We start from the raw sequence: 72,089 nt of genomic DNA, 5'->3' as shown, positions 1-72,089 counted from the left end.
CTTAGAGGTCCAGAAGGTCCCATGTTTGTTTATTCGGGAATATATGTATCTCAGGAAGCAGTTCGATCGACTGCATGGCGTGGACTCGCCGAGTCGGATGATCAGACTCGGCGAGTAGCTTGAAGATTTACTGGGACTCGCCGAGTTGTTCTTCAGACTCGGCGAGTGGAGTCGGGGTGGCCCCGCGATTCTTCCAGGAGTGACTCGTCGAGTCAAAGAGGATACTCGACGAGTAGAAGGGGAATCTTAGAGGATTGAAGGACGACCAGACTCGCCGAGTCGCCAGGGAACTCGCCGAGTCCAGTCGAGCTGACAATGGACTGTTGACCAGAGTTGACTGGGGTGATTTCTTAGGGTCAACTAATGAGGAAGATAGAAGTATTAATAAGAGACATATGATGTGACAGGGAGCTTGTAGCTCGGAGGATCAAGTGTAAGAATTTCAGGAGTTGCTATCTTCCAGTGACCGCGAGGTGAGTCTTCTCACTATACTGTACCCGGAAGGGTTTGATTGTGTGACCGGAAGGTCAAGTATGCTATGTGTTATGTTATATGCTATAAATGGAAAGTTAGCTGCTACGCGTGATATACATGCTTATATATGGGCCGGAAGGCAAGGTATTATGTGACAGAAAGGTCAGGTATGATATATGATATATGTGCTTTATGTGTTAGAGTATTTGTATTATGTGTTATATATGTTATGGGCCGGAAGGCGATATGATGTGTGAAGGACCGGAAGGTCGGCGTGGGTAAGGCCGGAAGGTTTACCCAGCAGGGACGGAAGTCCCCTGAGACACATGGACCGGAAGGTCGGGCCGGAAGGCGATATGTTATGTGGACCGAAAGGTCCGGGCCGGAAGGCAATGTTATGTGGATCGAAAGATCCGGGCCGGAAGGCGTATGTGCGTAAGGTATATTGGGGAACTCACTAAGCTTCGTGCTTACGTTGTTTATGTTATGTTGTTTCAGGTTCTATCAGTAACGCGGGATGGCAACGGTTCGATTGTACACACCGAAGAAAGAGTTGTATTTTGGAGGATCCTGGCTTCTATTATAATGAAAATGAAACTATGTTTTGTAATTCGAATGTGAATAAGATTTTAAACAAGTGTTTTTAATTTTAAATTGAGTATTTAAATGAAAATTTTGTTTTTGGAAATCACGGCGTTACAAATTGGTATCAGAGCCTTGGTTTGAGGGATTCGGACGCGCCTACGGGTAAATCTGGACTCAAACCGAGGAAGTAAGAAAAGGTTTTCCAAATAAATGGTTTTCTAAAGTGAATAAGAGTTCAAAGAGAAAGCAAGAAAGAGCAGTGTGTACAATCAGCCAGAGCCAAACGGTGATTTCCCAAAATACCCTTACTTTTGTGTTATGACATATCTATTATGCACTTTATGAGATATTATTGCATGCTAGAGACAGGCTAGGTAATTCACATCTTAGGACTAGAGTGGCCTGATTTGTGATGCCTTAGTCTAGGGTTTGCTGTTATATGTGCGTTATGCTTTTGTGTGTATGTGATGAGTGAGGGTATCTAGTTAGAACGCACAAGGGGTAAAGCTACGGGGTACAAAGGTACTTCCGAGGATGAGCCGAGAAGGTGGAGCTACCACAGATGGGGAGTCCTATGTATGCTTCAATGCTCGAATGCTGCTTGCTTTGTGCTTTGTGGAGTTGTCGATGATGGGAGTCAGCTACTAAGTGAGTATGACGATACTCAGGAGGTAGAGGGCTGGCATCATTAGGAACTCTTCAGCAGCTGATAGCAAAGAAGTGGGAGGACGGCGGAAGGGACTAGGGAGTAAACCTAGCCAAATGAGTGCGCTGGTAGAGTAGAGGATTTCGCTGGAAAGCGAGCACGCGCGATGAGATGGGTGAAAGAGCAGGTTTATCAGCTACTTAGGAACTCTGGGATGGTCCGTGTGGAAAGTATGGGTAGATGTGGCAGGTAGTATGGGCCCGTACTACCGAAAGCAGAGGACCCATACTTGATACAGGGGGCATTCTAGAGGTCCTAAGGAACAGATTGAGGGGTGATGTTATGGTTCGGATACCATACATCGGAGCGGATACAGAGTGATGTTATGGTCCGGGCACCATACATTGGAGCAGATTGAGGAGTGGTGCTATGGTTCAGGTACCATACACCGAGGCATGTTGAAAAGGGATGTCATGGGATGAGTACCATGGTTCGTAGTGGATGATGCTTGTGGCTATATTGTTATCCGGGTATCGATCGGACGAGCACGAGCGAGCGAGATGCGAGGGTTCGCGAGATCCTGCGTGATGAGGTCGCTGCATTGTTGCGGGCTGAGTCGCCAGAATTGTTTGGGTCGATCAGGACCACTATGATTGAAGTAGTTGGATGAGCGATATGCGGCTTCCGCAGAGACGGCTGCCGCGGCGGTTACAGCGGCTGTAGCAACGGCAAAGAAAGGGGCTAGTCGGGGTTTTCAGTATCGGGACTTCTATTATGCGAAGCCTCCCACATTCGATGGAGTTCAGGACTCGATTGTTGCTATGAGATGGTTATCAGACATGGAGGGGTGTTTCTCCACGAGTTTATGCCCTGCTGATCAGAGGGTGGGGTGTGCTCTGAACCTGTTGAGGCTCGGGGCGAAGGATTGGTGGAGATTGACCACGAGGTCATTTTCCGATGCGCAGAGGGTTGCGGTTTCATGGGATCAATTCAGAGGGATGTTCAGTACTCGCTATGTTCCGCGGGATGAAAAGGAGAAATTGGCTCGGAAGTTCTTTAAGCTGAGGCAGGATTTGGAGTCGGTGACTGAGAGCACCGGGATGTTTATTGAGAGGGCGATGTTTTGCCCTGAGTTCGCCTCGGAGCAGGCTCGGATGTCCCGAAATCCGAGTATGCTCAAGAGGGGGGGGTATCAGACAGTTCGTGTCTGCGCAGAGACGCGAGACCGTGTTGGTATCGCAGGAGGCCCCCATGTGGCGTGAGTTAGAGGCTGAGTTGCAGTAGCGTGAGATGAGGCAGGCCCCGATGCAGTCGCAGTCGGCGCCGAAACGGTCCATGACCGTAGACGTTAGAATGGGGGATCGGAGCGGTCACACTTGTGGGAAGTGTGAGAGAGATGGCACCGAAGCTTGGTGGCCCAGTGGTGCATGCCGCAAGTGCGGAAAGGAGGGGCATGGTGCACGGGAGTGTCGGCAGTCAGTGCCAATTCGGGATTTCAGGATTTGTTATCAGTGTCGGTAGGTTGGACATTTGAGGGTCAACCGTCCTCAGTTTCCTGCAGGACCGGTGCAGGCTCTAGCATCGGCCACCTTGAGGAGTTCAGGAGGAGGACAGGATGGAGCAGAGCCCAAGGGCTCAGGGTCGTGCTTATCGGCTTGCGGCAGAGGGAGACGGCGCAGTGCCGGAGGCAGCTGCGGGTATGATGCTCTCTTGATGTCTGGAGTAGTTTGCGTTGATTGTGGCGTATCGTTTGTGCTGGTGTCTGGTGTGGATTTCGATGCGGTATTCGTTGTTTCGCGGGTTTGGCATGGTTATGGATTGGTGCTTCAGGTTTTCTCTTGGCATTCGTTGTTCCCTGATGGTTTGGTATGATTATAGTTTGGCGTTTTGGTACCGGTAGCCTTGTGTGGTTTTCGATGCGATGTTCAACCTTTGACAGGTTGTGGGTTTGGTTATGGGTTATTGCTTGGGAATTCCGTTGGTCATCGTTCGTGAGGGTTGATAGTAGAGACGCGGCACTGGGTTGAATGACGGGTAGCATCTGCAGTTGTGAAGTGGATAATTGAAAGATCGGATTCTTTTGAGCGGATTGATCAGGGAGGAGATGTGTTTTGCTGAGGGTTGCTTACGCTTGTGAGAAGCAGTCAGTGAGTAAATGTTCTCTTTGTGCAGGATGGTTCTGAAAGGTCGTTAATGACGATCGGTGGCAGTTAGTCAGTGCTTTAGTGGGGGAGAATTAGAAAATTCTCCGGGAGATCGATGTGTATGTGAGGGTGCTTAGCTGCCGGGATTCAGCAGTGTTTGTCAGCGCAGAGTCTAGGCCGATGAGGGCGAGTGTCGGGTATGCGGGGCGGGATACAGACCTAGGGAATTCGAGTTTGGAGGCCTGAGAGAAGGCCGGGATCAAGCTTGAGTAAGTAATCGGAATTTTGCGATCAGAGTATTGGTACGTTTGAGGTATGTGATGGGTTGTACTGCATTAATCCCACGGGATTATGTTGTGCATGTTTCTAGAGCTGGAACCGGAAGGTTCCCAGAGTTAGAACCTAAGGGTTCGCAGAGTTGGGTGTACGGACCCATAGAGATATAGCCTCGAGTGGCTAGTATGTGTTGTGAGAGTCGGTCCAGTCATACTGGAGACTCTGTTGGTATTGCTGGATTAGTTTGAGATTTACGGATGATGTATGTGCAGTGTGATTGCATTGGAAGGTCTGGCCCCGGGTTAGTGATCTTGTTTAGCTGAGGCAGTGATCTTGATGAGTGGAGAGAGTGCATGAGATTGAGAGCCCCTGCAATGAGAACCAGAGTATGTGGATAGCGGTTACGCAAAAAGGGTGGTGTCGCTTGGGGCGAGCACCGTGGCACCGGTTGGAGTGGCATCATGGCCAAGAGGGTTTCTTGAGAAAAAGGAAAAGAGGAAGGTGTGTAACTCCGAAGGGGTGCAAGTTCACGAAAGTGAAAGCTGCAGAGCAGAGTTATAGTTAGAGTATTTCGAGGATGGTTTTGAGCATCGTGTTCGCGGCAGTGGGTAGGAACCCATCCGGTTGGGATGTCTGTTGAGGCTTAGAAGGGATGCATGGAGAGAGAGAATTTTAAATTCTCAGTGTGAATCTGACCGGAGCGTAGGGTGGATGTAGTGGTTCATCTTGGGTGATGTTCGAGAATATCATCAGGGTGTCGGGTCTTTTCACCTGCGGGCGTTGGGACTAGTTCAGTATGTGTATGTGATGGCAAGAGGGAACTTGTGAGAGTTGATCTGAGTGTGAGAATGGATCTCTCATTCGGTCCGGAATGGACAAAGGGGGCTTTGGGTCGGGAATCCGGTGGTTCAGGGTATCCTAACCCTTATGGGTTGAGTGATCGTTGAGATTTGGAGCAGAGTGCATCTTGGGTAATTTCCGATTGCAGGGAGTGATGAGCAGTTCAGAGTTCGTACTTTAGTTGGCAGGGCAGAATCAGCAGGTTAAAGAGAGTTAGTGATCGTCTAGAGTTAACAGGAAAGTTATGCAGGCAGACATCGTTACGAGCATGTGATTCCGGTCGGCGACTTCGTATTTCTGGCGGGGTGTTTCGATTTAGGAGGAGGAGTAAATGGGGGCCCCGGTATGTTGGGTCTTTTCGTGAAGGTGCAAAGATAGGAAGGGTGACCTATCGTTTGGAGCTGTCAACGGAATTGGGACGGATCCATGACACTGGTATGTGTCGCAGTTGAAGAGGTGTATAGCGGATGAGTCAGCAGTGGTTCCACTAGAGAACGATTAGGTGGATGCGAGCCTGTGTTAAGTCGAGAGGCCAGTGGCCGTCGGAGATCGGAAGATCAAGGTTCTGAGGAACAAGGAGGTACCTCTGGTATTGGTTCAGCAGCGGTCTCGGGAGAGATCGGTAGTGCCTAGGGAAGCCGAAACGTGTGATGCGGGAGCAGCATCCAGAATTATTTTCAGAGCGAGACTTCGAGGGCGAAGTCTAATTCTAGTGGGGGAGAATTGTAACAGCCCAAAATCTCAAGTATTGTTAAATTGTATTTTAGGGTGTTTTAAAGGAGGGACTCGGCGAGTTGGAGCCAGACTCGCCGAGTAGGGTCGCAGATTTGATCGTGGGTTCGCGACTGGACTCGACGAGTCCAGGTATGGACTCGGCGAGTCGACGCTGTTCAGCAGAAACCCTAGCCGTTCATTATTGGGTCGTATATAAGGGTTATTATGCCGTCATTTCACGACTTTGGATTGATTGGGAAGAACCCTAGGCGACTGGAGCGGCTAGAGCAAGGATTGAAGATCATTGGTGATTTGAGGAAGTTATTGTCCAAGAAGGAGAAGGTTTTGGCTAATGGGACAGCAAGGGAATCACGTTTTGAGGCTTGGGGACACTGAGGGTGCATGATTCAGGTAACCTTTCGGATTATTTTCTGTGATGTGAATGTGTGCATGGATTTAGGGTTTGTGAAACCCATTTGGAGATTAGACGGATTGTTGTGTCGTTACCCAATGTTTATAACCTTGTATTAGGACCCTTAGAGGTCCAGAAGGTCCCATGTTTGTTTATTCGGGAATATATGTATCTCAGGAAGCAGTTCGATCGACTGCATGGCGTGGACTCGCCGAGTCGGATGATCAGACTCGGCGAGTAGCTTGAAGATTTACTGGGACTCGCCGAGTTGTTCTTCAGACTCGGCGAGTGGAGTCGGGGTGGCCCCGCGATTCTTCCAGGAGTGACTCGTCGAGTCAAAGAGGATACTCGACGAGTAGAAGGGGAATCTTAGAGGATTGAAGGACGACCAGACTCGCCGAGTCGCCAGGGAACTCGCCGAGTCCAGTCGAGCTGACAATGGACTGTTGACCAGAGTTGACTGGGGTGATTTCTTAGGGTCAACTAATGAGGAAGATAGAAGTATTAATAAGAGACATATGATGTGACAGGGAGCTTGTAGCTCGGAGGATCAAGTGTAAGAATTTCAGGAGTTGCTATCTTCCAGTGACCGCGAGGTGAGTCTTCTCACTATACTGTACCCGGAAGGGTTTGATTGTGTGACCGGAAGGTCAAGTATGCTATGTGTTATGTTATATGCTATAAATGGAAAGTTAGCTGCTACGCGTGATATACATGCTTATATATGGGCCGGAAGGCAAGGTATTATGTGACAGAAAGGTCAGGTATGATATATGATATATGTGCTTTATGTGTTAGAGTATTTGTATTATGTGTTATATATGTTATGGGCCGGAAGGCGATATGATGTGTGAAGGACCGGAAGGTCGGCGTGGGTAAGGCCGGAAGGTTTACCCAGCAGGGACGGAAGTCCCCTAAGACACATGGACCGGAAGGTCGGGCCGGAAGGCGATATGTTATGTGGACCGAAAGGTCCGGGCCGGAAGGCAATGTTATGTGGATCGAAAGATCCGGGCCGGAAGGCGTATGTGCGTAAGGTATATTGGGGAACTCACTAAGCTTCGTGCTTACGTTGTTTATGTTATGTTGTTTCAGGTTCTATCAGTAACGCGGGATGGCAACGGTTCGATTGTACACACCGAAGAAAGAGTTGTATTTTGGAGGATCCTGGCTTCTATTATAATGAAAATGAAACTATGTTTTGTAATTCGAATGTGAATAAGATTTTAAACAAGTGTTTTTAATTTTAAATTGAGTATTTAAATGAAAATTTTGTTTTTGGAAATCACGGCGTTACACAAAAACTCTCCTACTTCTGAACCCACATTCTTTTCTGTTGCCAACAAAGATCCCAAATGGCATCAGGCCATGGCTAAGGAGTATTCGACCCTTTTGAGGAATGGTACATGGACTTTGGTTCCTTCTGTTTCTCGATCTAATGTGGTCGATTGTAAATGGGTTTATAAAGTAAAAAGTGATCAAACAGGTACCATTACAAGGTACAAATATTGTCTCATAGCAGAAGGTTTCAACCAACAACCTGTCATTGATTATACTGAGACATTCAGCCTGGTAGTTAAATCTAATACAATTAGAATCGTTTTTTTCTCTTGCCATCACCAAACAATGGTCTCTTCGCTAACTAGATATCCAAAATGCCTTTTTACATGGTAACTTGAAAGAGATTGTTTACTTACGACATCCACCTGGTTTTGTTGGCCCACAAAAACCTGATCATGTTTGCCTCCTTCATAAGTCCTTATATAGACTCAAACAGGCACCGAGGGCATGGTTTCAACGCCTTTCTACAACATTGATGGCCTTGGGTTTTCGAGGATCCAAAACAGATCCATCCTTGTTTATCTATTCGACTAAAGGCACACTTCTATATATGTTGGTTTATGTTGATGATATTATTTTAACAGGAAACAATCCCCGCGAAATTGATCGTGTTGTTCACAGTTTAAGCAAGTCTTTCACAATCCAAGATATGGGTCCGTTAACATATTTCTAGGGTATAGAGGTTCAACGGCATGGTCAGGATATATTATTGTCACAATGCAAGTACATTTTGGATCTCTTGGAGCATGCTCGGTTATCAAAATCCAAACTCGTTCCATCTCCTATTACAACAACAGCCAATCTTACTCTTGGCGATAACCCTCCTTTCGATGATCCGGTGAAATATCGTCAACTAGTAGGTGCTTTGCAATATGTAACCCTCTCGAGGCCCGACATTACCTATGCAATTAACAAAGTCTGCCAATTTATGCACTCCCCCACCGAAAACCACTGGTCAGAAGTGAAACGCATCTTATGATATTTGTAGGGCACTTGCGATCATGGATTGCGAATTACTCATCAATCGCCCAATATTTTATATGCCTATACTAATGTCACGTTTAATTCCTAGAGCACCTTTTCAGATGCTGATTGGGCAGGCTTCCCGGATAACCATCAATCCACCGGGGGGGGGGGGGGGGGTTGCTATCTATCTCGGATCCAATTTAGTTTCCTGGAATGCAAGAAAACAAAAGACTGTCTCGAGGTCCTCCACCGAGTCTGAGTACAAGGCTTTAGTTGATACAGTGGCTAAAATAACATGGTTAGAGACCTTACTACATGAAATTCGTATTCTCATGCCTACTATACCTAACTTATAGTTTGATAATCTGGGTGCCACATACTTGTCTGCAAATTCTGTTTTCCATGCCCGAACAAAGAATGTGGAAGTTGACTTTCATTCAGATATCCGATGTGTTTACAAAGCCTTTACCTGCTGAGAGACTCCTTTTATTGAAGTCTAAGCTAAGAGTCGGAAATCAGCCTTATCTTGTGGGGGACTATTAGACTATTATTATCTATCTTATATTTAGAGGGATTATTGTGTAATATTGTATCCTATAAATATCCCTTGTATTTACTATTCACAAATATACAATAATATAATACAATTGTCGATACCTAAAGTCGATTAGTGTTCTTGCTTTCCGACGAGGTTCCAGTCACCAAGGGTTTCTTTGGTGGTGTTAAGCACCTTTGATTTTGTTATGACTAATCGGGGGTAGAACCGGCTATGGCCATTGATAGCTGGAGAGGGGAATTCGATCGAGAAATAATGGGTATGCTTAAAGATTTTGGAGGTTTTCTTGAATGAAACTATGTAGCATTTGGTGAGACTAATAAAATAGCTTGTAAATTGGATTTTAAAAATACTATTTAAGATTGTTTATTGATAAGCTCATGTAGCTTTTTTCATGTGATTTCCAAATATACCCTTATATATTATTTTATATGAACTTAAAAATCATAATCAGTCTTGTAAATGCGAGACAAAAAAATCGATGAAGGGTTTGGGAATTCTACAAATATTATAAATCTGCTTTCGAGTATAGAAAAAAAATTCTAGTATTATTTTATATTCTGTTAAATGTGACTTGAGCATTTGGAGATTCGTATGGAGCATTTGGGTTCAATGGAACACTTGGAACTCAATGGGGGCACTTTGACTTCAATGAAGCATCTGATAAAGGAACGGATCATCTGAGAAAGGAATGGAATAGATCATTCATGAAGGATGATATTGTCATATTTATACCTATTTTTAGGCATTATTTAAGTACATTTTTATTAATAAGTTGATAATATGTTTAGAATAATGGTACTTATGACTTTAAATTGTTATTTTCAGTCAATTAAAAGGATTTTCGAAGAGAGGGACCAAAAGTGACAATATGTAGAACATGGGAGACTTGGAAGACAAGAGATGAGCAAATCCACGAAAGCTACTAAATCCACGACGTGGCATGAGGATTCTAGAAGATAAAGATCGCGATTCGGAGGATTCCTTGCCCGGTACGGATAACTTGAAGCCTATGACGTGGCATGGATAGCCACGACGTGGCGCGGGATTTTGGAGTCTATTTAAGTACTCCTGATCATTATGGAAGGAAGAACCTTTTGGCTGAAGGAAGGAGTTCCAGGAGACGATTTGGAGCGAAAGAAAGGTTCTGGAAGAAGGTTTTAAACACCAAAAAGAATAAAGGTCTATATTTTAGTTAATTAAGAACATGTTTTCTATTAATTCAATTTGTGTTGGTTTATTAGTTGCTATGATGAGCAGCTGAATCTAGCTACTCTTGTTTAGCTAGATGAAGCTTCCAACTCATGAATATTATAATGTTTATGGATTAAGTTTAGTTGGTAAAAATTGCTTGTGTTTGATTTGTATCACCTAGCATGCTATTGTTTGTTTCTCTAATTGTTTGATTGCATGTTCTGTATAGCTTAGTGACCATTAACTGCATGAACTTGTTTACCTAATGATTTAATAAACATTGAATTGTTAGATCTAGGATTGACCAATCTTAGTTAGTAATTAGAGTAAATAAGCTTAGCTGTGCTAGAGAACGCGTATTGTGACTATAATTGTGTTTATATTACAAATCTTACATAGCATATTTATATTCATAATTAGTTCTGTGTTTAATTATGTGTGAACATACATGGTTTGACATGATTAGTTAATTATTGGTAAAGTTAGAACTAAATTACTAATACAACTAAAAACCAACTAAATAATTCGTAATCATTAGCTAGCCATAAGGAAGAAGTGGATTTAAACTAAACAAGAGTGTGTTTTTATTTATTGAATTTGATTTAAGTTCATATGATCTTGTAAAATCAGATAAAACCCATTTTAAACTTGTTAATAATTAGGTTACTTTAATAGTAAGTAAATTAATTAGTAACACCGTTCCCTGTGATCGACACCCGACTTACCCCAACCATACTATAATCTGACTAGGTACACTGCCTATAAGTGCATACTTAGTTAAGTTTGTAGGGTTATAAATATTAAAATTAGTGGGTACTTTTGTGCACATCAAGTTTTTGGCGCCGTTGCCGGGGAACGGCTTAGTTTTTAGTTTATTTATTTGCATTAAATTAATCGATCCTTCTTGTGGAGTAAAAACCACAAAAAGTTAATTTTTCAGCAAAATATAATTTTTTTTTTCTGTCAGTCATAGAGCCCACGACGTGGCCAGCTACCTGCCACGACGTGGACATTTAAAAAAACTAGATTTTTAGTTGTTAGTTAGTTTTTCTTATTTTAGTTCAGTTTTACGTTTTTAGTTTAGCAAGTTGCAGGAGTTCATGACCAGAAGCTTAAACACACCCTTGGTGCCACCACTTGAAGATCCCGAGTCTGCAATTCACAAGAAAAAGACGCCCTTACAAGAATTGAAGTCAGCTTTTTCAAGGAAGTCGGGAAAGAAGACAGGATAGTCAAGTTCATCCGCGAGGCACAAGAGCAATCTTGAGCATTTGGATCATACGCCCGTCCAAACCGAGTACGAAAGCGATACCGAGCCGAAATTTGAAGAACACGTGAGCGAACCCGAGAACGAGCCATGGAACGAGATGGAAGCAATTGAAGAGATGTCCATGGGATCTTACAAGAAGCGGATCCGAGAAGATGTGGGTCCCGATTTAGTCCAACCCGCAATACCTGCCACTGCCACATTCGAGTTGAAGGGGCACATATTGACTGCACTGAAGGATATCCCATTTTTCGGGAAAGATCATGAGGATGCTTTTAAGAATCTAGATGAATTCAACGACATTGCGGATTACTTCAATGTCCCAAATGTCAACAGAAACACAGTCTTGCTTAGGATGCTTCCCATCACTTTCAAAGGAGTTGCTAAGGAGTGGTTAAAAGCACTTCCACCGGGTATAATTACCACTTGGGCTCAAATGCGTGAGCAATTCCTGGACCAGTTTTGCCCTCCATCCAAGATAGCCAAACTCAAGAAGGCAATAGCCAACTTTGAGCAACAGTCGCGGGAGTCATTATACAAAGCATGGGAGCGGTACAAGGGCTTGCTCAGAAATTGCCCTCAACATGATCTAAATGTGCAACAAGAGATGTCAATCTTTTATGATGGGGTCAATGTTATGACAAGACAACTCCTTGATTCTCAAGGACCTTTGACAAAGAAAAATCCAAGGGAGGTCAAGGAGCTAATTGAAGAATTCGCGAAGCACTCTCGCGAATACCACAACCCTAGGCAAGATGGAATCAAAGGCAGTGGAGGGGCCCAAACTGAAGAAATAGCAGCTGTAATGGCCATGCTGAATAAGATGGATCGAAGGATAACACAAATGGACCAGTAAAAACATGCCATAAGAGTGGGTTGCGAGAGATGTAGTGGTCCACACTTGACCAAGGACTACAATGTAGATGAGTTTGGGAACAGGAAAGCTCAAGTGTGCTACTCTAGTGGGGATAAGTTTGATGAGGACTGGAGGAAACCGAAGAAGGAGTGGATGCCATATGAAGAGTATAAGAAGCAAAAAGAAGAGAAGTATAGGCAGACAGGTCGAGGCTTTTATCAAAAGGAGCAGCCACCAGCCGAGAAGAAACCCGACATAGAGACCATTTTGATGAAGTTTATGGAAGCTTCGGAAAAGAGACACGATGCCACTGATTCTGCTATTATGGAACAACAAACTTTAATAAAGAATCAGCAAGCCTCCATCCATAACCTTGAAGTACAATTTGGTCAATTAGCCACTCTGGTTCACGAAAAATTATCCCAAAGAATCCCGAAGTAAAGACCCAATCTCACGTAATGGCCATCGATACTGAAGAAGAAGCAATCTCTGAGTTCCTGGAGGCATTGGGAGAAGAACCACAGCAGCCCGATCCAGAACCAAAGAAGCCAAAGTTCGAAAGTGAAAAGTTTGTTGAAACAGCTTCGTCACGATGTGGCACTCCTCTGGCCACGACATGGCGCATGTATGATCAAAAAGTCTTTGAACCCGTTCCAGTTTATCAGCCACCATTGTCATTTCCACCCCGAGCTACACTTAGTGTACTGGAGAAGGAGCATATAGAGTTTGTAAAGCATGTGAAGGGGATCCCGATTAATACTCCCTTTGTCGAGTCCTTATCCAAAACTCCTGAGAATCAGAAGTTACTACAAAAATTTGATAGACACTCGCAGACATTTAAAGAAGCAGTCTAAGGTGGTTCTAAGTGAACAAACCTCAAAAGCCGTGTTGGGAGAGACACCAGAAAAGATGGGGGGTCCTGGACGCCTCACTCTTCCATGTGATTTTGGTAATAAAATGAAGGTTAATGCTTTAGCCGATTCTGGGGCTATCATTAATTTGATGCCTTTTTCATTTTATCAAAAATTAGAAATTCAAAAGATGAAGGCTACAAAAATGAAGATTCACATGGCGAATCGTTCAGTGACACAACCCCGGGGCATCGTGGAGGATATTTTGGTGAAAATTGGAAATTTTATTTTTCCAATAGACTTTGTAGTTTTGGATATGAAAGAGGATCCCGATGTTCCAATAATCCTTGGTCGTCCATTGCTTAACACTGCTGGGGCTCTTGTTGATATTCGTGAGTCTAAGCTCACTTTGAGGGTTGGAGATGAACAAGAAGTTTTTAGAATACAAGATGACTTCCAAGAGGATCATGTTCAAGAAGAGGTGTTCACAATTAACAAAGACAATGAACTAGAAGAACTGGAAAAGCTTATGGAAGAAGAGATCAAGGCAGTTCATCATGTCAAAAGAGCAAAACCGAGGGCATTTGTTCCATATTTGATTGAAGTCATAGCTTACAAGAGTCCGCCTTCTTGGGTGAGCAAAGAGAATGAGGAGATGACAAGTGATGAAGAGGAGGTCACTTCAAGAGTGAAAAAGTCGGTGGTGAAAGAGGAGGAGGATGCTATGGAGTGTAAGGAACAAACTAAGGGCACAAAACGCAAGCTTGAAGAAGAGGGAAAAGCTAAAAAAGAGAATTCAAAGAAGGAATATAAAAGGCGAGTTCAAGCTTACAAGAGGCGATTCAAGGAACAAAAGATCTTAGTGGTGGACTCTTCAGAAGATTCAACGTAGAAGGCACGGAGTCCAGCTCAAGACTCCAAGAAAAAGAAGCGCTTTTCGGAAGGCAACCCGAGTTTGGTTTGCATTTTCTGTTCTTTTAATTTTTGAGTTTTTAATTAGGAAAGATAACAACTCATCATCCAATAACTGATACTTAGTAAAGAATTAGCTGTGGGAACTTTAATTAATAAATGAGATGCAAAGTAGATAGTTAAAATGTATGATTTTAAAAAATTTTGCAATCAGGCATTTGCCACGTTGTGGGCTGATACAACCACGTCGTGGTAAAAATGAAATCACGGGAACAAATGACAGTTTCAAAGTCCACGATGTGGGCACAGCCAGCCACGACGTGGCCTTTAAAAAGTCACGGGGGGGACCATTTCCTTAAAACCCTTTGACCAATAATCCCCATTCCTCATTTGCTACTGTCGCACGAACGGGAACAAGGTCCCCACAGCCAATTTCTTAATTTGCTTCCAATTTCCTTGCAAGTTCTTGTCAATTAACTCTACTTGGTATGTGTTCTACCCATTAATTGTAGTTATATCTTACAATTTTAAATTTTCATGGTTAGGGTTTATGTGATTCACGAAATTGGTTGAAACTAGTTGTTGATTCTAGGTTGCATGTCCCTTAAATGTCCATAGGAACAAACCCCAAGCATTATTTTTGGTGGAAATCGCATACAAACTGGCTGATCCACACACAGGGTTCGACTGCGGTCCACGACGTGGCGAGCCTGGCCACGTCGTGACTTCTGGCAGACAGTTTAAATTGTTTTAATGTTTTGGGTGTTTGCTGCTTTAGTTTGATTTTGTATGCAGAAATGGGACCATGAAGAGCTATTCCACAGGAGGAAAATCCGATTGATGTGGCGAGTATACATCCCTTATATCAGTGTCCTCAAAACATTCCCCGACCATTGTTGACTACTTATGAGAATCGGTTGGGATAGCTGTACAATAGGGAATTTGCGATAGCCCCAATTATCGATTGGGGATGGCTCGGTGGTGTGGGAATGGTTGCTGAGTTGGAACGCTATTGATCGAAAACATACGAAGGGGATCAATTTTCTTTCACTTGTCACGGGTGGAGGAATTTGTTTGCAATTCGAGAGCCCGTATATCGGGAATTATCGGTGGAGTTTTTCTCTACCGTATGCTTCGAGGAACGCACCATTGATTTTACTTACAACCGGGCACTTGTGTTTCGTTTGGGTGGTGTTTATAGAGAGTGTAGTCTTTGGGAATTTGCTTGGCGTATGGGGCTTTATACCGAAGTGGAGACTCAATCTTCGTTTTTCATACCATTCTTACTTGGATGCGTTGGGGATTTTAATCCCGGTATTATGGATGTTTAGTTCTGGCGGGGCATTTCTAGCCATGAGTATAATACTCGTGACTCGAGTGAGTCACAAATTCGAAATCCTGTTTTCCGATTTTTACATCGCCTGATCACTTTTTCAATAAATCACAAGCATCATGGTGATAAAGTCCCCATTCATAATTTGTTTTATCTATGGACTCTGATTACCCCGGGGGTTTGTTGTGATTTACCGTATATGTTGGCGAGGTTCATGAGGAAGAAAGCGGCTAATTCTAGGCCCGGGAGTCCGATTGGGGGGGGGGGATTTGGTTACTCGCCTTGCTAGGTCATATCATATTTTGACCCATGACTTTGTGAGGAATCTTACTCGATTCTTGGACACTGATTTGACCATTCAAGTCTTGGGAGTTATGCGGGTAGTGGTGAATGTCGGGGGTCGTTTTGTTATACCGCCGATAGATGAGGAGCAAGAGGAGGCGCACCTAAGGCATCAACCACCAGCCAGACCGCGGTGTCGGAATGTGCGAGCTAGAGGAGAGGTCGATAGAGAGCGTGCTACTTCACAGTATGTACAGGGAGTGCCCACCGACCCTTTTCAGAGTCGGGTGGGAACTTATTTGGATAATCTCCGGGGGCATGCCATTTATCATGGGTATTTATTCGCATTTGGGTGTGACCCGACCACCTTCTATGCCACCACAGTATCCTTATTTTCCAACATGGGAGGAGCTTTGGCGTCCGTAGAATGACAGGGCAGGACCAAGTGGAGCGCAGGACCAAGGAGATGATGATTGATTTTCTTTTCTTTTCTTTTTATTTTATTTTGTTTTAAGTAGTTTTTTTATGTTTGAATTTGGTTTGTAATGTAAAACTTTCTTGAACTATGATGTTACTCTTTTATTTCTTTTGGGTTGTTCCATTTTTCAGATTAGCATTGGAATTCTAAGGAGCATATAAGGTTAACTCTAGAGTCGTGTTTGTCTAGTCAAGTCAAGGAAGCTTAGAGTCGTGAGTTGGAACCCACAATTCAAGATAAGTGTGGGGTACGTTAGTAGGAGAGAGGTTACAGTTGGGAAGTATATTTACATAGAAGCGTCTTAAACCATTTAGCCATTGGTCAAGCTGCTAGGATGCATGAAGGAATAACGCATTTTTGTGTGATGTCCAGTTTCCACGACGTGGGCTCCTTACGCCACGTCGTGGCGCTCATGAAACTTGAAGAATAAAGCAGCCTGTTGTTCGTGTTTTCATCTTATATCACGAAGTGGTGCTTTCTGCCACGACGTGTATCCTTTCCCACATTTCTACTTACTAGCACCCACTTTGAAGAATTTAAGTTTCGAGGCATGTTCGTGGTTTATTAACATATTCACCCAGTTCTACACCGAGTTTCTATTTTTGGAGTCCATATTCAAGACACACGTTTTCCACACTTTTGGAGATGCTCACGCCACTATCCTAGAGGAGTCTGTTCCTTTTTCTCCATTTTCTTTAATTTTGATTTATTTTTATGCATACAATGAAGGCATTGTATGAAATAAGTGTGGGGTAGGGGTAGAAAAAGTAAATTGCTAGATAATCATAGAATTTGATAGTAAAAATTGAAATTTTTAATAATTGAATCTAGTAATAATAATTTGAATTATAATTGCTAGTGTTATGTGGGATGATCCGATGAAAGTTCAAATGTTTAGTTGAGCCAATACACGTTATAGTGCATTTGTGGCCTCCCTTATTTTAGTGAAATCATGGAACAAAAACATAACTCTGCTTGGTTTGAGGGATGCAATATGTTTAGCAGCCTAAACTTGAAATTTATCGAGGAAAATTATTATCATTAACCGATAAAGGTTGAGGTTGAGCGCCTCTGCTTAAGCATGTAGGTTTTGAGTGGAAAAAGTGAGGTACATGTAAAAAAAGAGAGTGAATTACGAGAAAAGTTTGAAGAATTTTGGAGCAAATAAAGTGAAGATCAAAATATCAAAATTCCAAGAAATGCAAAAAGTTGAAGATACCAAAGATCAAACAACAAAGGTGGTGAATTCAAAGAAATCAAAGATCAAATGTCAAAGAAGTGAAGAATTCCAAAAGAGCTCCATAGTGGTATCATATATTGTAATTCTAGATTATGTATGCTTAGGTTGCTCAACTAAAAATACCTTGAGGATAAGAAGGTTTTATGCGGATGGATTCGGAGGGTTGCATAAAATGAGCATTGTTCGGAAAAAGTGGGCGAGTGTTTATGAAGATTGTGAGTATTTAAAGTATGGGGGGTACTTTAGGAAAATTTTAGATACAAATGCATGCGTTGAGGTCTTGACATAATGGATGAGCTAGAGTCGGATTGTTCTATATGGTGTTAGTAATTAAGAGTTAAGTTTAAATTTGCTTGAGGGCAAGCAAAGCCTAAGTGTGGGGTATTTTGATATTGCCATATTTATACCTATTTTAGGCAATATTTAAGTACATTTTTATTAATAAGTTGATAATATGTTTAGAATAATGGTACTTATGACTTTAAATTGTTATTTTCAGTCAATTAAAAGGATTTTCGAAGAGAGGGACCAAAAGTGACAATATGTAGGACATGGGAGACTTGGAAGACAAGAGATGAGCAAATCCACGAAAGCTACTAAATCCACGACGTGGAAAAGTTGGCCACGACGTGGCATGAGGATTCTAGAAGATAAAGATCGTGATTCGGAGGATTCCTTGCCCGGTACGGATAACTTGAAGCCCACGACGTGGCCTGGATAGCCACGACGTGGTGCGGGATTTTGGAGTCTATTTAAGTACTCCTGATCATTACGAAAGGAAGAACCTTTTGGCTAAAGGAAGGAGTTCCAGGAAACGATTTGGAGCGAAAGAAAGGTTTTGGAAGAAGGTTTTCAACACCAAAAAGAATAAAGGTATATATTTTAGTTAATTAAGAACATGTTTTCTATTAATTCAATTTGTGTTGGTTTATTAGTTGCTATGATGAGCAGCTGAATCTAGCTACTCTTGTTTAGCTAGATGAAGCTTCCAACTCATGAATAGTTCAATGTTTATGGATTAAGTTTAGTTGGTAAAAATTGCTTGTGTTTGATTTGTATTACCTAGCATGCTATTGTTTGTTTCTCTAATTGTTTGATTGCATGTTCTGTATAGCTTAGTGACCATTAACTGTATGAACTTGTTTACCTAATGATTTAATGAACATTAAATTGTTAGAGCTAGGATTGACCAATCTTAGTTAGTAATTAGCGTAAATAAGCTTAGCTGTGCTAGAGAACGTGTATTGCGACTATAATTACGTTTATATTACAAATCTTACATAGCATATTTACATTCATAATTAGTTTTGTGTTTAATTATGTGTGAACATACATGGTTTGACATGAATTAGTTAATTATTGGTAAAGTTAGAACTAAATTACTAATACAACTAAAAACCAACTAAATAATCCGTAATCATTAGCTAGTCATAAGGAAGAAGTGGATTCAAACTAAACAAGACTGTGTTTTTATTTATTTAATTTGATTTAATTTCATCTGATCTTTTAAAATCAGATAAAACCGCTTTTAACTTGTTAATAATTAGGTTAATTTAATAGTAAGTAAATTAATTAGTAACATCGTTCCCTGTGATCGACAACCGACTTACCCCAACTATACTATAATCTGACTAGGTACACTGCCTATAAGTGCATAGTTAGTTAAGTTTGTAGGGTTATAAATATTAAAATTAGTGGGTACTTTTGTGCACATCAATTTTCATTTTTCTTAATTTTCATACCTTAAGTGGGAGGTGTTTCTTTTTCGTTTTCATCACAGAATGTAATTGGAATTTGTAAGATAAGCCATTTATATTTATAAGTTTATTTATGAGAAATATTTTAAACATTACATGATTTTGATTGATAACAAAAAATGAAAGTACAATATTATTTCATGTATCTTTTTAAATTCTTTGGCTGTTAAACAACAACACAGGTGACCAAACATTTCTTTATTAAATGTTAACTTATTAATCTTTCTTTCCCAAGAAAAAGAATTGTCCAAAATAGGATGTTATTAGCTGTCCAAAGTAGGATGCCAAACTAAACAAAGAAATTTAAGATTGTCCTTTTTTTTGTATTATAGATCCCACTTTTTTTGGTTTCCTATTTGCAAGATTGTACATTTGTTTTTTTTTTTATTATTAAGGTATTGTAGTTTGAAAAAACCTACCCAATTAGAATATTAAACTTTTAAAATGTTTACCCATTTAAAGTAGTACAAATTGCTTTGTATTTCCATGATATTCTTATAATTGATGAGATTTAATGTTAGAATACACAAATACATGGACATGTCTTGCTGTTTCTTGCATTTCACCGATCTAAAAACTTCCAATTACAAGAAATAATAATGTACTTCAACTTATTTGTGTATTTTGGCATCCTACTTTCAATTAATTCGTCAATTAAAGTTCGATGTTTTCCCATCAATAAGGATTTTCTTTGTCCTAATGTAGAGACAAGTACACATAATCTTCTTCCTATTATTGTAATCATTTAAAGAGTATATAAGCACAATGTTGTAATAGAAAGAAACGAAAGTAGATTGCTATAATAACAATTAAAGGAGAAATTGGGCGTTGTTTTTATTAGACTATTATTATCTATCTTATATTTAGAGGGATTATTGTGTAATATTGTATCCTATAAATATCCCTTGTATTTACCATTCACAAATATACAATAACACAATACAATTGTCGATACCTAAAGTCGTTTATGGTATCATAGCCTGGTTACCCTAATCTTGCCGCCAAATTCATTTTCCGACTCTAATTCGTAAGTCGAAACCATCTGTTCCTATTCATTATCCCTTTAAACGATCCCACCATATACATGAAATCACAATCTTCTAGATCCTTGCCGCCAAGATTCTCTTGTGATACAATCTGATAAAAACTAGTGTGGTTATAAATTGATGTTGCTGACCTAATCGATTAAAGTTCATCTGTTTGATGCACTTCAATCGCAGACACAATTCTGCCCTAGATACACGAATCAACCTTCATTATTCTAATACAACAAATCAATGGCTATAACATCCTTTTCTACAACCGAAAAAACAACTCACACAAGTTCGACTTTACTCTATCCCCTACAAATTATGGGTATTGGAAAGCCATAATTCAACCTTTTTTAGTCACAAACAACCTATTTGGTTATATTGATGGAACAATTCCTTGCCCAGAACCCACCCTACCATCAAAATCAACAGAAAAAGATGCAGAACCTACTCCAAACCCGAGTTACTCAGCATGGCTTGCGAATGATGCACACATCAGAATGCTATTGTTGTCGATTGTCATTGAGGCCGCGTTTTAGCATGTGCAAGGTACAACTTCTCGTGATCTATGGCTCTCTTTGGAACGTGCATATACACCTCACACTTCTTCAAAGGAATATACCCTCAAGACACAGCTGCTCAAAATTGAGATGAAAGGTGATGAGTCTTCTGCAGCATATCTCACCAGAGCACAAGAGTACTCTGCTACACTCGCCAACATTGAAAAACCAATAGATGAAACAGATCTCGTTATGCTTGTGATCGCAGGGCTACGAGAAGAGTACACTGGATTCAAGTCTACCTTACTTGGGAGGCGATCTCCCATTGTCTTCACCGATCTCTTTGGTTTGCTCGATGATCATGACTACATGATCAAGAAACATTCCCCACCAGTAGCACCGGCCCAGGCTTTTATGGCTGCCATCACAAACCACAACTCAACCGCCTCATCTTCTGTACAACTGGAGACACTTCAGGCCCTACAACAATTAGTGGCCCAACTAGGCTTTCAACCACAACCAAGCTCACCATAAGCTTTCTACTCAAATTGATCAAGTAACAATAATTCTAACAAACTCGTTGTGGTTATAACAATAATAATAGGGGCCGAGGAGGACGTGGTGGATACAACAACAACCACTCTCAAAGTGATCGTCCTCAAGGAGGTGGAAACCAGGGTCAGTTCAGTTGGGCCTCTAATCAGAACATGATTTATGGCACCTGCAATAGGTGTGGTATTGGGCACATTTGTTCTCAATGCCGAAACCGTGACACCTCAACCCTTCGGACGAAACAACCATCCGCCAATTACGCTGACCATCGCTCCCATACATCATCTACTACCTCGTGGTTCCCTGACATAGGATCTAACAGTCATGTTGCACCTGGTCTCAATGGATTCGATACTTCTGAGCCATACTACGGTGAGTACAACCTACACGTTAGCTACAGCACAGAACAGTACAACCTCAACTCAACCTACACAACATGTCGACATGTAACACATAAATACACATACAGATTACAAGACAATATCATAGGTAATCCTATAGATCTACCAGACTAACATATCAAACTAGCATGCATATCTAATTCATACTCAGCTTATCAACAACTACTAGGATATCGAATCCAATGGTCCGGCCTTGGTGCCATCGACCCCTAAGTATAGTGATGAAAACTCACCTCAAAAGCAGCACTGACTAACAAGATCCAACTTTCAACTCAAAGCTCCGAACTCCACCACCTATAACCACAATGTGACTATCTCCATCAAAATCCCAAAATACCCTCAGAAGTCAGACTTGGTCAACCATGGTCAAAGTCAAAGTCAATCGGCTAAGGTTAACAGTCCATGTTGACCAACTCGTCGAGTGCATCTACTGACTCGTCGAGTTCCTTTAGTTTTTCAGAAAAACCGAGAAAACCCTAGCCAACTCGCCGAGTCATCTCAACAACTCGCCGAGTTTGCTTAGTATCCAGAAGGTCAACGAAACCCCGATCCAACTCGTCAATTTTTCCTAGTCTTAGCACATTCAGGCATTTCCCAAGTGAATCTGATGCCTCAAACCATAGATCTGGCCCCCTAGAGTTAAGATACCATGTAAAGTTGCTAACTTTATATCCATTCATGGCATTATGGAGCTAAAATACTCAAGCAAAGCTTATTAAGGGACTTAGAGCATGAAGGAGGGCCAAGACTTGATAAAGTTGGCAACTTTAAGTCCTTGGAGGCCATGAGGTGTCCAGATTTGAAGTTATAGCTTCATAACATGCTCAAATCCAAGAATGGTCCTAAATAAGCTAATAATAGCAATAAACTCTCAAATGGAGAGATCTAGCAAATGAATGATCAAGGAATCGACTTTATACCTCAACATGGTTGCAACAACAGTGAAAATCCCGGATCTAAAGCCTTCCTCTCAATTAATCCTCTTCAAGCTTCAAGTTCCTTCCAAAAGAGCACCAAAAATACACTCCAAGCTCACACACACTCAAAATGAGAGATGAGGCATGAATTAAGGTTTCACTGGACAGGGGAGGTGATAAGGGAGGCCAACAATGAGACTTAATGTTTTTAAATAGGGTGCAAAACCCTAAAAACTAAAGTTTCATAATCAGCCACCAACTCATCGAGTTGGGGCCTTCCAACTCGTCGAATAGGTCTTATAAAATACACGGTCTTCTTTGTTTCTACACAACGAGTTAAGGCCCTCCAACTCTTCGAGTAGGCTTTATAAAATGCATGAAATCCCTAGAATTTCATACCTAGAAATCAAGATGTTAAATATTTGGAACAAATGATCGAAATAATTTGTTTACTTATAAAGTTTATTACTACAAAACTATTGATTTAAATAATTATATTTTTTTTTAACAAACCTATACATAAGATTACAAGTTTGTCAAGCATATTTTTTTAATTTAGATGATATTAGATTTGTTCACCGTATCTAACCCATTTAATCTTTTTATTTCCTCAAATGTTTCGTCTATATAATAAAAAAAAAATCGAGATATAAATTGATCAAAATTACTTACACCTTAAAACAAATGCTTACTTGTCTTGAATTATTGTACTTAGGACACACGAACAACAATATGCACAATAACGTATACTCAATAGTTTAATGAATAAAAGAAAGCACAATTTATAAATATGTATTGAATTTCTAATATGCATTAATAGTTTAATTGGTTTAAACATAGGTTGAACTTTTCTCTTTTTATTCAAAATCAAAATACCTTAAACAGGTTTCAAAACCCAAATACACCAACCAAACCAAAACTTTGTTACAACAAAATATCTTGTAAAATTACAAATACATAAATACTAGAATGCAAGAATTGAAAAGTTTAGGGTTGTTGAATGTAAGAAGTACCTACTTACATTATTTTATTTGTTTATCATAACATCATATTTCTATTTCCTCATATCACGCATTGTAGTTTGAAAAATTTACCCAATCTTAAAGTAGAAAGCAATAAGATTGGGAAAGCTAAATAAACAAATTGATGAAAGTCCGTTGCTAGTTTTGTATTTAGCCTGAAAGGTAATCTCGCATCTTAATGATCACATGACATTGTAGCAAAAAAAAAAAAAATACAGTTTTAACAAGTTCAAAAACAGTAAACTATTATCATATAATAAGTTTTTCCATTTATTTATTTATTACAATATCCTAATTTTGTTTCCTTCATGTCAACATCATACTATAGCAAACTTATTCAACTACAACACTTTCCATTACTATAAAGTTAGATTTTTCAAAGTCCAACCTCCTAACTCCTAACAATGAAAAAAAATCTGAAAGTACAATGCCATAACTGGATACATTTTCTATAGTACAATGTCTTAAACTCTTAATAAGAAAGATACTGAAACCACAATGTCATAACAGGAGAGAAATGAAACTATCAAAAATCGTCATTGTCTTCCTCGATTATATGCTTTGTAATGCAAGACAAGAGAGGACAAAACATATTGTACTACATTTGGTGGGTCTAGAACTAGGACTGATGTTAATTGGACAAAAGTTGCATTTTTTGTTCCATTCAAGAAAATGTGTAAAAGACATGAATGCCCTCCTTATCAAACACATCCAATCCATGGAAAGCTTGTCCAGCAAATGAGACTTAAAATTGCACCACCAATGGGTCAAAATGAAAAACTTGGCTGAAAATGAAATTGGTCAAACAGGTCAAAATATGCCCAAAATACATACACGAACTTGTACTTTCACTAATTTATCGATTTATCCATTTACCTATTATGAGTAGTAATTAAAACCACTACATATTTTTGAACCCTTTAAACAACCATTCTTATCAGTAAACCGCTTTAGAATAAAGAAGAAAGTAATTTCACCATTTTACCGATTCAGCCATGAACTAATACTTTTTCATGATTAATATAATAATAGTTTGGTGACTAAACCAACAAGAAATAGTACTTTGGTGGTTAAATGGATAATGAAAATACGTAGTGCTTTCTGTGATATCTCTTTTTTTTTTTTTTAATTAATAGAGAATGGCAGGGTAGTGAGACTTTTCAAACTAAGTCCTAGTTATTTGCGAAGTTGCCCTCATTTATAGATGTCTGCATTTAGAGCTAGAACAAAAGGGAAGAAGTAGGGGAACTTCAACAGCATATTACAAGTTGAAAGCTAAAAAACCAGAAATGAATCAATTACATTTCACATCTTTTCTTTTTCATTTAATTCTAATCAAAATTAGCTCATATAAATCATTGGTAACCATTGTGATGTTAATGTTAACTAATTTGACTAAAAATGTAATTTATACGATGTTGATGGTGTAAGCATTTAATTGATAGAAAAATGAGAAATTAAGGTGATAGTATTATCTATCTTGCTTGTATAAGAGATGATAAACTGGAGGGTATAAGTATAACCAAAAAAAAGTTACAACTTAAACTTTCTCAATTAAGGCATTCTTTATGCATCAAGTTAAAAAGAAACACCTAGCTTATCAGGTTAAATCTTCTCAAGTTAAAAAATAAATAAATAAATAAATAAAAACGTACCCAATTGCAAAGTGATAGAACTTAATCATGTATCAAAGCTTATAAGATGCATTTTTTCTTTCCCTCTATTTAATATTTTGCAGAAGTATACTTGAAGCTTTAATACAAACTAAACATTATAATTTCTAAACTACAAAGAAGATGAGTAAAGTATGTTAGAGTAAGCAACCTTATATACTGTTTGATTGTTAACTGCTGTTGAAGACATATGATAAATCAAGAAGTTGCACCAATTAGAAGAAAGACAACCAACAGAAATTAACGAATACAATCAGATAAACATGAAAAGTCTGAATCTCAACATGTAAAAACCAAACTTGTATCATAAACTTATGCCTGATTATTAATTGATTCGACCAAACTATTCAAGGATGTTAAGGAGCACATTTCCATCTATATGTGAATCATATACATACGCATCACAGGCTGCATAAAAACTAGAAATAAGTAAGAGTTTTTATCAGAAGTCATTAACAGTACCTTGTCGTAGCTTGTGAATCGGAGAAACAATTCCCTAAACAAAAAATTTGGAAGCCGTTTTAGCGAGATAGGGCAAACAATGGCACGAAGTTGAAGCGGATTTCCATTAGCGGTATTTCTTTGAAGTTGTTGAGTCAGAAATCAACTCAAAATCCAGACATAAAAGAATTTGAAGAGCAATCGATCGAGCAAATTAGGGCAAAAAAAAAAATTTGGACCATTTCTCGATTTGTGCGTGTCATCCTTGCGCAGGGGCCATGCTAATCTTCTCTGTATCGTTCCAATTTTATCGGATGTCCCCGAAGGGACGAACTATACTCGAAGGCCAAGCAATATAAACTCAAAGGATAGCGTACAAACCACCGATGTGGGAGGCCATGGCATTGATTCAATCAGACGATAGTTAAAGTATTTGGTTGTAAAAGCCCTAATTTTGACTGTTCCTCTTTTCAGTTTTACCACCTCAAGGTGAAGATGATGAAATCCTATCATGCACCAAACCTAAAAGACGACTCCTATTCATTTTAAGATGTTTTGGGTGAACAAAAGTTATAATTTATAAATCTTTAAAGATATTTTAGTTTTTTTTTTTTTAGACTAATTTATAGCTTATTTGACCTTTTTTACTTTCTATATTAATTTGTCAATATGATCCCTTAATGAAAATTATAATCCGAATACATTTGTCTATAAGTAAATTAAAGCTTTCTCATTTTAATTGTTCATTTTTTCTCGTTAAAATAAATCATCCTTGTTGCAAAATATATAATAAGAAAAACAATATACAAAAAATTAAATATGTTTTATCTTTTGAGTATTTATCTCAAATCCTTCAATTCTTGTAAACAATAATCCTTTTGATATTTCACAACACTTAATAATATGTAACAAAAATCCATTTTAAAAACAAGGTAATATTAGGAATCCAAAAAAGCCACACACTTTGTAGCAAGGATTGTACACTGTTGATCATGGTGCAACGGACTCCGATGGCATAACATCAATCAAATCCACTTTAGGTTAATATTATAAAAGCTTTAAATTTTTAACGCGTAATTAGTAAAAGCCCTGATATCTTTTTTATTATTGTTGTGGCCACAACTTTCTCGCAGAATTATCATTCTAGCCCACTTAACGAGTTTAATGGTTAAGTTGGTTAAATTTTTTGCAAAATTAGTCCTAAAAAGTTGGTTAAAAACCATGTGGTATAATTTTTTTAAAACCTGAGCGACTAAATTTGAACTTTTTAGGACTAATTTTGCAAAAAAGTTAACCAACTTAACCATGAAACTCGTTAAGTGGGCTAGAGTGTTAGTCGCTGAGGTTTTAAAAAAATTATACCACATAGTTTTTAACCAACTTTTTAGGACTAATTTTGCAAAAAAATCTAACCAACTTAACCATGAAACTCGTTAAGTGGGCTAGAGTGATAATTCTGCGAGAAAGTTGTGACCACAACAATAATAAAAAAAAATATTAAGGCTTTTTCCAATTACTCGTTAAAAATTTAGGACTTTTATAATATTAAGTCATCCACTTTTATCTATTGTTGTTATAATATAACTTATGTGGATGTTGATTTATTTCTTACATTCATGTCTAGCATTATATCTAGATTCTCTCTTGTTAGCATGACGTGTACGACATTTTGGTTCAGTTTATTTTTAGGCTGCTTTGGACCATGTTAAATTCGTGGTATTTATGGTTTGATTTCTATTTCTCTTTACCATTTGAATTGATCAAGTGTCTAGCCTTAATGATATTTAAGGAGTCTGATTGCCTTTTCTTAAGCCTAATTGTCACGGGGTTGAAATCTTAGTCGGATATTATTTTATTGTAAAACAAACACCGGATGATTTTTCCTACTTTCAGTTTTGTAGCCATTTAAACTTTCCAGTTTTGTAGTCAGTTGACTAGTTCCTGGATAAGTTGGAAATGGAGATGAAGTTTTTTTAGATTGAATTCTTGTATGTGATGCTCTCTATTATGTTGGAGGTTAACGGAATGATCATTAATTGCAAATCTTTTCAAGTATTTGGTCATGTGTTAATGACATTTTTATAAAATGATACATCTTAATTATGAAGGATGAAAAGTTTTTATTACAAACTCAACCGTTACAAATCAAGAAATAAATGGTCCTGTTATAAAGGAATGGGAAAATACATGTTTGGTTCGTAATTAGAAAGTTAATATTTGTATAGTCTTTAAGGAATCTCATTCCATTAAAACAAGTCTTTTTTAACTTTCACATTATACAGTTTCGTAAACTTCCAGATTCAGTCCTTCAAGATCAGAGCATTATCACTTTCAGCTTCCTCTTTTTATCTTTGTTTTGACCATCAGCCACATCAACTATCCTTGCTTGAATTTTAGTCCTTACAACAAAGCAAAAAACATTATCAAAAATTCATAATTAATGACGTGCCCCATTTCTATTCAAATACAAGATTGTAATCATGTTATTATTAGTTTTATCAGTTAAGCTTTTGGTACATTTAGGCTTCTCAAATACATGCTCTAATTTTTATTTTAAATCTAATAGCTCATTTAGTCCAAACTCTGATAACACATTATTAGCATCCTACTCTCATGCAACATGCCAGCATACTTCATGCTATGATAAACAAATCAATAGCTCAAATTATATCGGGATTTTAGTTAGGCATTTCTCAAATGATACAAAATGGTTATGAAGTTTACAATAGTTCAAATTAGCATCATGCATTAATATTTGTTTTGCATAGTACAATGATTAATTGGCAATGAAACCTTGACTAAGATTGTTACAGATTTCATTCACTCCATAGTACAATGAAACCTTATATCCTATACTTCTCAAGTCTGCATAATATGTTTCAGTTGCAAGTTTTGGCTTACTATCTTAAGTTCTAAAATAAGAAAACTGCTAGAAATAGCAATGTGTTATTCCTTTCTTTTAACGATATGGGCAATGTACTTTAATAATAGCAACATACGTACCAATTTCTACCCATAATTGCAAAAAACTTGTAATGCTTAAATTCAAATTTGGTATTTGTAATGCCAGATAAGCAAAAAAATGTCAAAAGGCAATTAGATACCATTTTTCAGGTTGAAAATTGCTACGATCAGTGTTGTAAAAATCTTGACTAAAAGATCAATCTCATCATGGTAATTAGTGCAAAAGACTGTCGATTATGCACTTGATTTTACCCATATCAATCCATATCAAGTCAACACGACAAAAATTGCTATTTTTTGTCCCATCCAAAAAGTAGGTAGAATAAGATAGGACAGTGTATTGACTCACTCTCAATCTATTGTTTATGCAAAAGATATGAATGACCTTTCATAATCATCCTCAATTCCTCTTCCTTAACTTATAGACAAAACTTGTCTGGTCCAAACCTTTCATAGTCATCTTGTTCATTAACTATGATAAGCTAACTTAACCTTATGTCGTCTTAATTACTTGACTAACTTAAGTTTTGAACTTCATGAAAGATGGTAGATTATTAAATTGATGTGCATAACCCTCCTAAAAGTTATCATGTGTGTTTACTGCACTAATAAACTAACAACTCATACTTTTGACCCCTTTTCATACAAAATTAACCTACCTTCACTAACTAACAGCTTAACACAGAGACTTGTCAGTAAACGTCATGTGCATTATACTTTATTCTCTTTTGTCGACATGATGTATTTGATATTGGTTCTATTTGCAAAGACGTTTTGCCTTCTATAAAGATTAATGGTCATGTTGGATCTTTTTTTGATGGTATTTGTAGCCTTATTTAACTTCAAGTAGACTGTTTAATGTTCCCACACCTAAAGTTCACATGAACATGTGTAGTCGGAAATATTATTTAACCGTTTTTTCTGACTTGATGTGATACCACAAACAATTTCCAAGGATAGTCCCAACAGCAAGGGGAATGCATTTCTAGGACTGAAAGTGATTTGAGGGTCATTTGTTTAAATAATTTACCGCTTTCAAAATATAAGAATTTCAATAAGATGTGAAGGGGCTAAAAAGGTGAGGGTTACATACAAGAAAAAAAAAACTGTATTCTATTTGTTTATAATAACATTCTAACTTTCATTTATTTTTTCTATACAACCTTACATTTTGAGTAATCTACCCATCTATAGAAAACAAGCGTCATATAAGGAAAAACTGAAATCTATCCATATATAATTTGGATACACTTCCCAAAGTAAAATGCTTTGATAAGAAAAAAAAAGATTGAAAATATTATGTAACAGAAAGCAACAAAAGTTGGAGATGCTGATGTTGTGAAACTGGTTGAGAATTTCTCATCAACTGTTTTGAAAAGGTCGAGATGTCCGATTCTAACAGCCTGAAAAAAAAACAAGAAATTATGGGTAAGAAGTGTAAACACTAGGCTCCATTTGTTATGCAGGAGTACATGACAACTGCAGATAAAAAAAAACAATAAAGGTTGTACCTGCACTGCATTTGATAACTTGAAAGAAATTTTTTATTGTTAACAAAATGTATTATATATACCTTAAATTACGAGAAAACAAACCCTACTCAATTCCAAATTCATGAAAACGGGATGAAGGAAACACGACACAAGTATTCATCATCAATTATTGGGATTAAATGCAAGACACACATATACTAAATGTGATGGAACATAACATTTTAGAAACATATATATTAGAAAGCAGTAAACAATGTATACAATGAAAGAATATAGAAGTAGCCTACAAAAGCATATGAAAATATGAATAATTGATAGGGAACAATACAGGGAATAGCAACATGCTTCACTCATGTTACCTATACAAGCAAATGTACTGTTATTTGTAAGTGTGTTGTTATTATGGGTAAAATGATGTAAGTACATTAGGGAACTCAAATGGTTCATTTTGAAACCCTGGATGGAAGATTATTATTATTATTATTATTATTATTATTATTATTATTATTATTATTATTATTATTATTATTATTATAGAGACAGAGAGAAAATGTGGATGCATTTCATGTAATGAGTAATGATGTGAGCCAAGGTTTGTGACATGTAAATTGGTGAAAAACAATGGTGACCTATGTCAAATGATTATGGAGATGTTTTCTAGTAATCTATGAATCTTGTATATTTTAGTGATCTTGATGGATGAATTTAGTACTCATAGAGTTGATTTCTTGCCTACAGATTGTTGAATGTTGAATGCTGTAAGCCTGTAACTTTTCTACAGATTCTTGAATGTTGTAACTTTTACTATTAAAACTACTTTGATATAATGGCAAAGGTAAGATTGTTAGCATAGCTGATTCTCACTCACATAATTTGGTGTTCTTTTTGCATTTTGACAAGCATTTGAATACACTAAATCACTCAAGAAAAACCCCAATTTCAACATCTAAAGACGAAATTACTTCAACAAACTTCATGCTTGATTATTAACTGCTACCAGACAATTCAGGCATAGATATTAACAGTGATTCACTTATCCTGCCTCCAAAACAAATACATTGATTCTATCTACATCCATAAACAACGAATCATGTCATTTGTTATGAGCAAGCTGCTATGGGTGAAAACTACGAGGGAAGCCATTAATCGTACCTGGTGAGTCGAACAAACACCACGGTTTTCCTTTGAAATGATTTAGGGCCAAAAACAACTGCAAAATCGGTCGATACATTGATTCTATCTACATCCATAAACAACGAATCATATCATTTGTTATGAGCAAGCTGCTATGGGTGAAAACAACGAGGGAAGCCATTAATCGTACCCGGTGAGTCGAACAAACACCATGGTTTTCCTTTGAAACGATTTAGGGCCAAAAACAACTGCAAAATCGGTCGAACGAACTAGGGCAAAAAAAAAAAATTGGACCATTTCTCGATTTGTGCGTGTCATCCTTGCGCAGGGGCCATGCTAATCTTCTCTGTATCGTTCCAATTTTATCGGATGTCCCCGAAGGGACGAATTATAGTCGAAGGCGGAGCTTGATAAACTCAGACGCTTACGTTCCAGCCACCAATGTGGGAGGCCATAGAATTGCTTCAATCAGATGATAATTTAGTTAGTAGATAATTTGAAACTTTATGGATCCAGTGGATCCATAAAGTTTCAATGTTTTAAAGGAATGAGAGGGAACCATGTGGCACCCCCTTTGACCACGTATTTTTCAAAGTGTGCATAAGCTTCTTTAATACACTTCCCTTAAAAAAAAAATCAGTACTATCACTTAGCAGAACATCTTCCAGACCTAAACAAAAAGTTATAGGATGTCAACTGCCACCTCGAACAACACTAGTTTCAAGTCATCGAAGTCTAATGGTAATGTAGCTTGTAGGTTTTAAATTTGCGTAAATTTGTTGGTAAGTTTAGTGTTAATAAGTTGTGTAAACTATTTCATTTTCATTGAAAGATACTCCAGTCGTCCAGACCGCTCCTATGTAACAAATTAACATTCATTGTACTATAATGCGTTAACAACTTAAACTTATGTTTCTAGTTCAAGAAAAATTAACATACATCTCATTGTACTATAATGCGTTAACAACTTAAACTTATGTTTCTAGTTCAAGAAAAATTAACATACATCTCATTGTACTATAATGCGTTAACAACTTAAACTTATGTTTCTAGTTCAAGAAAAATTAACATACATCCGGTAAATTGCATTAACAACTTAAACTTATGTTTCTAGTTCAAGAAAAATTAATATACATCCGGTAAATTACTTATAAGCTAGATTTTTAAAATACAATTCGAGATTGTTTATTGATAAGCTCATGGAGCTTTTTTAACATGGTTTCCTAAACCATTAGACATGGGGTCATTCTAATCTTCTCTGTATCATTCCAATTTTACCGGATGCAACCGAAGGGACAAACAATATTCGAAGGCGAAGCAATATAAACCCAACAACTTTCGTTGGAGCCACCGATGTGGGACGCCATACCATTGCTTCAATCAAACAATACTTCTGTATTTGTTTATAAACCCTCATTTTTAGTGTCATCTTGGTTCTACATCAAAGTTGAACACATCGAAGCGATATCAATCCTCGAATACATTCTAGATAGAACGGACCTCGTATGAAACAATGACTATTTTGATTTCCAAATAAAATAGGTAAATTGTTGTTTTGGATTTTAATAAAAATCACCATATGAAAATCATTATAAATTTATTTATTAAAACAAAACAAAATGCTATTTTTTTTAGCAAACTGATATATGATGTGTATTTAAAGTTATTTTAGACAATATTTGTCATTTGACATATTTTATAGCTTACTTGTACATGCAATTCATTAATGAAAAATATGATTTGAATATATTAACCTTTAAATAAATTGATCAAAATTACTGACGTACTAAAATAAATGATTACTCGTTATGACTTATTATCTTTGTTTTCCCTATTCAAAATAAATCGTTCTTATTATAAAATCACAATGCAAGATAATTTAATGAGTCGGCATCATTCAAGTTTTCTTTATTTATCAAAACTCTTCCATTCTTCCAAACTATAATCCTTCCATTCCTCCTTGTGGGAGTTGGGCTAGACCCAAGGACCTTGTTATGCATACTAAAGCAGATACCGATATGAGAATCAAAGGTGAGTTGTGGTTCGGACGCTTATAGTGGGCTAATTCATTATAGCCCCTCAACTTAAAAGAAGCCTTAAAGCGTCCATTCAAAAAAGGTGCGAGTGGGTGTTGTTTTGTTTTGTTTGTTTGTTTGTTTTGGAATGTTTATTATGATAAGTCGTCAATTATGAGAACGGGATGTCATGTTTTTCGAAAATTATCACTTCTAAAATAAAAGAGTTCCAATGAAATGTGATCAAATGCGAGAGATAGCAACATAAATTTATTTATTTGTTTATTCTGACATCCGACTTTCATTTTATTGTGTACAACGTTGTATGGAAAGTCACAATGTCAATCAAATACAAGGTAATTTTCATTACTATAATTGGGTAAAAAAATTAATATGTCCTAATAAGGAAAAAAGTTGAAAGAGTTAGGATACATTTTTTGAGGTAATAGGCCTTTAAGAAAGAAAAAATGAAAGTACAACAAAAGAAATGAAATTAGAAAACTATAATAAACAAATAAATGAAAATATGTTGCTACTTTTTGCATTTAGCTTACGAGATAAATCTCACAACACTCATATCATGAGATCATATCCTAAACATTTGACATTTAAGAATATAATTTTAACATCTTCGAAAACAACAAATTATAATCAAAAGGACACCTACTTTGATTTATTTGTTTATTATAACACCCTACTCTCATTTCTTCCTATGCATCAATGTACTTTAAAGAATCTATGAAGTATAACAATTTCAATCAAATAAAAAACAATGTTCATTTCTAAAATCATGTAGATTTTTAAAAATACAAAGTACAATGTCTTATTGTCTTAATAAGAAAAAAGTTACAAGTTCCATATTGTAGTAAGAAGTAATGAAACTAGACGCTAAAAAAGCCAATAAATGAAACTACTTTGTTGTTTCTTACATTTAGCCCAAAAGGTAATCTGAAATAGGAGATGAGGCCAATAACACAAGATCATAGAGAAAACATAAGACCTCTAGAAATACAATTTTAACATGTTTGAAAACAACCTACTTTCATTTATTTATTTATTATAGCATTGTATTTTGAAAATTTTTCTAATTATAACGATGTTGTTTTTTTTTTTTCTAATTATAACAATGTTATCTAAATATAAAACAATTTTTTATTTATGTTAACGGGTACCTTTTTCAAAACATAATATTCTAATAAGAATAGATGTTGCTCGAGTCTTGGGTGTATTTCTTTAGGTTGCGGCTAAAGTAAAGTTAGTGAGGGCAATAAGGTCATTTTCTGTTAGATAGGTTAGGTCAATGCTAGTAGCCTAGGTTAGTATATCCTTGAACTAATCTTTTTCTTTTTCCAGTTCAATCATTCAATTCCTGTTCTATCATCAGTTCAGATTTAGTTTTAGTTTTAGTATAAAAGTAAAAACGTTGAGATGGAGTATTACAAGCAAATCAATATTCGTCATCATATTCTTCATCGGATGTATCGCTATCGCTATCGCTATCGACCTGTTGCTCCTTATGATAATTTGGCGGGAAGCGAAGGGAACGTACAGCCAGATTATGCATATTCAAGCAGAAGGCAATTCTAGAATTGAAAGCAATTTGTGGTTCGTTTGTTGAATAGATGTCTCCCGTTTCCTTAGAAACCATCCACCCGTTTGCATGATCCAACATGGCATCGATGGCACCATCACGGATGGCTTTTGACACGATGCTCTCCACATCAGCAATTAATGGGTTCAGTCGGAGCTTGGTTGCCACGTCAGCAAGGGAGATACGCGAGTATGCGATGCTGATGTGGCGGAGTCTGTTTCTTATGACGTTGTGGCGGAGTCTTACGATTAAGTTGTTGGTTCGGTCGGAGGTGAAAGTGGTGGAGAATTTCTCGGCGACAGTTTTCAATAGTTCCAGATCTCCAATTCTAACCGCCTGAAAAAAGAAATGAAGGAATTAGAGATTCCATGGAATGGAATGGCATGTTTGGTTCACGGGATTTGGAATTCGAGATTCCGTTCCGTGACATGTTCGGTTGCCAAATGAACAAAATCCAGTTTTGTCAAATTACATGCTTGATGGATTTCACTATTCAAGTCGAAGTCAAAAGTCAGAATTGAGTTAGTTAGTTAGTTAGTTACAACTGAACTGGGGGTTATTGTAATTGAAGTGAACTTACATTTGTGAGGTCAAAGTAAGGCCTCAATGCATTCTTCATGCCTTTCTGCTTAAAAAGGGTTCGTTCAGGAATCTCTCCAAGAAGTAGACGAACAATGATGGCCCACTTGTTGCATTGGACCCGGAAACCAAGGGATCTCTCCACAGGGGCTTTTCGGGCAGCTTGGAGAAGAGATTCCTTTCTGCTTAAAACAGGTAACGACAAAACTGTAAAAAAATACAAATATCGAATATAAAATAATGAAATGCTCCTGTATATCAAATATCGAACCCTCCATATGAAGCAAATATCAAACCTTTTAACAAATGGAACCTTTCAAAGGATGAATTGATGATTTATCAAATGAAGAATTACCTGGCGATTTGAATGACCTTCAAAAGGTGGTGCCTTTGATCTAAACTTCTCTGCTTGATCATACAAATTGTAATGAAGGTAGTTGTGAAGTATCAAGTTTAGGAGTCTTTCCTGCTCATCACACAACATAAAATGATTCACCAGAAACATTGATTATAATAATATTACTAATAATACAAATAATAATAACAAATAAATATACTAATAATAATGATAGATAACTAGTCACAGTAACAAAATTGAGAAACAAACCTGCCCCAATTCATCATGATGCAACCTAGCAACCCGGTGCAAAACAAGGAGATTACTGCATGTAATTAAACATCATCATCATCATCTTATTCAAGCCAGATAAATTGATAAAGTATGATTGGTCACAATCTAGTTGATAATTGAAAAACATAACCCTTTTGTCACTCACCCACGAATTTCAGAGAGACTGTTGCTAAGTTCATGAGAAAGAGAGTAATAGAAGTAGAGTCTGGATGCCAGAACATCAACTGTTCTTCTGTTCGAGTTTTTCAAACTGGCAATGCCTGCTGAAGAACAAGCCTTAGCCTGCATAATATGAAGGTGAGTTGACCAATTGACCAATTGCCAAGATGAAGTAATCTAAACATATATGCTCACCTCAGTGTACTTTTTCTGATCAATTAGGAATATCAGCACAAGGAAGTAGCAGTAGATCTCCATCTCATGGGAGTGATTAACAGTACCTTGAGTTGCAGATGATGCAGTATCAACTTCCATCTCATGATCATCATCCTATAATATATCAAACCAAATGCAAATGTTTATGTCATTCAGATCATTTTGTTTTCAATTTCACCAACAAGTATTTGAAATCAAGTTCCACGTTACTTTGGGCTGTACATTCGAAATATATAACATAGTGTCAAGGAAATTCGCGAAAGAGATGCTTAATTATGTGCCTCATAGAATAGATGACTAATTGAATGGAAGTTTATTAAACATCGAGATTCACAAAGCCAAAAAGTAACCTACCTTTGGAAAAAATGAAATTAAACGAGAGTGTGCTTCCGATCCAGTTGTAAGGGCAAAATTAAGGAACGGATAGATCACAGAAACTTTTAACCGCCATCTTAACACGATTGTAATGCTAACGGCTCTCAAAATCCAACGAACTTTACCAGTGTAAGCTCCGCCCTCAATCAGTTCAACAACTCTTTTTTTAAAATCTGAAAGCCAATTTTCACATGATCTCCATGAAGAATTCGAAATTTCAACTCTAATAAGTAAATAAAAACAAACGATGTTGGTAGAGTAAACGCACACATTTTATAACATCAATTGTTCCACAACAAAGAAATTAAATCAAGTTTATCAAGAAACGAACTATATGATCAAATAAAACAATCATCGGAATCAAATTTATAGACATTCTTACGCTGCAAAACGCGATGAGACATAGATTCAAGAGAGCTCGAAGGTGACGCCGGAACCTGTTGTTCTTTCATATCAACATCTTGCGTCATTTTTCCTGTAAATTGCTACAGAATCACACCATACAGAATCGACAATCACAAATACAAAAGAATAAAATCCTGCTAGATCATGAATCAAAATTTCCAAATGAGAACAATCGCTAACAATGCTTAATTTGAAACTTTGGATGGATCAATCGACTGGTTAGCACTTTGGCGGGCCAAATGTCAAGTATTTACTATTTAGTTCGATTTTGAAAGAGCGCACTTCGATACCGTCCAGTAGAGAAAATGTCAATTTCAACCCTCTTAGTATTACAAGCTACCAGATTCAGTCCCTACGAATTTGGTGTATACAAATGGAGGGGATTTTTTGGGATATTCACCACAATAAACACTTTCTTTAATTACATATAACAACCCTACCATCCTTTTGAGAAGTTTTCAAAATAAGCATCATCTTCAAAACTTAGTTAAGTGTGAAATAGCTTTTTGATGAAAAATATATCAAAACTCTACTAACCCACGACTAAGCTAATATATACAATAATATTGATGTACAATATTAGTATATAAATCATGATGTCAAAATTTGAAAATACGTAACTAAATGTCTAAAACTAATTCACTATAGAAGTGAACTCGTCGTAAAATAGCATATGTTCGGTAAATTCGGATATCATACCACAAGTAGGGGTGTTCAAAAATATCCGTATCCGAAATTCCGATCCGAAATTCCGAAATTCCGAATCCGAATTATCCGAAAAATCGGATATCCGAAATTTCGGATATCCGAAATTTCGGATATCCAATTTTTCGGAATCGGAATTGGATAATGCTTTTCAGATTTTTCGGATAATTCGGATATCCGATATCCGAAAATTTTGGTTTTATTTTATACATTATTTGTTATTTTAGTCGCATATGTCTTATGATATGAATTTTAGTAACTAAAACATATTGATAACACCATTAATTAAATACATATATTACTTCATATGCCTTTCTAATTTAAAAATATGTATTTTTAACTTAAAAACTTCATATGTTTTTCAAATTTTAACAAAATTTCAATTTTTCGGATATCCGATTTGGTATCCGATTCCGTATCCGAAATTTTGGATATCCGAAATTTCGGATACGGAATCGGATACCAAAAATCAACTATCCGAAATTTCGGATATCCGAAATTCGGATATCCGAATTTTCGGATATCCGGTTATGAACACTCCTAACCACAAGGACAATGTAACATCCTCATTAATGTAAAATTCTCATTTATAACTTAGAAATGTTTTTTTTTGTCTATTTTAGTAAAAAATAAAAATTAGGAAGCTAAAATAAAATTATTTAACTAAATGAAATAAAATTTAATTAATTAAATAATAATGATAGAATTGATCGTAAGAATTAGTTATAAGATTATTGAAGTCAAATTTGAAAATTATGATGGTTCCGTATTATAGTTGTCAATTTGTGAAAGTTGGGATTTGAGGTATGTGACCATTGAGGACTTGAATGTTATGAAATGGATAGAGAATGATTAGATATAAAAATTCTATAATTGCCGGTCAATCGGACAAACACAAGGTAAACTTGGTTTAAAAAAGTGGAAGAGATGAATGTAGCTATAAAATGCATGGATGTACAAGGATTTAAGAGGCATTGAGGATACTCACTTATAAGTGCTGGCTCGTGAAAGTGTGGCTTCCTTAAGAGTTAAGAGTCAAGGAGCGGCTTTTGAAGTGAATTAATTTTTGTTATATTGATTGGCTAATATTTTAAAAAAGGATTGGTTTCACGTTAGACTAGTTAAACGGGTTAAATCTACTTCAGTGTAATACTACTTAAGCGAGTCAAATGAGTTAAATGGGTCAAATAGGTTATACGGGTTAGTCATGTGGTGTCGATTTGAGATGTTTAAGCGTGTCATGTCTAGGTTGACATTTTTTGACCCGTTTATTAAACATGTTGTGTTCGTGCCATGCATTTTCAACCCGTTTAAATTTTCACACGACATGACTCATTTGCCATGTAGTTACAATTGGATTCTCTTTTGATTCACAATTATATTTTTAATCTTCTTCTCTTTTGATTCCATTTTCCAATTTGGCTTCCTGATTTCGACATATTGGTTGGTTCGGAAAAATAGAAGTAACATCTTTAATAGATGAATTGGTGTCAAGGAAAATGGATTCAGAAAATTAGAAGTAACATCTTTAATGGACAAATGTGTGTGTTTGGTGCGGTCAAAAGCGGATTCTAAAAAGTAGAAGTATCATCTTTATCAGACGGATGTGTGCATTTGTGTGGAGGAAATCGGCTGATGTGATGGTAACGGACGATGACAATGATGTTAATGGTGGGGGAGGTAAGAGGTAGGAGGTGGGAGGTGAATTAAAGTTTATAATAATAACAATAATAATTTGAAGAATTGTAGAAAATATATAATCAAATATAAAAGGTCTTATGGACATCATGTAACACCCGTTGATAAGTTTTGCTTCTTAAAATGTCATATCACAAGCCGTATCAACTCTATGACATGTTACTCCCTTATTCCTTCTAATAATGACTTTCTTATACGTAAAATGACACTTTAAGAATGTAGAATGCATAAAAAATATCAACGACCAAATAAAATAAAAGTAAATAATTGGTTGGTCAAAAATAACATTAACCTTATTTAATATTGATATAATGTAGAAGATCCTTAAAGTGATTTGGTGAAAGCGATACATATATACTAGGAACCTTATTTTGGCCGTCATAATCACGGCCCTAAAGAATTGATTAGTAAGCTTGTTGTAAGTGATTCCAGGAAAAATACCGATAATATTTGGATCACATTCCATTAATTGGTAAATTTTTAGATGTACTATATAAGTAGGATGCTCTAATAAATAATTAGTTAAAGTAGATTGGCATTTCTTATATTTAGTTGAAGTCCTAGGCTTTTCCAGGAGTCAGTGATTGCAGCATCAAATCAACACAGATTCATGAATTAAGTACTTGAGCATGCTTTTTGAGGCCTAAAACTTTTATGCTTTGATAAATTATTTGTCTATCATTCAACAAGTAGCTGCTCCCTAGCAGCGTGGTTTGCTTCACCTTTGTCCTATGTTTTCCTGTTGCATATATAAATCAACAACACATGCACTCATGTTAGTCACATAAACCACTCAAGAACTCATAAAATGAATCTCAATTTTCACCAGGCTCCACTTTATTTCTTAATTTTGTATGTTTACTTATTGCAGCAATGAACAAAAAATCTTGTATTTATTTGACCATTTCTTATTTGTGTTCGCTAAGAGTGGGAGTCATCCATCCAAAGATTAACAAGTACCCATAAGATAGTTTAAGTAATTCCTTATGTGCATTACTTTTTGTTATATTTTCATTTAATATCTTTTTACTTGTTGCAAACATAAATGTGAAACCTTACATGAAGTTGACCATTTCCAACCCATTATAACCTTCTTAATAAAAAAAATAGATTTTAAAGTAATAAATATTACATAAAGAATATAAGGTTATACCTTGTCATCAACCTAGACAAGGCCAGAGAACATGCTAATGTTCCTCTTCGAAATGATCCGCTGACAAAATATGCATCGCAATCAACAAAATCAGAAGCCAACATTGACCAGAAAAACTTAGCTTTCATATGTGTCAACAAGGTACAAGAAGAAAAAAGGATAAATAGATTGCTAATCTGTTAAAGTTTTCACCTTTGCTCATTTCCAAATAATAATAATAATAATAATAATAATAATAATAATAATAATAATAATAAATATGCACTGAATGCAAATCATCATAAATTTTTCTCTTGGATAGCTTGTAAGCCATTGAAATAACATATACACTATGATTTGCACAAACACACACACATGAGATGGCAAGTTGAGAAGATAAAGCCTATTAAACAGGACAAAAGATGAAAGACCTAAGTTGTTGAAACTTTTTATCAATCAACTAATATATTGGATTGACTACAGATGCGATAATCTGGTGTAAAATAATTGAACTTATGTAAAATATGTAAGAAAACCTGATAAAACTTCATTGTGACATTTTGTCAAACATAATATGTGCAAAAATAGGAATTGTATCCTACATACACCAATATTACAAGCACACTTGGTTTGACATTTTGCCAAACATGTTATGTGAAAAAAGAAGATAGTAAAATTTCAAAGGTAATTTGTCGGAAATTCTTAGATTTTAGAAAGCCTCGTAAATGAAAAGCATATAATTGAATAGATTTTTAACAATAAAAATAAATTACCCCATCTATTTTAATTTGTGAAGTACTTAACTGGGAGGATGGATGTGATCGATTTTAATAAAAATAAATAAACTCTACCGGTTATAATGGATTGTCTATAACAAGGTCCGGAAAATTGATTTCGTCTTTCGGAAGAGAATGCATCCGACGCCTCCTTCTTAAACATACCTACAAAACAGATGAAATTTAATCTTTCCCGGATAGATTTGCATATGCACACACATATGAAATCCTTGTTTTATCCACTCCACCAGTTACTGTGATTCAAGATATACAAAATTCAAAACTTAAAAGCAATAAAACACCCTAAATTTTGAATCTTTGTTTTACCGTTGATGCTCTCCTCTTGAAGTTGTTCAAGAATGAGAATTTCTTCAACTTTGATTTAACAGTTTCATGGCATTCTATATCCACGTATGATCTGTAATTTAAAAAGAAAGTAATGGACATAGAAAATGAGAATAAATTGCAAAAAAAAAAAAAAAAAAAAAAAAAAAAAAAAAAAAAAAACCATAAGTAATATCATAATTTTTCATTACTAACGACTTCCTGATCAAAAAGTTCGAAATTAGGGCCAGGTTTAGCAATACCTTACAATGTCTTTTGCAAGACCGTTGGCCATGAACCCCCCTTAAAAATAACAACTAATTTGTTAGTTGGGAACAAGAACCGTCCCTCTTTTCATCATCTTTAGATGTTCTTAGAATGTCATAATATTTGTTACAAGATTGTGTTTGTGTGCATACATATAAGCCACCAATGGGCCAGAATAAGATTCCCTTAGCCATTGGATGACCATGTACCATATCTTTTGAATTCTTCTAGATTGTGTGTTAGTTGATGTGAGTTGGCACTGCATGAGCTCCTTTTGGTCCCATGGTTTACTTGTCAAGCTTTTCGCCCACCCTTTGTCTACAATAATCAATAAACTTGATTAATCAAAGTTAAAACTTGAGAAATCAACAACTTAACGATCATGTTAGCATTTTTACAAACACCTAGTGTGCATTGAGTTTGTGGTATTGTCCTAATACAAAATACCTAAAAAGATAATCCCTTTTCAATTGCTAATCTTATAACACTACAAGAAATGTGGGTATTAGTGGCGACGGCTTTAGCAACGACACTAGGCATTAGCGGCGACATGTAAATGACGCGTTACATGTCGCCGCTAATGCCCACTGTCGCCGCTAATACTCAACAGTAGCGATCTGCGTCAAATGAACCCTATCCATTCAATCTGTATTCAATCGAACGGTTGTAACGACGTGAAAAAAGGCGTTGACTTTTCCCTCCAGGCTTGTCGCCGCTAATACCCATTCGTCGCCGCTAATACCCATTCGTCGCCGCTAATAGGCGTTGCCGCTAAAAGTCTGTGCAGATAACCCCTCCGATTCGCTCTTTCCTGCGTATTTTTGTCTGCCTTTTCTCTCATCCTCTCCATCGATATCGCCGGTCTTTCTTACACCATAGCCGCCGCCGTCCAAACATCCATTGCACAAACCACCGCCGTCCAAACCTCCATTGCTACCAATATCGGCGACCTAGACTTCCATTACCGACGACCAAGAGGAGACGATCATACTTCAATTCCGGAATTTTTACCCATTTAAGGTCGAAGTTCTTCCCTATTTCCGATTCTTCTTATGTTTTGATGTTTATTTACTTAGTTTAACCTTTTAATTTAAGGTTGTGTTGTTGTTGGAGTTGTTGCCGGAGTTGTTGCCGGATCTGTGGAATTTTTGCCGGAAAATTTTGAAATTAGACTACCACAGGTTCCTTTTCATCTTTCATTTTATAAATAGAATGTGTTTATATGTGTATTATGCATTTGTGTGTTCTTACATTAGTATTTTTTTTGTATGTGTATGTTATTTGTATGTGTTTTAATTGTGAATGTGAATGTGTAATTTGTATGTATGAAAAAAATGAAAAAAATTAGGTTGCTATTATAGAAAAAAAGTATGATGTTATAATGAGTATGTGTATTTGTATATATAATGTATGTAATATGTGGAAAAAATTGAAAAAAAAATGTATTTATATATGTAATGCATGAGTTTTGAAATTATATATGTAATTAGTATGTATGAAAAAAATCAAAAAAAGTTAGGTTGCTATAATAGAAAAAAAAAGTATGATGTTATAATGAGTATGTGTAGAAAACATGTTTATGTGTATTTGTATATATAATGTATGTATTTATGTATGTATATATGTAGAAAAAATCGAAAAAAAAATGTATTTATATATGTAATGTATGAGTTTTGAAATATATATGTAATTAGTATGTATGAAAAAAATCAAAAAAAGTTAGGTTGCTATAATAGAAAAAAAAATATGATGTTATAATGAGTATGTGTAGAAAACATGTTTATGTGTATTTGTATATATAATGTATGTATATATGTAGAAAAAATCGAAAAAAAAATGTATTTATTTATGTAATGTATGAGTTTTGAAATTATATATGCAATTTGTATGTATGAAAAAAATCAAAAAAAGTTAGGTTGCTATAATAGAAAAAAAAAAGTATGATGTTATAATGAGTATGTGTAGAAAACAAGTTTATGTGTATTTGTATATATAACGTGTGTATTTATGTTTATAATATGTGGAATAAATGAAAAAAATGTATTTATGTATGTGATGTGTTGAAAAAAATGAAAAAAAAATATGTTGCTATAATTCTATTCATATTGTAATTTTGCAGGTTGTATATGGGGTTTAGTTGGGCGATACTCTTGTACGTGATGGCAGATGTTATGGGTTTAGGACATGGAGGTGATGGAGCCGGGGATCCACCACCTCCCATAGGCTTTGGTCGTGGTCAACAGGAACAAGATGATAAGTCTTATTATGATATATTTGTTAGATGTTTTTATCCATTTATTATAAGCTATCGTGACTAATATTTTTAATTATATTTTTCAGCTGAGCTCCCTAAAAAAAGAAGAGGCCTAGCAAAAAATATTCAACTATCAAAGATAATACGGGCAAACAAGGGAAAGCCTGTAGATTTGGATTTCAATAGGGAGCTGACATATTCCCCTGTCGGGAACCATGGTAATTGGTTTACCCGTGAGATTGGGAAGTATATATGGATGAACATCCCTTTGAACGTATCTGGTTGGGATAATGGTTCCCCCGCTTTAAGGAATGCCACAGTGGTTCATTTAAAGGTAACTTGGACAATATTTTAAGTTTAGTTCTAATTGGTATTTAACTAACTAACTTTTTTGTATTTGTAGAATAAGTTTGATTTAGATAAAGTTAACTTGGATCCCGAGCGTGCTCAGTTGTTGCAGAGCATTGACGCGACCTTGCAAAGAATTTATAGAGGCTGAAAAAAATAAAGCGCATACTTATTTTGAGAATGTCGGGGGGCTTACAGATATCCCAAGGGCATTAGCCAACCCCCCCCCCCCCCCCCCGATGGTATGTCACGTGAAAATTGGGCGCAAGCAGTCGAGCATTTTCAAACTCCTGAATTTCTAAAGCGTTCGGCGTCAAACAAAGGAGTCCGTGCACAACAACAAGTTGTAAACCGAGGGGGATCGTGCTCGTATAGCAATGCATGTTTCAAAGAAGTAAGCTATGATATATTTAACTGTTTATTTAAATTATAATTAATCTAATTTTTAATGTTAAATAGGACATCGCTCGAATCGAAGCATTTCGTAAGGCCAATACTGATCGCCAAGGGGTGTTTAGTAGTCCTGCAGTCGAGCAACAATACGTAAGTGGTTAATTTTTATTATCATATAAGTGCTTATATCGTCAAAGGGTAGTTAGTAATCTAATTTTTATTATATTTATTTCTTTTTTGAAAATACAGAATGCTTTACTCTTTGAGATCAGTCAACAAACTCAAGCATCTTCTGAAGCCAGCGGTCTAACACCAAAGGATACACAAAATTGTTTTGAAAAAATATTAGGTGTTCGACGTGGCCATATCAGAGGCATCGGGCGTAAACCTTCTACGGTTGTGTCGATGTACGATCAGGAACAACCACTGACACAGCCACCACCACAATCACAGGTGACAGGACTATTTAATTTTGGTAATTGTTTAAAATGTTGGTAATTGTTAGTTTAGTAATAGTTTCAAAATTTGGTAATTGTTACTTATAGTACAATGTTATAATGTTTTATACGCAATATGTGGAATGTATATTTTGTATATAGAATGTTATAATGCTATTTTAACTTATAAGACTGTTGTTTTATTTGTAGTTGGAAATGCTTCAAACAATGTTAAAAGATCTGGCATGTAGTGCTGCACTTGAAGATTGGTTTCGTTCGTTGCCACAACGAAATGAAACCGGAGGAAACGAGGAGAGCGATGATGATGAGTAGATAGTTGTAGGATTTTTTTATGTTTTATTTGTGCAAGTATTTTAGACTAGTATTTTCGATATTTTTTTTATATGTTAAATCAGACGAGTAATTTTAAACGGATATTGTATTAATATTTTGGAATGGAATGATGTAGGATTAGATTAATTAATATCATACCAGTTTTTTTTTTAATTTTAATGTGATATATATATATATATATATATATATATATATATATATATATATATATATATATATATATATATATATATATATAAAAGAAAAACACCAATACATGCGACGCCTTTAGTGGCAACAATAGGTTATTATTGGTGACACGTCTTTAGCGGCGACAAGTCTTTAGCGACGACAAACACGCGTTAGCGGCGACAGTTTGATTAATAGCGACAAAATATCAGCATCGACATTTTAGCGGCGACAAGCCGCACTTTTAGCGACGACGCCTGTCGCCGGTAATGCTCTACTTTCTTGTAGTGTAAGAATCATTGGTCTTTCAATAAAACTAATTAGTAGTTTCCTCCAAGGCTTCAATATTTTGTCAAGATGAAGACTACGAGTTGTTATTAAGCCCCATCATAATCTTTTAACAAAGAAGAAACAATTGAAACAACCCACAATAGAAACAATGATATTGCAGAGAATAGAGAAAGTTGAAGGTGGTTATAAACTCTATTTCCGATCTCTCTTATCTACTAGGCATTGGATTTCTGCTGGTACCCAAATCCAGCCTGAAACTGTGTTATATCCTTTTTATGCTTCCTAAACCATCAATATCACCCATTTGTTAAAATTCCATAAAAACCGCCATCTGTATAAAGATCAAACATATTAGAGCTAACAAATACGAAACCATAAATAATTTATAAAGTTGATAGCTTCCCACTCTCTAAGTGGCTTTCGCTATTGTGTCAAACAAATGACCGTAATTCAACAAATTCATTAAATAACAAAAGTGCATTCCATTAGAAAAAATAAATTTAAGTACTTGAAATCTACCAAATCCCAAAAAATTATGTAAATTGTTCTACAAAAATGATTGAATATCGATTGCTTGTATTTTAGAATTAAACCGATAGTAGAGATTACCTAAATCAGGAAAAACGAAGACATAAGCTGCCCTGGCAGGCGGCAACGTCGTATGTCTCCGACCACCATCAGATGAAAAGGAGAACATCCTTTCTTGTTTAATCCAACGTCTCAAATTAAAACTTTTTGTGAAGATAGAGCCATAATCCAGCAAACGAACACAACAAAACAAAAAATCCCTAATCATGTAGCTTCGATTTGAGGTCGAAATCACTCACCCAAAGCATTGTCTAAAGAAAGAGATAGCAAAAAAATATAATAAAAAGAGATGAAGGAGATTGAAGTCGGTATATAATGAAATCAATATAAAAAGATTACCTTGAAAACCACGACAATAGGTGGCCACCAGAGCTCATAATAGAGTGTGACTCGACAAAGGGAAGCAAGGCGACGAACGCACATTTCATCGACGCTTCAAACAAAGCAGTAGGTGAAAGCAGCTTTGAAGAAAACATCACCGCCAAAAGGAAAACCCATAGCCCAAGTAGTCGATTTCTTCAATTAGACCATCGCTGGCGGGAATCATACGTCATAAACGTTTGTAAGGCGGCGTCGGAAGCAGGCACCCTGGTAATACAGGCAGGCACCTCGGTGATGTAGACAGCCAAGCTGCTCACCGTCATATACGTTAAAAATGCCCGCTCCAGTCTTTCTATTGGGGGAGGGAAGCAACCCATCGACGTGGAACAGAGAACCCCTCGCCCCCTTTTTGAAATTTTTTAGTACTACCACCATGATGCAAAAGAGAAAAGAGATTTCATGCAGATAATGAGTAAGAATATATAAATAAATAAACTTCTGTGGATGATTAGGGTTAATGTAACCACTTCAAGCAGCAGTGAACAAAAAGAAAATTATAGCCGAAGACATCAACTGAAACAACAAGGAAAAAATAATCTGCAAATTGAGTTCTTGCTGCTACTGGTCGATTCTCATATTTTAATTTACATATATAAACAAGATGCATAAAAGGATTTGGTGTACAGAACATTTAGTAACTATCCATTGATACCAGACCAAAAATCTCATGTTGTAGATAAATACTAAAAAATAGAACTGATTACCTGGATCAGGAGATATTGGTGGTTAAAGAAATCTAAGGCGGTTACTTCTCAATAAGAAAGAAAAAGGAGAAGAAAGAGTGGCAAAAAGAAAAACGTGAGAAAGAAAGAGTGACTCGCCTTAAGAAGCTTAATTGAGGCGGCAAAGAGCTTTGGGGGAAACACCGACAAAGAGTAAACCCACCTTTGAAGTCTGTTGCGTTGGCCTGATGCAATGATGACTGGAAACAAGCAGGCAGATTGGTGATGCATGCAGCCAAGCAACTAACGGAAGGATGATGAAGGGTATAACGGAAGAACATATCATCGTTTAAAATTGGCCGCCCATTAGTCTTCCGATTGGAGGAGGGAAAGCAACTATCGACGTGGACATAAGCCCAACTCTTTAACATATAGGTAATGATATATATATATATATATATATATATATATATATATATATATATATATATATATATATATATATATATATATATATATAAAAGTTCAATTGAGAAAATAAAAAAGGTTGAGAATTGGGGAATCATTCTCAGCCAATCATTTATCTAACATGTTCACCTTAAAAAAAATACGCATGTCCATTTTTCATTAAGGGTATCTTTGTAAATTAACAACTTTTTTACATAGAACTTACCTGTTCGTTGTTATCAGTTTCCAATTTGATGATATCTTTTAGCTCGTTTGAATCGGATATGAGGAATTCATTATCAAGATTATTTTCTTTATATAACTCGTTAGCAATTATACGTATTCATTCCATTAATTGTGAAGTTTGCCATCTGTGTTTCAGTTTTCTTCTTCGTATTTAGTTTCCAATTTGATCACGTATGTATATCGTTTGAATCGGATAGATCGGAGTTCATTATCAAGATTATTGCTCTATATAATTTGTTTGGAATTACGCGTATTATCTTCGTTTTGGAGTTGTTTCATCGGAGTTCATTATCAAGATTATCAAGTTTCGAATATGTATTGCAGTGATTTAATCGGATTTTTGTTATGTAGTTTGAGATATTTATTTCAAATCGGAGCTGATTTAATTTTTAATCAGATATATTATTGTAGTTTTTACGCTCTAAACTGAGAGAGATTGCTTAATTACATCATCTGATCGATCTGATTGAAGTTTCTTTCAGATATTTTGTACGTTGAGGTGACATATATTCGAAATTAACCAAGTTTTCATCTTTATGACTTTTTTCTATGAGATATATTCGATATTAAGATTGTTTTTGTTTATTTATACAAATCATTTGGATTATTATGTCGAATTCTAGTGTTATTGATGGTGATTTGTATTCTTCTATGAGTGAGAGTGAAGAAGAAGATGTTGAGAACTCATTTTTTGAAGGTATGAGTTATTGAATTATTTTGTTGTTTTTAATTTTGTGGATTATCATTTATTGATATATGAATATGTTAATATGAATAAAGTGTTGTCTTATTCATATATGAATAAACGTGTGATAATTGTAATTTCGAATTTATTATTTTTTTCGTTTTATTCATATATGAATAAGTTATGTTTATTTTATATATTTTGAATCCTCATGAATTTTATGTATTCATATATGAATGTTTTATTCATATATGAATGTTTTTTGTTTTATTTATATGAGTTTCATGTATGCATATATGATTGTTTTATTCATATATTATTGTTTTATTTTAAGTGTATGGGTGTTTTATGCAGACATGTTTTTATAATAATGATGAGATGTGGTGTTAAAGAAATTCCTGAAAGGTACATTTTGAAAAGACGGAGAAAGGATGTTATATCAAGAAATTATCATTTTAGTTCTCTTCAATCCGATTCAGGTGATTGTGAGAATGTAAAGCTAGTCAATGATTCATATTATAGTTTTGAATCATGTTTGGATATTGTAAGAGATGACAAAAAGAGATTGGTTTTGTTTGCTGAGAGAAAGGACATGTATGGTTATTAATATATTATAAGTTCTAATATATTAATAATATTATTTAGTTAGTATTGATCAAGAATTAATTTTGTGATAAAAAAAGAGACTAATTAAATATATGGGTTGACTGTGTAAATCATCCATTTTTGTATAGTGGGCTAATGATCCATAGTTTATCAAGTTGGCCTAAAACCCATAAGATGCTCCATGGATGCTCCATTGTTGTTTTGAACCCATGGATCCAAGAAATGAAGAGCCATGTCATTTAGGGTTTACATGGTGTAACCCTACTTGTGACACTCTATAAAAGGATTATGTTATTCACCAAAATCAGTCACTAAGTGAGAACAAGAGGGCATAGCCGATTTTAGAAGTGTGACTTTTCTCTCAAGGTTATTCCAAGTGTAGGTGTTGTGTGAAGCATTTGAGGCATCACATTTGGGGTGCTAGGCTCACAAGGTTCTCAAAGGAATTCAAGCAACAAAAGGTATGTTTTTCTTACTAGCTTTTATGTTTAAAGTTCCCCATGTATGCTAGATAGGTTATAAACCTTGGAAAATCAAATTTGGATGTATCATAGTAAAACATAGATCCAAGGTTTCTAGGGTTGCATGTACACCTTAGGAGTGTTAGAATGCTCAAAACCCATCAATGATATCTAGAAAAAAGTTGAGAGTGAAGGTCGGAGACGAAAGGTCTTTCACGGTGAGCTGCTGTGACATCCCCAAAATTACGGCCAGAAAAGACCGGTTTGTTTATGTTTTGTTTAAAAATCAGAGTTACATTTTAAATGAAAGTGTTGCGGAATTTGTCCCAAAACAAAATATGATAAAGATTTATCAAAAGCATTTCCATAGAAATGTATTTCATTAAAAGACTTGGGATGTCATGTTCGTACATATCAAAAGCATAAACAGTACAATATAAGCCTTACTACATTATTTCATATCTACAGGCCTATATCCGTAATCCCTCGTCCAAAACATCACATCTATGCTCATGCGCCACTACCTGTAATACATAAAACTGAGTGGGTCAGGCTTGGGAGCTTGGTGAGCACATAGGGTTTTCAACCCACAATAAATAAGTTTATTAATTTCATCGATCAACAATAACCCGATTACCCGTTCCCGTTATCCTCACTTTACGTCCCTAAACACCTATCATAAGGGACCTAGCCTAAGGATCATCATCGGGACGGACACTACTGCTAAGGGGATTCCTCAGCAATAAATGTCCTAAAGGCAACCATGTGGGGGATGGAGTACACCGGTGAACACATCGTTCACAAACACCTACAGGTTGCGAGCCTGCTAGTGTTCCACTGGACTGTCTAGAAGAGTCCGTGGTCGTCATCCATACTCCGCTAGATGACAAAATCAACAACATCAACATCGAGGCCTCTCATCATTTTATCACACATCACCTATTACATCTACCCATGTTTTACCCCAACATTTTCGTAGATATAAAATACATATACAGTTTAAATCATTGTAAGCATGTATAACAACGTTCATCCAGCATAGATAGCAAGTATTCAGATAATATGCACACATAGCACGTAATTTATATAAAATACTTCATATCTATGTGTAAGCTGAAAGTAACTATGCACTCACCTGATTAGGTGGTGACTCAGCACTCGGACAGCGCTTCGATACTCTCAAAACGATATTCCTTCGATAAAACCTAGTATCGATACCACTAGGGTTTAGTTTAACGATAACCGCGACAAATTAATTAGTCCGAGTATTATTAAGCGTTAATAATACTCGATATAACTCATAATAATAGCCCAAATAATTATTTTAAGGACCTAATAACATTCCTATAATTATTTGAAAGCTATATAAAAAAATTGCGTAAGCGTAGCACACTTACAGCGAATTTTATCGAAAACCGGGACTTAATTGGAGCAGCGTTTCGAAACCGAAAAACTCCTTTTTCTCGGGACTCCGGGAGCCTCGGGGCTTCCCTAGGGTGCTAAGGGGCTTAACTAGGGCTTAGGGGGGTTTATAGCATTTAGAGAGAGAAAGAAGTTAGAGAGAGAAGTGAAAAAGGTGTGAAAAATGAAGAACCACCGGCCTCCTTTTATAGCCCTGCGAGGCCTCGGTACGCTAGGCGTACCTCGGACCTACGCGGGGCGTAGCCATCGGATAAGAGCGCCAGATCGACTCCAGCTGTTAGCCACTTCGGACCGGATAAGACCGAGGTTATGCGGGGCGTTCCGGATCTCGTACGCGGGGCGTAGGGCGAGGCTTCGTGGCATGATCTGAAGCGAGATCTGAGACCTTCATCGGACGGCCCACAACGCGCCACGTCATCAGTCTCGCACCAGGTTTCGCATTTTCATACTTCAACTTTAAAAATTCGTAACTTTCGCGTACGACCTCCGTTTTCAATGTTCTTTATATCCACGCGAAGGTGGGAACGTACTCTACAACTTTCGTTTAGACTTCGTCTGCTAATTTTGGCTCGATTTTAAATTTTATATTATTAACAGGCCGGGACAGGATTGGTCCGTTAAATCCTCATAACTTCTTCATCTGACATCCGTTTTCGCCCATCTTTTTCTCGTTACGCTACTCTCAACGAGATCTTCGATTCTCGTTTAGATCGTGTCGGCTAAAAATCACTCGATCTAATATTCAAATTTCGGGCTGTACACTGCTATTCCGAAACTTCGAAAAATCATAACTTCTTCATACGATGTCAGATTTGGGCGTTCTTTTTATCGATGTTCTTAGTTTAACATATTCTACGACTTTCGTTTAGATCGCTAAGGCTAAATCTCGCTCTATCGTAAATTCACTATTTACGCTTCCCGGTTGTCGTGCTGGTTTTGCCGTAAAACTTCGACGGGCCATAACTTCTTCGTTATAACTCAGATTTTGGCGTTCCTTATATGCATGGAAACCTTGAGACATATTCTACAACTTTATGTAGAGATATAGGGATTATCTCACACTTTAATTTTGACGCTCATTTTTATTCTTTATTAATTATACATTTATAATTAAATAATAAACACATAAACACACATAATACTCAAATATTTCATCTTTATTACTTCAAAAAGAGTTACAAGAGTTGACCTAGACTATTACATTGACAAAAATGCTTAGCCCTGAAACCCGGGCGTTACAGCTGCTCTCGGAGGTCCGAGGAGTCTAAATCTAGATTGGGAAAGCAGGTCCTGTGGCGGGGAAACAAGAGCGGGAAACGAGATCTTAAAACCGATGGAACTAGATCTGAAAACGCAATCTTATGGCCGGTGAAATAAGATTCAGTGACAATTTAGGAAGAGGAGGGCGGAGAATGTGGTTTTCGACAGTTGAAGGGAGAGGGAGGCAGCGAACAAGCAAATCCGCAAGGAGTGAAGAGGCGGTCAGGCGAAGGTTCCGGCGACATTATGGTGGTTCCGACGGTCCAGACTCTAGACTTACCTATGAGAGAGAGAGAGAGAGAGATCTAAAGAGAGAAAGAGATACAAAAGAATCTTAAACAAAGATATATTTAAATTTCAATAATAAAGAAATAATTTCTTTTAACTTTAAATTAAAAAAAACTAACGGCCAAGAATTGTTCTCAAATGTTCTCGCTGTAGAAAATATTCTCATTTAAACACACACACACACACACACACACACACACACATATATATATATATATATATATATATATATATATATATATGGTTGAGTTATTGTGAGAACTAAAAAAAGCATGTGAACTTGCGAACTCATAATCAACACATCATTTTTCAAACTTAAAATATCAATCTTCTCCAAATGGTACGTCTAATTCATATATATGCATGGTTGTAGAACTCGCTACTCGGTACCTACTTGGCCGACTACCGAGTAGCGAGTACTCGGGAGTACTCGGGCGTACTCGGATTCGGTAATTCATATAGAAATATTTTTAGGGAAATTATATATGTCAAAATCATAAGTTAAAACCATAAGTTGAATGAAATATATAAAAAAAATTAGATACATGTGAATACACAAAAACTAAAAAAACACACAATGGTCCCACTTCATGAATAATTATTGAAAATTTAAGATATATATGTAGTAATAATCACATATGTGTGTGTTAAATAACAAATCATTAAGTATACTATACATATTAATCATCGAGTTGGCCGAGTTTTATAACAGGGCTCGCTTCAATAAGGGGCAGATCGGGGAGTACTCGGATTTTGTAATTCGCCTCGGTAAGGGGCCGAGTAGCGAGTACTCGGACAAATCGGTGAGTTTTACAACACTGTATCTATGCTAAAAAAAAGATTTGACAATTATTTTTGAAATTTTTGAAATTTGCATGTATGCACAATCAGCAGTCGTATGTACTGCTGATAAGCACAATCAGCAGTCAAACAAAAAAGCCAAAAAAAAACATCAAATCTTTTTTTTTAGCATAGATATGGCGTAGACGCACCATTTTGAGAAGATTGGTGTTTTTAGTATTGAAAAATGATGAGTTGATTATGAGTTCGCAAGTTTTCGCAAATCTTTTGGTTTTCAAAAGAACCTGGCTATATTTGTGTGTGTGTGTGTCTATATATATATATATATATATATATATATATATATATATATATATATATATATATATATATATATATATATATTAATTTTAACGGGGCCCATGCGGGTTCGGGACGGGACTACCTACCCCCGTCCCCGCCCCGGAAACTAAAACGGGAGTTAACATTGCCCCCACGCTGCCCCTGTCCCCGGTTTTTTAACAAATATCCTCATATGGGATTGGGGTCCCACGAGACTTTTTGACATCCCTAGTTGAAGGTAAATAATGATTAAAATTGTTAATTTTAGATAAGGATAGTAGATTTACAAACAAAGATTCCAATGTTGGGTATAAAGAAGTTTTAGAAATTTATAAACCATTTGTAGTTTTAAATTTGTAATTTATTGTATTGTGTTTATTTAATTTTATTACATTTATATTATTTTTATTTTTCTTATATCAATGTCAGTTCCATTATTGATTGTGATTTTATTACACTCTATTTGAATTTGTATTCTTATTTATAAATCATCATTATATTAAACGTCTTTACATGCATAACGTATATCATATATTCAAATAAAAATATATATTAATTTTAAATAATCAATAAAAAAAAAATGTAAAAAGACTTAAATCTTTTTAGTAGTATATATGTTTTATTAATCTTTTTCCCATGGTTCCATAACCCAGTAAATAAATGAACTTTAAATATTATCATGTAGTTATAGCAACTGTTTTAATTTGAAGCCTATATTATCTTAAGGTTAAGGGGAGTGGTAACACTTCTTGTAACGCCCGTAGATTCGGGCTAGTAAATTTAGAGGCAATAGGGGTCGAAAACGACTTTTTGACAAAAGCTTATTAAGAATAAATAATCTCAACCAAGTTTTAGTATATGTTACAAGGTTTCCGTACATATAAAGAGCGTCGAAATCCGAGTTATAACGAAGAAGTTATGACCCGTCGAAGTTTCGCGACGGAACCGACACGATACCGGGAGGCGTAAATAGTGAATTTACGATAGAGCGAGATTTAGCCATAGCGATCTAAACGAAATTCGTAGTATATGTTAAACCGATAGTGTGCATAAAAAGAACATCAAAATCTGACTTCGTATGAGGAAGTTATGATTTTTCTAAGATTTAGCATAGCAGTACATAGCCCAAAATCTGAATTTTAGATCGGTCGATTTTTAGCCAAAATAATCTAAACGATAAGTGAAGATATCATTAATAGGAGTTAAACGATAAAAAGACAGTCAAAAACGGAGCCCGTATGCGAAAGATATGGACGAAACTTAGTCCCTACTCTTTGAGCGTTGCGAATTCGATACAGTTTTGTGAATCTGAGATAGAGTGAGAATTAGCCGACGAGATCTAAATGAAATTTGTAGTACTCATAAATACCAATGCATGGATATAAAGAACGTCGATAATAGAGCTCGTATGCGAAAGTTATGGACGAAGCTTAGTCCCTACTTTTCGAGCGCGGCGAATTCGATACAGTTTTGTAAATCCGAGATAGAATGAGAATTAGCCAACGAGGTCTAAATGAGAGTTGAAGATCTCATTAATAGGAACTCAAAGGTAAAAATATAGACAAAAACAGAGCTCGTATGCGAAAGTTATGGACAATGCTTAGTCTCTACTTTTCGAACGCGGCGAATTCGATACAGTTTTGTAAATCCGAGATAGAATGAGAATTAGCCAACGAGGTCTAAATGAGAGTTGAAGATCTCATTAATAGGAACTCAACGGTAAAAAGACAGACAAAAACGGAGCTCGTATGCAAAAGTTACGGACGAAACGTGGAGACTACTTTACTATACAATTCCTATAAATAAGAGATGAACTCTTCATAATTTCCTCACACCTTCAAACCTTTCTTTCTCTCTCTAACTTCTCTTTAACCTCCCTAAACCCCTCCCAAGTCTAGGGAACCTCCCTATCACGAGAAGAAAGCCTCGGAGCGCCCGACGGCTCCGAGAAGAAAAGCTTTCGGCTCGGAAACGCTGCTCCAACGAAACCCGGTTTTTAATAAAAACCCGCTGTAAGTGAGCTACGCCTATACTATATTTAATATAGATTTTATTTAATTATAATAACATATTAGGACCTTAAAATAATTATTTTGGCTATTATTATGAGTTATATTGAGTGTTATTTAACGCTTATATAATAGTAATAATAGCTAGACTATTAATTAGTCGCGGTTAACGTTAAAAACTAAACCCTAGTGGTATTAATACTAGGTTTTGTCGAGGAAAAATTGTTTTGAGATAACGAAGTGCTGTCTGAGTTCGGAATCACCACCTAATCAAGTGAGTGCATAGTTACTTTCAGCTTACACATAGATATGAAGTATTTTATATAAATTACGTGCTATGTGTGCATATTATCTGAATACTTGCTATCTATGTTGGATGAACGTTTTATACATGTTTTCAATGATTTAAACTGTATATGTATTTTATATCTACAAAATGTGTTGGGTAAAACATGGGTAGATGTAATAGTTGCTGTGTGACAAAATAAAATAATGAGAGGCCTCGTTATAGATGTTATTGATGATCCAGTCATCTAGCGGAGTATAGATGATGACCACGGACTATTCTAGACAGTCCAGTGGAACACTAGCAGGCTCGCAACCTGTAGGTGTTTATTTGAACTGTGTGTTTATTTGAACTGTGTGCTCACCAGATGTACTCCATCCCCCATATGGTTGCCTTAAGGACATTTATTGCTGAGGAATCCCCTTAGCAGTAGTGTCCATCCCGATGATAGTCCTTAGACTAGGTCCCTTGTGTTAGATGTTTTAGGGACGTAAAGTGAGGATAACGGGAACGGGTAATCGGGTTTGTTTGGTTTGATAAAGCTAATAACTTATTTATTGTGGGTTGAAAACCCTATGTGCTCACCAGGCTCCCAAGCCTGACCCACTCAGTTTCTTGTATTACAGGTAGTGGCGCATGAGCATAGATGTGATGTCTTGGGATGAGAGAGTAATGAATTTTAGGCCTGTAAATACAGAATAATGTAGTAAGGCCTATGCTGTATTGTTTATGCTTATGATCTGTATCGAACATGACATCCCGAGTCTTTTTAAATGAAATACATTTCTACGGAAATGCTTTTGATAAATCTTTATCATATTTTGTTTTGGGACAAATTCCGCAACACTTTTATTTAAAATATTACTCTGATTTTTAAACAAAGCATAAACAAAATCGGTCTTTTCTGACCGTGAAAATGGGGATGTCACACTTCTAACATCTTGTCACGTCAGATTTTTGAGTGTCATCTCATTTTTGAACATTTAGTACTTAATTTTTGCATTTTGTAGGGAGTGGTAACACTCCTAGGACTCTTTTTTTTTTTAATTTTCTTTTTCTAATTTAATTAAATTACTTTATTTTAATAAAGAAACATTTTTGTGCATAAATATTAAACAAATTTTATTTTTTAAACCACAAATGAATTTGTTTTGTAACAATATCACATTCAAAACAACCACCAATCACCATCACTTTGACTACCCCCGCCACCGTCTCCCATATTTACCAAGTTAGTACCAAGTTCTTCAAAGTCTACACACACCATCAGACCACAATCATCACTGGCGGACCACCGACTTCTTTGTTCTCTTCCAAATTCAATCTCTCAGGTCATTTTCGGCTGATAGGAGTGGATGTGCTAAAGAGCTCGTTAGGCGCTCGCTAGGAAGAAAGAACACCGCCCCTAGCTCTCGCTAGGGAGCTCGCTACCTTAAGCTCGTTAATGGCGTAACGAGAGGAGAGAGAGAAGGTTGCTTGAATCTGATTGGCTATTGGAGAATCTTCACCATTCATGTCCGAGTTTATTTTAATTCCTTTTTATTCCATTTGGATGGAAGTTTCAAAATCACGCCCTTATCTTGTCTTAATAGTTCATTATTTGTTAGAAATATATAGATAAAATGTATGTTTTTGTTGTAAAAAATTTAATCATTAAGATCTTGTTAAAATTTCAAAAAAATATCAATTTTTAGCAACTACAACTTTTAATATATATATATATATATATATATATATATATATATATATATATATATATATATATATATATATATATATAAATTTGAAATAAAGAATGAAAAAAAACAAGGAGTGTTAGGTATTTTTTGTTTTAATTTATTGTAATTTTTTAATATGAGGTGCTTTAAAAATATAATTGATATTATATTAATTGTTTGTGGTTAAAAAAAATAATTTTTGTTTAATATTTATGCAAAAAAAATGTTTTGTAATTTAATTAAATTAGAAAAAGAAAATAAAAAAAAAATAGAATGCTGAGAATGCACACACTCCCTAATCCTTACCATTCCCCTCGCCTTTAACCTTATATGCTTATATGTACCAAATTAGGGGTGAGCATTTGGACCGGTGAATCGGACCGGACCGGACGGCTTTTTTGGACCCCCGGGCCGGTTCTCGGTTCTAGGAATCCATCCCGGTCCGGTCCGTTTTTTTTCTCGGTCCGGTCCAGTTTTTACCGGGTTTAGAACCGGTTGGACCGGATTTAAAAAAAAATGTAATATGTTAAATTTTTTAAACAACCATAACTCATTCGTTTTAAATCGGATTGACACGCGGTTTTTTCCAATGTTTAACTTACAGTTTGTAAATAAATTTAGACTATAGTTTTGTTGATTTTGGTATAGTATTCAATGAGTTACAAACTTTCAAAGTTGAGATATCAAAGCTGAAAAATTTAAGCTTTTCAGCAACATTTTTAAAATTTTGTAATCTGTGAAAATTTTTAAACAACCATAACTCATTCATTTTAAGTAGGATTGACATGCGGTTTTTTCCAACGTTTAATTTACAGTTTGTAGATGAATTTAGACTATAATTTTGTTGATTTTGGTATTATATTCAATGAGTTACAGTCTTTCAAAGTTCAGCTATCAAAGCTAAAAATTTTCAGCTTTTCAGCAATTTTTTTAAACTTTTGTAATCTGTAAAATTTTTTAAACAATCTAACTCATTGTTTTAAGTCGGATTGACCTAAGGTTTTTTCCAACATTTAGTTTATAATTTGTAGATAAATTTAGACTATAATTTTGTTGATTTTGGTATTATATTCAGTGAGTTACAATCCTTCAAAGTTAAGCTATCAAAGCTAAAATATTTCAGCTTTTCAGCAAGTTTTTTTAAAATTTTGTAATCTGTGAAACTTTTTAAACAACCATAACACATTCTTTTTAAGTCGGATTGACCCGAGATTTTTTCCAACATTTAGGTTACAGTTTGTAGATAAATTTAGACTATAATTTTGTTAATTTTGGTATTATATTCAGTGAGTTACAATCCTTCAAAATTGAGCTATCAAAGTTGAAATATTTCAACTTTTTAACTATCATTTTATACTATAATTCTGAATTTTATCTATCTTTGATAGATAAATCATATGAAATGAATCTTGGTGAACTTGATTTATATGTTAGTTGATTTTATTTGGAAAATTAATTTTGCAACTTATAATATTATAACATCAAGGTATATTAGTTATACATGAAATGGAAACATAATCATTTTTACAAGTTGTATCGTATCAAACCTAAAAACTTATTTTAACGACTTGTACTCTATGTAATTAAAGTTGTACCGGTCCAAACGGGTCCAAGAACCGGAAAACCCGGACCCGGACACGGACGCGGACACGGACACGACTCATCTGGTCCGGTCCCTGGTCCACAATATTCTCCATAACCGGTCCGGGCCAAGCGCCGGACCGGTCCGGTTCGATACAAATGCTCACCCATACACCAAATGGATGTTTTTTCATCAGGTAAGTTACAAACCCACCATTTTGAATCCCCCTTTTTCGATTTTTGAAATCCATTTCCCGTGCCGGCCACCAAACGTGCTCCGCCATGAGCCTCCAACTTTCTAGTCGACTATATCCATCGTCATCACCAACACCACCTATTAGCACCATAATATGACCGTGGCACTAGAAATACTACCATGAAGCTTTTTGAAGTTGCAAACAAGGTTGTTGCAGTTGAAGATGATAATCATATGGTACAGGCTCTTTATGCTCATGTTTCTGAACAGGGGATTGGCAAAAACTGATGGTATATAGTATGTTATTATTATTAGAGTACGTTGCTTATAAACTGTTGGATGAAATGTCTCACTGAAGCTGTATTTTTTAACCAATTTTCTTCTTGCAGAACCATGTTGTTCTTGCCTTCTAGCATGTATTTTGTAGGTTGTGGGATTCTATGGTTCTCTTGGAAACGTGTTGTACTCTTACGGTCCCTGTTGAATATGGCAACATTGGCTGAGCAAAGATAATAGAATTTTTCCAATAATAATTTGGATGTGTTTGATATAATTTCTCCAATCGTCAAAGGTAGTGGAAATTTCTACATTTTGTTTACTTTTTAAATTGGTGGAAAACGGAATTTATGCATGCTTATACTTCTTGAATCTTATTTATCATTTTCCTTTCTGCTACAGTGCTATGCATTTTGACTTTCATTACACAATTTATAATCTATTCTTCAAGAAAATTCGTTGTGTGAAGTGGGAATGGTGAAACTGTGAGTTTACCTTTTATTCAATCTATATTTTATATTCTGACTCAGTTTTTTGGTAATTAAATACAACAGTTGTAAAACCTCAATGGAAAGCAATAATTGATTTCAAGTGTATTCTAGACAATAAGTCGGTAGTGGCAACAAACCTCAAGAACAGGAATTCAGGGACTACTTGCATGTATTTTTCTTTTCCATTAAACCTTTATTTTAATATTCTTTTGTTATATGAACCAAATTATATTCCATCTCACAAAGTAGATTTGGATTCTGTTATAAAATTGTTTTTTTAATTAAACAATCCAAGTGTGTGTTGACAATCTGTTTGTATGAGATCTTAGCTATGTGCCTTTATTTTGCCACAATTTTGATGGGTAATGCCTAGATCACTGGTCTTGATTATATGAATAAGGTTTTGTGTTTTGTAGGGGTTTTGGTGCTAATATATTGTAGGATTGCACGGCTGTTGTCTCTTTTACCCATAAATTATCTTAATGAATGATTATGTGCTTATTTAAACTTGTTAATTGGTTTGTGGAATTTCAATTTCTTGCAAATTTTAACGAATGGTGTTTGAGAGAGAAAGCATGTCAGGTATGGTAAATGGCATGAGTATCTTTGAAGATTCGAATATGGTTTCATCTTTTTTGTGGTTATTTATTTATTTATTTTGTAACAGATGTGTTGGTGCGATTTTGTAGAAGAGTAAAGGAACGGGAAAACATGTGTAAGGTTGTTAAAAAGAATGTTCCTGTAATTCGTCTTTTTGACCTGCACTATATTCAATTTTTACGAGAATGAATCTGATTGTTAAAGAATAATGATCGATTTTTTTTAGAATTATGCTTGTAATTTTTGTTTTTTCCTTATTCTTAATAGATTTTTTTTCAAAGGCATTTATCCTTGAATGTTAATGTTTTTTTTTTTTTTGAAATAATAATAATAATAATAATAATAATAATAATCAATTCCTAAGAATAGTCAAAAAAATCCATCAAAGAAGTATTTAAAGGGTAAATGGCACAAAAAACACTCTTTTTACACGGAAATTCGATTTTGACACCGTGTTTTTTTTTTGTCAATTTTGATACTGTGTTTTCCAATTTGTTACAATTCTGACTATTTGACCGGTTAACCAGGTTACATGCTGACGTGGCATGATGACGTGTCAGTTTTTGATGACATGGCATGCTGACATTATATGCTGACGTGTCAAAATTGAATTTTTTTTCTCACAAAAAACACTAAGTTTTCATTTTTTTCGATTTTGACACTAAGTTTAATTTTTTCTTTCAACTTTGACACTATGTTTTTTTGTTCCAAATCGAACATCATTTTTTCCAATTTTGTTCAATGTTGACAATTATCCATTTGAAACCGTATAAATTTTTTTAAATACATTTAAACCATATAAATATGTTTATTTTCATTTAAAAACCATAGTTTTGTTTAAATACATTTTTTTTTACACTCAAACCATATTTTTATATATAAATATGTATTAGTTATATAAAAATTGTATTTTATATTAAGTATGCAACTTTAAAATGTGTTTGGAGGTTTGGAGGCATGTAGTGGATCAAAATTAAGATATCAAGTTTGCAACCAATCAAATTTTTACATTTTATTAGAAGCTTATAGTTAGTTTAATTCTCATGATATACCTAATGCTTTGAATATAAGAAAAAAAAACATCTTGTATTTAAATAAAAATGTAGTTTTTAAACGAAAAAAATATGTTTATACGGTTTAAAATATAATAAAAAATATATTTATACGGTTTCAAATAGAAAATAGACAAAACTAAACAAAATTTGATAAATGATGTTCGATTGGAACAAAAAAACATACTGTCAAAATTGAAATAAAAAATTAAACTTAGTGTCAAAATCGAAAAAAATGAAAACTTAATGTTTTTTATTAAAAAAAAATCAATTTTGACACGTCAACATATCATGTCAGCATGCCACGTCAGCATGTAACCTGGTTAACCGGTCAAGTGGTCAGAATTATAACAAATTGAAAAACACAATGTCAAAATTGATAAAAAAAAAAAAACACGGTGTCAAAATCAAATTTCAATGTAAAAAAGTGTTTTTATATCATTACCCTTTATTTAAAAGATAGTCAAAAAATCCATCCAATGATTAGCACTTTGGCGGGCAAATGTCAACTATATAGTTCCATTTTGAAAGAGTTCACTTCGATACCGTCTAGTACAGAAAATATCATTTTCAACCCTCTTAGTATTACAAGCTACCAGGTTCAGTCCCTACGACTTTAAAAATTGAAATAAGATTTTTTAATTCAGTGCATGTTCCAAATAAGGTCTAAGAAATATACATCATTGTTTCCTACATTGATACTATGCATTCCGATGCTCAGTTACTCACGCATTAGTTTTTTTTTATTACTTGTATATTTTTTTTCTGTTCTTTATTAAACCTAAACCCGATGATATAATAACTTACTATTTTTATAATAGAATTTAAAAAATATAATGAGTGACCAAATTTGTACTATAACGTTTAGCGTTATGATAAAAAATAAAAAAATAAATAAAAAAAAAAGTATCTATCATTTTGTGTACAGTAACTCTTATCTTATCTTCTTTTGTAAACCAATCAAACACTCTGAAAGTGTTCAATATTCACTCTTATCGTCACAGCTTTTTTTTTAATCAGCAACAGTCTTCCATTCTTGTTTTATCATACTCTTCTTTTGTTAGCCAAATAAACACTGTTATCTGTATTTTTGTGCAATTTATAGTCATGGCCTTCGGTTTTTAGGTAATCATAATCTTTTTTTTCATATCTAAAGAATCCAAACAATCAGAAAAGAAGCAACCCAACTAGAATGGGAGAGGAGGTCACTAATACTGTGGTTGGGAAAATAGTGGATTTATTGTTTAGTGCGGCTAAACGGGAGATTGATTACATCCGAAATTACACTAAAAATATTGACAAGTTGAAGAGTGAAACTCAAAAGCTCAAGGATATGAGGGATAGGATTCAACAACGAATCGATGCAGCTAAAGAAAATGGACAAGCTCTCTTAGCTGGTGTGCAGAACTGGATGGAGAAGGCAGACATTGAAATATCCAAAGTGGAAGAGTTTCTCGAACAAGAAGCCAACGCCAAGAAGACGTGCTTCAACTTACGACCTTGTGTCAATTTGGGCACCCTCCACCATTACAGTAAGATGTCGATAAACAAAACCCCTTTTCTTCTGCAGCATCAAGAAGATGGTCAAACTTACGAATCTTGTGTCTCCATTCGCACTCCCACCCCAAGATTTATAGACCTCTACCAAGCAAAGAATCTTGATGATATTGATACCCACAAGTTGGTGTTGAGGGAGATAATTAAAGCTATCAAAGATGAGAGCGTACAAATTGTTGGAATTTATGGGTTAGGAGGTGTAGGGAAAACTACACTAGCCAAGGAAGTTGCTGCAGAAGTGAAGAATCTTTTTGCAGACACTGTGTTTATAACTGTCTCACAGACTGTAGTCGTTAAAGAGATTAAAAAAAATGTTGAAGTAGCTGCAAAGCGAATAATCAATGGGGAGAAGGTTCTAATCATTTTAGATGACATATGGGAAACGCTAGTCCTCCCTGATGTGGGCATACCATGTGGGCCTTCCCACAGGAATTGCAAGATTTTGTTGACGTCTAGAAGGATGGATGTATGTGAAGCGATGAACGCCGATAGGAATATCTGTGTAAACACTTTGACGAAGGAAGAAGCATGGGTCCTCTTCAGACGTATGGTTGGTGATGAAAAGTTAGCGAACGACTCCAGTCTGGAGAAAATTGCCAGAGAGGTGACTGAAGAATGTGGTGGATTGCCCCTCATCATTCAAGCCGTGGGAAATGCTTTAAAAAATAAAAAATTTAATATTTGGGAGGCAGCACTTGACCGACTAAGAAAGCATGCCCCTCTAGAGATTGCTCCAGAGATAAGGAAAGCATTTACTCATTTGAAGCTGAGCTATGACTTACTTGATAGCAAAGAAGCTAAATCAATCTTCTTGCTGTGTAGTTTGTTCAGGGAAGATGGAATCATAGATATGTTAAGCCTAGCAGAATATGGGGTGGGTCTGCAGATATTTAATAATCTGGATAGCTTTAATGATGCCGAAAAAAGAGTCCGAATGGCAGTTGACACCCTCACATCCTCTTCCTTGTTATTATCCGAGGGAAACGAAGTAAAAATGCATGACGTTGTGCGTGATGTGGCTTTGTTAATAACTTCTTCTTATGAAGGTGAAGAGAAGGAGAAGTTTTTAGTGGAGGCTGGAAAATGTATGACAGAATGGCAACCAAGAAACAGAACCTCAGAAAGCTACACCAAGATCTCACTCATGAGTAATATAATTCGTAAGCTTCCAGATCATCAGCTTCATTTCCCACTCCTTGATACTTTCCTTATACGACACAATCTTCTTTCAATTATTCCTGATGAATTCTTTGGAGGCATGAAAGAAGTTAAAGTTTTAGATATGTCTTGGAATCCCATCAAATCCCTCCCACAATCACTGAAGCTGCTCACAAAACTCATCACGCTTGATCTAAGTACCAATAGACATCTTACAGAAATTTGTATAGTTGGGGAGCTAAAAGACCTTGAGATTCTGAGGGTTAGAGGGACCGGAATTAAAGTGATTCCTAAAGAGATCGGTCAATTGACCAACTTAAGGCTGTTGGATGCGGGTGACTGTTTCCATTTATCTGATGTAACAGCTGGTGTCATATCAAAGCTCCCTAGGTTGGAAGAGTTGTATATTGGAACCCGTCACAGGGACCCGTCGCGCTTTGGTCTTATGGAAATAAGTAACTTGAAATGGTTCAGAGCTCTGCATTTGTCAATGAATTCTGATGGTTGTCATCTTTTTCCTGAAGGTACCTACTTCAAAACGTTGCAAGAATTCTTTTTTCAATTTATTTTCGGAAGGATTAATACAAGGGTTAAGAGATTATTTTTGCGTATTGATCCGGAACCATCAAAATCGTATTTAAAACATCGACTACACATTGCACATTCTAACTTCCCATTCACTATGCCAATCAAGAAACTGTTTCAGGTAAGTGATGGTATATTACTAAAGAGGATAAAAGATTTGGATAACATCATACCAGACCTTTATGGAGAGAGTACTATTGATGAATTAAAGTCTATTGTATTGGATGGTTGTGACAATGTTTCATGCTTGGTGAAGACAACGATGCAGCCTTTTGTTGCATCCAATGACCTGATGCTTGGTCAAACGAAAACAACAAAAGAAAAGTACTTCTCCAAAGTGGAAGAAATCTTTATGAAAGAACTTAAGAACCTGAAGATTCTTTTTGATTGTTCATTTCAATATATAAGCTTGCGTAATCTACAAGCCATTGAAATTTCAGGTTGTGATTCCTTGTTGACGGTATTCCCATTAAGTGTAGCACAAGGGCTTTCCAATCTGAGACGTATACAGATTTTGAGGTGTGACAGTTTGATGGTAGTGATTTCTGGTGGAGATGAGCAAACAGCTGATAATGACATCGAGTTCCCTAGACTTACCCATATTTCCCTAAAAAATTTGCCCAAAATAAAGAGCTTCAACTCTGGAGATTCTACAGTCAAATATTCTTCTTTGGAGTTTATCGAGGTGGAAGATTGTCCTAGCATGAAGAGGTGGGGTTATGGAGTCCATGATATGCCCCATGGCAAATTTTGTCATGAAGTGAATTTTAATTTGTTCCGTTAATGATCTTTTCACACCACGAAAGGTATGAAAAGACAACTATCCCACCCAATATACAACCAAGGAGCTGGAGACCAATTTATATGTGTCAAGGACTCTTCTTTCTTCTTTTTGCCACTCAAGATTTCGTGCTCTACCTATAATTAACTCATAATCACACAAAATCAAGGTTTGTTGTAGTTCTGATGCTTCCAAATTTAACATTGTGGCTCACACAACTAACGGTGTTCAAAGAGTGAATTACTTGAAGAATGTTTAGTACTTAGAATTAATTGCAAAAACAGAGTGGCTCTATGTCATCATCTTCCTCTTCTTCTCCATCAGCGATCTCATCTTCCCAACTCCCAAGTCTAATCATCATCATCCTCATCCTCATCCATGTCTACTGTAGATGTGATCTAATATTACCTTCAGGATTTGAATTCTTATGGCTCACTCAATTTGGTTTCAATAGAGAGAAGCACAGAGGGGAGACCATATGCTCTTTAGCTTTTTTTTTTCGTCCTCATAATATCGCCATGGCAATTCATCAAACAGTCGGTAAGCATCAACATTTTATCATTTACCTATTAGCACAATTCCAAAATCATAACCGATATGATTTATTTTAGGCTATAGGTGGTGGTTACAACAAGCTATCGTAAAAACGCTGCCAACTCAGTAGCACAATTCCAAAATCATAACCGATATGATTTATTTTAGGCTATAGGTGGTGGTTACAACAAGCTATCGTAAAAACGCTGCCAACTCAGTACCAGGTCAGCTCCACCACCAATTCACTAAACATTGTAAATGGTTACCTCTCTATAATTTTCTTTTTTTTATTTTTAATTTTTTATGATTAAATTAAATAAAAAACATAATTTGAAACATAATAAAATATTTTACATTAGTTGAAACTACATTACATTATCTGAAACCGTATTACATTAATTAAAAAACAATGAAAATTAAACCTAAAAAATAGAAAATGAAAGCTAAATTATTAAAAAATACATAAAAAACATAGAAAATTAAACCTAAATTGCTAAAAAAACAAACATAAAAACATAGAATTTGAAGATCGGTTGTGGTATCGTATTTAAAATTTGAAGATCGGTGAGTGTCATTTTCTCCAACAAGTTTCCTCTGTTGATTCAAAAAAAATTCTAAAAAATTTAGAGTTTTGTTTCTTGTGTCCACTAGTACGTCCTCGTTGGTTGATTTTCTGCTTGAAGACACCCCCCTTTCTCGCTTTGTCCCTTCCCGGTGGTCGACGAAGTTAGACGTTCGGTGGACCCTCCCTCTCGGTGGTGTCGAACTAATCATTAAGGTCGAAGCTAACACCAATGTCCGATTCGGAAGTTCTTACCCTTTGGTTGGAGCCGGTGGTAGATCCTGAATGCGTCGTTTCCAGATAAAAGACCCATTTTGGACCATTACGAAAAACTTACCACGTTTTTTGGTTGTTAAATGGTTTATCATTGTTGGTAATTTTGTATTGGTACAACACGGTTGATAAAATGTTAAAATCGTTGCTACCACTTCTATGCACATTTTTAAGATTGTCAAATACGCCGTTAAATTTGGTGCAAGTCGCTCGAAGGTCATACCGTTTTGCATTTATCGAGTCGTATGTATGGTTCGTTTGCCTTCCTAATAACGTGTGGAAGTGATCTAAAACAAGATTCCAAAAACTTTGCCCATTTGCGTGTTGCCGACATTTGTGTCTTTTTTTTTATTCGGTCCATTGCGTAGTTTTCTTTTTTATTGGATCTTTTGATTTTTTTCCTTCTACGATTTGGTTGTGTTTCTTCAACCCGTTCGTTGTCGTCGTTATTGTTGAGGTTTATAAGTTGAGATTGAGATAATGGAGCTTAAGATGGTAGTGACGGTTGTGCGTGAAATTGTTGATGTTGAGAAGCCTGGGGTTGAAATTGTGGAGAATGTTGTTGTTGAAAGACTTGAAATTGGAGTTGATTGAATTGTGGTGGTTGTTGTTTTTGGTAGTAGTGTGGGTAGTATGAAAGATTGGTGAATAGAGGTTGTTGTTGGATTGAAGATGTTATCAATTGCATGTAACTAAGATTTTCTAATGAATCATTTGGAGTGTTTGGAGTAGGTGGGATATTTTGATTTGGATCCATATGTAGAAGGTAAAAACTATATGAGAAGATAATATTTTTTTAGTGTAAAATGTTAGTAAAATAATGGGTATTTATAGTTGTAGTTGATAGGTTTTAAATTGAAAAAAAAATGCTAATGGTAGGATTTTTTTTGGGTTAAATGGATCATTGCCAAACTCATCTCCGATTGGTCATCTTACCCTGTCTTCGGACTCATGCCACAGCCAGAGCACCATCCCTAGGGGTGGTGTTCACGCGTCTTTTATTGTGCCACGTTGGATTCTCACACGTTGAAAAGCTTCCACTCAAGTTAGCCTTATTACACAAAGGAACAACACACAAATTTCAACGCACCTGAGTCAGAGTGGGTAGTCGGCGTAGGGGTTTTGATCAAACTCCATCAAAATATCTTTAAATTAAACTCTGGAAGACGACAAAACCCTATAACATCTCCCTTTTTAAAAATCAACAAACAAATTTGATATGTCTTCGACTTTGTGAAATATAGGGCTTTTTGATTGTCTCGGATTGTCTTTCTCATCCTCAACTTCATCAAGGATATTGTTTCTCCTTTCAATCGTCTCTAAATAACATAAAGAATTATAAGTACCACCTTTATGAATTATGATTCTAAAGATTGATTATTTATTTTTGTAATTGGGTGTGGGATGAGAGTTAGGTGTTGTTTGTTTTTTGTCTACAAATCTTCTTGGCCTCTTCTGTCTGCGTCGTGCAGACCACGTGCAACACTACCCTTCGCAGACTGTTTGTTTTTTTAAATACTACATACCTAAAAAAAGGTATGTGCATCCTCTTCTTGGCTCAGATGTGGACCAGAGTCTTCAAACCTCTTCAGATATCTCCTAGCTTAAAAAACACATATATCTTTGTTATGTTTTTTAAACTTAGATTTATTCCAACTTTATCTATGATAAATATTTTTTAATAAAAAAATGCAATAATACTTAAAGAAAAAATATTCGACGATACAATCATTACCTTTGTGAAAAAATTATTACAATAATGGTCATTGGAGTTGTTTATATAGATATAAAAAATAAATTCCAAATATTTTCTTATATTTTTTGTACCAAATTATTTAATGCAGTATTATTCATTTCTTAAGAAAAATATTTATGTCTAACTTTTAATTGATTTAATCGAAAAAGTAAAATGAAATTTTTGAAAATTTCAACTAAAATCAAATTTATTTTCATCCATTTTATGTGTTAAATTCTTTTAATCCTAATTACAATGTTTAAGTGTAACTTTGTGACCAAATTTTGTTGATTTTTATCAAATATATACGTTAATTTATACTATTTTATTTTCATTTTTTATACAATAATACATAAAAGTTGATCCACATTTGTTAATTATATGTAATAAAGTCATAAAATTATTGAAAAACGCTTTTAATTTTTTTATAAAATCACTTTAATTAGTTTTTAGTTTATTTTAGCAACCTGCAGATATTAAAAAACATAAAGGCTTCTTCATTCACACTGTAGATGTTTGGTCCACCTCTTCTACTGCAGAGCCCGCAGAGATTTGCAGATGTGGTCCATAGACTGCAAACATTTTGCTTCGGAAAAAACATACAGCACCTTTTCCACTTTCTGATCTTAATGATTGTTAGTTGTAGGATATGGTTTTAGGTGTTTGAAAATGAGTGAATTGAAAGTTTTTACAGATTGCAAATGGCGATGACAGCCCAAATATTTTAATTTACCCTAATAATAAATTTTATCTTTCTAGTACTCTATTGTACTTTTTTGTTTGAAGTCTTTTAGTGTGTATATAACTCATTTGTTTATCTAATTTGAGTTAATAATTTTAGTCAACCCTAATTAGACAGACGACTATCTTTTAGATTTTAGTCATCATATGGGTTTCTTGATGGCGTTAACCATTCTCCTTTTAGGTTATGAGTTTTGACTAACCTTTATCCCTCTTTCAATTTCAAAGGAAGCCCAAAGTAAAATCAATGATTTTAGTGGTGAGAATGAGAAAACTGAAGAAATGATCCTTGTGGTCTGCAATTCTTTTTTTATTGAATTATTATATATTAATTCTTTTTATTTTTAATTTTATTGAATTATTATACATTAATTCTTTTTTTATAATTTTATTTTTATTGGAATAAATTTTTTTATTTGATTATCATATATTAATTAATATTATTTTTAATATATAATATTTAGATATTAATAATCTTACATTATTATATTTTTAATTTCCTTTAATTAATTTTTTTATTGGATTAATTTTTTAATTCATTTTTATTAAATTGATTCTTTTCTATTGGATTATTACATTTAATTTATTATTTTATTTATATAATCAGTATTATTTTATTGGATTATTAATTTATTTTTAATTTATAATATTAATTTTTTAATTTTATTGGTTCCACCATAAAGTCGTCGAAATAAGCAAAAGTACCACATCCCATCGTCGAAAATCGTCGAGACCACTGTTAATCACCTTCATCGTTGGTTCGACAGAAACAATACTAACATGTTTCACCACAAAGCCATGCGGGGGTTACCATGGTTGTGGGCTAAGACCACATGGGGTTCCAGTGGCACCCGGTGTAAGACCTTGGAGGGTTTCCATGGCATCCCTATATGTTTATGGGTATGACTTATGCGATTGATATGGTTTATGTAACTGTTATAGCTAATATGGATTATGTGGTTATGTGGATTGTGTGGGGTATGCTCTGGGGAACTCACTAATCTTCGTGCTTACAGTTTTGTTTATGGTTTCAGGTATCGTTGTTTTGGAAATGAAGGGCTCAGCTTGATCGCAGCGCACACACCCATGTTTTCCGCCTTATGTGATTTTGGGATGAACTCTGATAAATGTTTTTAATTAGCAATGTTTTGGAATACATGGATTTAAAGATATCTGTGTTTTGACTATAATAAAAATGAAATTTTTACCCTCGATTTTTGGGTCGTTACAATTTGTATATGTTTCTGTACAGTAAATAGAACCTTTCAAAGATTGCTTTCTGTGACTAACAAAATTATGTTTCTATTTTTGAAATCTCATAAAACATTACATAAGGTTTTTTTTTGGCTTAACATATTACATCATTCACTCTAGATTAAGTCAAACAAAACAAGAATGTATACATTTTCATATTAA

At 35.6% G+C, this 72,089-nt stretch overlaps 4 protein-coding genes, 2 long non-coding RNA genes and 3 other non-coding genes across 12 annotated transcripts; 2 read left to right on the top strand and 7 right to left on the bottom strand.

Moving 5' to 3' along the window:
* Nucleotides 1-11,899: 11,899 nt before the first annotated feature.
* On the bottom strand, nt 11,900-12,006 carry LOC128128236 (small nucleolar RNA R71). The gene has a single exon (XR_008226096.1). It is a non-coding gene; the product is annotated as a small nucleolar RNA R71 (small nucleolar RNA).
* An 11,874-nt stretch (nt 12,007-23,880) lies between these two features.
* LOC111895414 (uncharacterized) lies at nt 23,881-26,212 on the bottom strand. The gene is made up of 2 exons (XR_002851558.3): nt 25,683-26,212; nt 23,881-24,332 (listed from the first exon to the last, which is right to left on the bottom strand). It is a non-coding gene; the product is annotated as an uncharacterized LOC111895414 (long non-coding RNA).
* Nucleotides 25,889-25,991, bottom strand: LOC111895419 (U6 spliceosomal RNA). The gene has a single exon (XR_002851561.1). It is a non-coding gene; the product is annotated as a U6 spliceosomal RNA (small nuclear RNA).
* A 3,480-nt stretch (nt 26,213-29,692) lies between the features above and the next one.
* On the bottom strand, nt 29,693-31,811 carry LOC111895413 (uncharacterized). Of its 2 annotated transcripts, none has more exons than XR_002851556.3 (3): nt 31,443-31,795; nt 31,271-31,358; nt 29,693-30,028 (listed from the first exon to the last, which is right to left on the bottom strand). XR_002851556.3 is itself a non-coding variant. In XM_023891497.3 (3 exons), exons 1-3 carry the CDS (start codon nt 31,568-31,570, stop codon nt 29,923-29,925), a joined length of 318 nt encoding a protein of 105 aa, XP_023747265.1. In that variant the 5' UTR covers nt 31,571-31,811; the 3' UTR covers nt 29,693-29,922. The 2 variants fall into 2 exon arrangements, 1 of the variants encoding a protein (XP_023747265.1); XM_023891497.3 differs by having other exon boundaries at nt 31,271-31,354; nt 31,443-31,811.
* On the bottom strand, nt 31,535-31,637 carry LOC111895420 (U6 spliceosomal RNA). Its single transcript, XR_002851562.2, has one exon. It is a non-coding gene; the product is annotated as a U6 spliceosomal RNA (small nuclear RNA).
* A 2,583-nt stretch (nt 31,812-34,394) lies between the features above and the next one.
* Nucleotides 34,395-37,413, bottom strand: LOC111895410 (probable 26S proteasome non-ATPase regulatory subunit 3). Its single transcript, XM_052766770.1, is given in 10 exon segments — nt 34,395-35,194; nt 35,439-35,525; nt 35,527-35,626; nt 35,628-35,644; nt 35,793-35,903; nt 36,045-36,099; nt 36,214-36,350; nt 36,423-36,557; nt 36,798-36,991; nt 37,201-37,413. Coding segments are annotated over 10 exon segments (1,404 nt in total). The 5' UTR covers nt 37,289-37,413; the 3' UTR covers nt 34,395-34,714.
* A 2,654-nt stretch (nt 37,414-40,067) lies between these two features.
* LOC111895418 (uncharacterized) lies at nt 40,068-48,310 on the bottom strand. 2 transcript variants are annotated; one of them, XR_008225936.1, is made up of 6 exons: nt 48,044-48,309; nt 47,298-47,704; nt 46,980-47,209; nt 41,862-42,443; nt 40,780-41,699; nt 40,068-40,365 (listed from the first exon to the last, which is right to left on the bottom strand). It is a non-coding gene; the product is annotated as an uncharacterized LOC111895418 (long non-coding RNA). The 2 variants fall into 2 exon arrangements; XR_008225935.1 differs by having other exon boundaries at nt 47,298-48,310.
* LOC111895417 (uncharacterized) lies at nt 44,459-46,046 on the top strand. Its single transcript, XM_023891499.3, has 5 exons — nt 44,459-44,713; nt 44,783-45,121; nt 45,187-45,270; nt 45,370-45,573; nt 45,768-46,046. The coding sequence occupies exons 2-5, from the start codon at nt 44,972-44,974 to the stop codon at nt 45,888-45,890; spliced, it is 561 nt and encodes a 186-aa protein (XP_023747267.1). The 5' UTR covers nt 44,459-44,713; nt 44,783-44,971; the 3' UTR covers nt 45,891-46,046.
* A 15,421-nt stretch (nt 48,311-63,731) lies between the features above and the next one.
* LOC111895407 (disease resistance protein At4g27190) lies at nt 63,732-71,887 on the top strand. 2 transcript variants are annotated; one of them, XM_023891488.3, is made up of 3 exons: nt 63,732-67,368; nt 67,440-67,586; nt 71,708-71,887. In XM_023891488.3, the coding sequence occupies exon 1, from the start codon at nt 63,940-63,942 to the stop codon at nt 66,829-66,831; it is 2,892 nt and encodes a 963-aa protein (XP_023747256.1). In that variant the 5' UTR covers nt 63,732-63,939; the 3' UTR covers nt 66,832-67,368; nt 67,440-67,586; nt 71,708-71,887. The 2 variants fall into 2 exon arrangements, with proteins under 2 accessions (XP_023747256.1, XP_042753583.1); XM_042897649.2 differs by lacking the exon at nt 71,708-71,887 and adding an exon at nt 68,014-68,493.
* Nucleotides 71,888-72,089: the final 202 nt, after the last annotated feature.

Source organism: Lactuca sativa, chromosome 8 (assembly GCF_002870075.4).
Source record: "Lactuca sativa cultivar Salinas chromosome 8, Lsat_Salinas_v11, whole genome shotgun sequence".
Lineage (NCBI taxonomy): Eukaryota > Viridiplantae > Streptophyta > Magnoliopsida > Asterales > Asteraceae > Lactuca > Lactuca sativa.
Note: the sequence above shows the minus strand (reverse complement) of the source record. Positions and strands in the feature narration are given on the sequence as shown.

Coding starts and splice junctions, on each gene's coding strand:
- LOC111895413 (XM_023891497.3), bottom strand. CDS start 31,570: ATGACACGCACAAATCGAGAAATGGTCCAATTTTTTTTTTTTGCCCTA. Junction 31,355..31,442: donor GTGTTTGTTCGACTCACCGG/GTACGATTAATG, acceptor GGATGTAGATAG/AATCAATGTATCGACCGATT. Junction 30,029..31,270: donor GTGTTTGTTCGACTCACCAG/GTACGATTAATG, acceptor TTTTTTTTTCAG/GCTGTTAGAATCGGACATCT.
- LOC111895417 (XM_023891499.3), top strand. CDS start 44,972: ATGTCACGTGAAAATTGGGCGCAAGCAGTCGAGCATTTTCAAACTCCT. Junction 45,122..45,186: donor GCAATGCATGTTTCAAAGAA/GTAAGCTATGAT, acceptor AATGTTAAATAG/GACATCGCTCGAATCGAAGC. Junction 45,271..45,369: donor CTGCAGTCGAGCAACAATAC/GTAAGTGGTTAA, acceptor TTGAAAATACAG/AATGCTTTACTCTTTGAGAT.
- LOC111895407 (XM_023891488.3), top strand. CDS start 63,940: ATGGGAGAGGAGGTCACTAATACTGTGGTTGGGAAAATAGTGGATTTA.